Source organism: Heterodontus francisci, chromosome 12, assembly GCF_036365525.1.
Source record: "Heterodontus francisci isolate sHetFra1 chromosome 12, sHetFra1.hap1, whole genome shotgun sequence".
In the NCBI taxonomy this organism is placed as follows: domain Eukaryota; kingdom Metazoa; phylum Chordata; class Chondrichthyes; order Heterodontiformes; family Heterodontidae; genus Heterodontus; species Heterodontus francisci.
Window position 1 is genome coordinate 35,544,802 of NC_090382.1, and position 72,089 is coordinate 35,616,890.

General features: G+C 42.7%; 1 protein-coding gene across 1 annotated transcript; it reads right to left on the reverse strand.

Moving 5' to 3' along the window:
- Positions 1-12,889: 12,889 nt before the first annotated feature.
- On the reverse strand, positions 12,890-34,809 carry LOC137375569 (rab11 family-interacting protein 2-like). The gene is made up of 4 exons (XM_068042925.1): positions 34,306-34,809; positions 24,298-24,511; positions 20,115-20,163; positions 12,890-13,838 (listed from the first exon to the last, which is right to left on the reverse strand). Exons 1-4 carry the CDS (start codon positions 34,647-34,649, stop codon positions 13,324-13,326), a joined length of 1,122 nt encoding a protein of 373 aa, XP_067899026.1. The 5' UTR covers positions 34,650-34,809; the 3' UTR covers positions 12,890-13,323.
- Between the last annotated feature and the right edge of the window lie 37,280 nt (positions 34,810-72,089).

Below are 72,089 nucleotides of genomic sequence, written 5' to 3' on the forward strand. Positions count from 1 at the left end.
GTTTGGAGCTCCAGTGGCAACCACATTGAGCATTGGTGAGCAGGCTATTAGTGAGTAGGTTATTGATAGCTGGTGTTGCTTGATGGCACTATTGATGACTCCTTCCAACATTTTGCAGATTAGGGAGGAGGTTGATAGGGTGTTAGTTTGCCAGGTTAGATTCATCCTATTTTTTGTGGACAGGACATAACTAGGCAGTCCCTCACAGATGCCACTGTTTTAGCTGTATCGGAACAACTAACTTGGTTAGGGAATTGCTAGCTCTGCTGTAAAGGTCTTCAGCACTACAGCTCGGATGTCAGGGTTTATAGTCTTTGCTGTGCCCAATCCATCAGAAGCTTCTTAGGGCGTATAGAGTGAACCAAGTTGTCTGAACACTCGAATCTATAAGGTGTGTATCTCAGGAGGAAGTTGTGTATGATTATCTACTTAGCACATTTGATTGAAAATCCTTCCAAACATATGAGCCTGTCTCATGGACTCACATGCTGGCTTTAATCATGGTTGAGAATCATGGAGATGTTCATGGAGTCTCCTTTTCCTGTTAGTTGCCTATCACTATTCTTGGAGTAGATGTGGTAGGACAAAATAACGTGCACTTTTCTATCGGTTGTGAGATCACTTAGCTCTATCTAAAGCTTGCTGCTTTTGCTATTTAATATGTATGCAGCCCTATGTAGTAACTTAGGTAGGTTAGTACCTTATTCTAATGTGTGCCTGGTGCAGCTTCTGACGCAGCCTTCTACAATCCCATTGAATCAGGATAGGTTTCTTAGCTGGATGGTGATCAAGGACTGAAGGATGTGCTGGGCCATGAAATTACAGATTGTGGTGCTGCTGTTGGCCCAAAGTGCATCATGGATGCTAGATCTGTCTTTACTCTGTCCCACTTAACATGGTGGTAGTGCCACACAACCCCAATGGAGAGTGTCTTCACAAGGATTCCTATCAATGTTTTCATAAACAGGTGTGTCTGCAACACATAAATTGGTGAGGATGAGGTCAAGTGGATTATTTCTTGTGTTTGTTTTCTCACCCAGTTTGGGAGCTACATCCTTTAGAAATTGGTCAGCTTGAGTCACTAAGTCACTCAATGGTTACCCAGAGTAGATTCCGTGCCCTTGCTTCACTCAGGCAAAATTCATTATGGAGAAGTTCTGATTCATCACTTGAGGGGGGGGGGGGGTTCAGTCAATGGTGATCAGCAGGGAGTTTCCTTGTTCTTGTTTGACCTGAAGCCATGAAACTTCATGGGATCCAGAGTTAATGCTGAGTTCTTAAAGGGATACTCCTATGCAACTATATTACCACTGTGCACCACCTTTGGTGTGAGACCCCCCCTAAAGATGGGGCAAGCCATATCCAAGGATGTTGATGGAGGAGTCTGTGATGTTCATTGATGGATATGGCAGTTGCTTGACTAGTCAATGGAAAAGTTCCCCCAATTTGGAAACCTTTTCCCAGCAATATGTGAGGAGCACTTTGCACAAGTGCCAAAGTTGGGCAATTGCCAAGTTCTTGAAGGGTTGTAATGCTTGTGGAGATTGTGTGCTGACCTTTTGCAGCATCGTCTGCAGACATAGGGTCAGCCTCCAGTGCTGATGACACCTAGTTCTACATCTCCATTGCCTCTTTCAATTTTGTGGAGGAACAACACTTTTCTCTAGTTAAATATTGTTAAACAAAAGTCATTGTCTTCAGATAACGCCGCAAACTCCTCACCTTTGCCATTGATTCCAACCCTCTCCCTGGCCACTGCCTCAAGCTGAACCAGACTGTTTGCAGTCTTGACATTCCATTTAACCCCAAGCTGAATTTTCAACCCCACAGCCTCATTATAGAAGCTACTCACTTTTCAATTAATTGAAATCAAGTTGAAATTTTAACACATTATTTCCTATCTCTTCATCAACTGCAACTATTTGCTCATCCATGTTCCACATACTATCTCCTTACCCAATTTAGTTTAAATGATTCTGAATTATTGTTTTCACATTTTACTGTAGCTTATTTGTAGCATATAGGGGAAAGATCACCTGCTGCAGGAGATCCAGAACATTAGCCCAATTCTTCCTGTGGCATTTATTGTGATCACTGTTCATTACAGTTCTGAGAATATACTTGAATAAATTTTTGAGCTGTCATTTGAAAATTATTTTTAAGTGCATTCTTTACAAATGATGCTAACCAAAAAGCTCATAAGGGTTGTAGAGTTTGCTTTGAGTAACAGGGTGTAATAGGCTGTGATTAAGTAAGAGCCTCAGGTGCATGTTAAATAATTTTCATTTCTCTGGATCCAATCTTCAGGGATGGCTTGGAGGATGGGCTCAGTGGCTGTTTCTTAGCTCTGTGCTAAAACACGTCCTTTCTATCTACGCAATACAGCTTAGGTTTGCATACAAGCTACTTAACGTGATAAGATCAGATCCATCATGTCAAGATTCCTCTTGGTACAAAATAAATATCAGTTAGCAAGTTGACAAAACAATCCTCTCCCTGTGGCAATCTGGAGGACTATCCTACAATTAGACTATCTGTTTACTGCCAGAGTAAGAAAAAAATCTCTTGGGCACATGCTGGCCTATCACAACAGAACAACAGGCCAATATTACAACCTTCAGTGGCAGAAAGATACAAGTGGCAGACCAGCAATTGAAAGGGCATATAAAAGGCACATCAACAATGCACTGCTGATCAGTGTGTTATGTTGCGGAGTGGAAGTTCTTGGGTTATACCCATTCTTCTTCTCCTCTGACTACTTATCTACATCCTGCTCCAGAAACAGATAACAAATTCGACACATATATACAAAAAACATATTTTATGATGAGTTGTGCCACGTGATGAGTGCCTGATACCTAATGTCTACCTAACGAGGTCTCTGATCTCAGTTGTCTAATGATCAACTTGTGACTATCCTCCTTGGGTGAGAGGGAAGGTAGGTTTGGAGTCAAGGAAGTTTCCAAGTTGACATATCTGGTGATAGCAAATAGAACTGAGTCTCAGTGGCACTCAATAATCAAGACATCTAAGCCAGGCAGATCAGCAGCATTCCAAGGCACAGTTGATCATTGACTAGCCAATCTGGCTCATTACAGGACCTGGAGCAGTAGATCTGTCACTGGGAACCGCAATTCTTTCCATTTGGCTCTGGATAACCTTTTAAGTCTCTACCCTAACAGATGTCATGAGTTTAGTTGGACAAGCAGCAGGATGCTTGCCATTGCTCTGTGCTGGTATGTGCACAATTTTATATGATTAAACTCTAGCAGTATTTCTGTTCATACTTGGCAAAACCGAAGACTTTTTTTTCCATCTTGTACTGAAGCTCTCTGGAGTTAGGCAGATGGGTTATGTCTCTTTAGGGAGAATAAATGCATTCCATATCTGGCAAAGAGAAACTACTAACTTGTATGCATTTCTTAATTGTTTAGTATTGAGACTCTTGAGTTTCCACACATAACAGAATACTGTATAAATATATACTGTATCACATAAATACACATCAATACATTGCACATGTAGTAAATATGATAGATATGACAAACTATATAAATATATGCTTCTATGTAATATAATTATAGTATACGGAGTCTAAGTCTACAACGCATGACAGCCAGATGCTGATAAATGATAGTAGTATTGAGACTTTCACTCACGCTTTTGTAACATGCCAACTGATCAGCAGGTAAATGAATTAATAGAATGTAAGCAAATATTCTCCAACCCCCACTATCTACTTTTGTATAAAATTACCTTTAATTGCCTTTTCTTACACTAGTGTTTTGTTTCAATAATAACTTGTAACGTTCCGAAACATTTCTTTCATTTGGTATGGTTTCTTCTTTAGATGAGCACTTGAAACACCATAAGATACAAGGCTATGGGCCAAGTGCTGGAAAATGTGATTAGAATAGTTAGGTGCTTGATGGCCGGCACAGGCACGATGGGCCGAAGGGCCTGTTTCTGTGCTGTATAACTCTATGACTCTATTTGTGCTATATGGGGCTTGCAAATGGATCTATAAAAAGAATACACACAAGGCACTACCTAAACTTGGTGGAAAATTGGGTGCAGAATAGGAACCAAATTAACTATTTTTAATCAATTGTCGAGTGTTACCCTTTCACTTCAATATTTGAAAGACTAGTTCCATAGGGGACTGGACACCAAAGTAAAAAACACTAAACACTGATCTTTAAAGGCATATTACAGTGAAAATGGGATTTGGAAGGACTGCCTTTGACAACCTTCTTTAAGGGCACTGCTGTTTAGGATAATGTTGCTGTTTGGCTCCTTTCAGTTGTCAATAGCATAAGAATGCAAGAAAGCAAAGAAGGGGCTCTTGGTCGCATTGAAGTTTATTCCCTTTCTATTCAAACTATCCCAGACTGCCATGTACTTTTAACCTCAGTTTCCATCTATACCACCCAGCATAGCAGATTATTCCAAATATTTAATAACCTTTGGATGAAAAGTCTAGTCTGAATTTATTTTGCACTGGCTTATATTTTTCGTTCTATCATGTCTTATTTTAAAATAATATTTTTACAAGTTTAGGATATTCTCTTTGGGACAGCAGTGCTTGACAATCTTTTAAGCAGTCTGAGTGGGTTACGTTTAAGGGAGGGCCAGTACAGCCCAATATCTATTTATAGAGTAGCGTAACCTCTGGGTGTGAACTGAATTTGATATTCTTGCCTTTTGCCTGCGCCCCCATGTGCCTCTGTAATCATCTGAATGCAGATCAAGAAAATGCTTCATGAGAAAAGGCCAGATTAGAATCATTAATCTGCTTTATTTCACAGCAAGTAAACATACTGAACAAGAGTTACGAACATATGACCATAGAAATTAGGAGGAGTAGCCCACTCAGCCCCTTGAGCCTGCTCCAACATTCAATAAGATCATGGCTGATCTGATTATAACCTCAACTCCACATTCCCATCGACCCCCGATAACCTTCCACCCCCTTGCTTATCAAGTATCTATCTACCTCTGCCTTAAAAATATGCAAAGCCTCTGCTTCCGCTGCCTTTTGAGAAAGAGAATTCCAAAGACTCCAAAGACCCTTTGAGAGAAAAAAATGTCTCCTCATCTCTGTCTTAAATGGGCGGGCCCTTATTCTTACACAGTGATCCCTAGTTCTAGATTCTCCCACAAATGGAAACATCCTTTCCACATCCACCCTGTCAAGACCCCTCAGGCTCTTATATGTTTCAATCAAGTTGCCTCCTACTCTTCTAAATTCTAGTGGATACAAGCCTAGCCTATCCAACTTTTTTTCATATGACAACCCGCCCATTCCAGGTATTAGTCTAGTAAACCTTCTCTGAACTGCTTCCAACACAGTTACATCCTTCCTTAAGTACTATACACAGATGTGGTCTCACCAATGCCCTGTATAACAGAAGCATAACCTCCCTACTTTCGTATTCAATTACCCTTGCAGTAAACAATAGCATTCTATTAGCCTTCCTAATTACTTGCAGTACCTGCATACTAACCTTTTGCGATTCATGCACTAGGACACCCAGATCCCTCTGCATCTGAGAGCTCTGCAATCTCTCAGCATTTAGATAATATGCTTCTTTTTTATTCTTCCTGCCAAAATGGACAATTTCACATTTTCCCACATTATACTCCATTTGCCAGATCACTGAACCTATCTATATCCCTTTGTAGCCTCCTTATATCCTCTTCACAACTTACTTTCCTGCCTATCTTTGTGTCATCAGCAAATTTAGTAACCATACCTTTGGTCCCTTCATCCAATTCATATAAATTGTAAAAGGTTGAGGCCCCAGTGGCACACCAACCATCACATCTTGCCAACCAGAAAATGATCCATTTATGGCTACTCTCTGTTTGCTGTTAGCTCGCCAATCTTCTATTGTGACAGGAAACAAAGGGTTGCAGTCGACGGATGTTTTTGAAAATGGAAAGCAGTTTCTAGTGGCGTTCCACAGGGCTCAGTGCTGGGATCCTTGCTGTTTGTGGTATATATTAATGACTTAGACTTAAATGTGGGAGGCATGATTGGGAAATTTACTGATGACACAAAAATTAGCCGTGTAGTTGACAGTGAAGAGGATAGCTGTAGACTCCAGAATATCAATGTTTTGGTTGATTGGGCGGAAAAGTGGCAAAGAGAATTCAATCCAGAGAACTGTGAGGAAATGCATTTGGGGAGGGCAAACAAAATGAGGGAATAGACAATAAACGGGAAGATAGTGAGAGGGGTAGAAGAAGTGAGAAACCTTGGAGAAACCACAGGTCCCTGAAGCTGGCAGGTCAGGTAGATAAAGTGATGAAGAAGGCATAAGGAATGCTTTCCTTTATTGGCCGAGGTACAGAATACAAAAGCAGGGATGTAATGCTGGAACTGTACAAAACGCTGGTTAGACCACAGGTGGAGTATTGTGTACAGTTCTGGTCACCACATTACAGGAAGGACGTAATTGCTCTAGTGAGAGTACAGAGGAGATTTACAGGAATGTTGCCAGGGCTTGAAAGTAGCAACTATGAGGATAGATTGGATAGGCTAGGGTTGTTTTCTTTAGAACAGAGGAGGCTGAGGAGTGACTTAATTGAGGTGTACAAAATTATGAGGGGCCTAGATAGAGTAGTCAGGAAGGACCTGTTTCCCCTGGCGGAGAGGTCAGTTACAAGGAGGCACAGATTTAAGGTTAATGATAGAAGAATTAGAGGTGACATGAAGAAAAACTTTTTCACCCAGAGGATGGTGGGTGTCTGGAATTCACTGCCAGGAACAGTGGTGCAGGCAGAAACCCTCAACTCATTTAAAAGGTATCTCGAAATGCACCTGAAATGCTGTAAGCTGCAAGGCTAAGGACCAGTTGCTGGAAGGTGGGATTAGATTGGGCAGCTAGATTTTTCAGCCAGCGCAGACACAACGGGCTGAATGGCCTCCTTCTGTGCCTTAATATGTTACCCGCTACACCATGAGCTTTTATTTTCTTTGATGTGGTACCTTATCAAATGCCTTCTGTAAAGCTAAGTACAGTACATCCACTGGTTCCCCTTTATCCACAGCACATGTAACTCCCTCAAATAACTCCAATAAATTGGTTAAACCTGATTTCCCTTTCACAAAACCATGTTGACTCTGCCTGATTACCTTGAATTTTTTGAAGTGTCCTGCTATTACATCTTTAATAATAGCTTCTAACTTTTCCCTATTACAGATGGATGTTAAGCTAACTGGCCTGTAGTTTCCCGCTTTCTGTCTCCCTCCCTTTTTGAATAAAGGAGTTACATTTGCTATTTTCCAATCTAATGGAAACTTCCCCAAATCTAGGGAATTTTGGAAAACTAAAACTGATGCATCAACTATCTCACTAGCCACTACTTTTAAGACCCTAGGATGAAGTCCATCAGGACCCGAGGACTTGTCAGCCCACAGCTCCAACAATTTGCTCAGTACCATTTCCCTGGTGATTGTAATTTTCTTCAGTTCCTCCCTCCCATTTCCTGATTTACAGCTATTTCTGGGATGTTACTTGTATCCTCTATAGTGAAGACCGATGCAAAATACCTGTTCAATTCATCTGCCATCTCCTTATTGTCCATTATTAATTCCCCAAACTCACTTTCTATAGGACCAATGCTCACTTTGTTAACTCTTTTCTTTTTTAAAATATCTATAGAAACTATTACTATGTTTTTATATTTCTGAACAATCACATTTCATTCAATGAATACAACTTGTCTTTGCAAAATAATACAAAATAATGAACACACTATACTTCCCCACATCAGTGGTTCATCCAGCTTGGCTAAACAAAATGACTCCATTTTATTTTTGAGCCTGGCCAAAACTTGATTTAGAGGATTTCTGTTTGAAAACCTGATTGCTTGCCTCTCCGACTATTCATAACCCAACTCCTGTTTAAGTACTTAGTACCAGGGACTTCACAACAGAATGCATGTAAGTTGTTAACAATTATTGAGATAGAAAAATGAACTGCTTATTTTAGTCTTTGAGAAAACTACTTCTAGATATAGCCTGCCAGCACTTAACTATGACCTTATTGCTTTTTATGAAGTTCTGTGATTACACAGTGCTTTAAACCACATCCCTTAAAATGCAATTTTCCTCCCAGAAAATCCTTTCTGAGCAAAAATGATCAAGAAACCTACAAAACATGACAAAATGCATCTTACATAATCCATTTAATACTTTATTTATTTCAGCTTCAACAATAGCCCTGTTGTGCGACAGTCTTACTTCATTGCATTTAACGCCAACACCACAGCCTCCATTTGCTTTTAATTTGCCTATGTGTGGTAGATTAGTTTATTGAGGAGGAAATCTAATGTTTTATGTAGTTCCATTGTCAGGTTTGAGAAACTTTTCATGAGCAATACAAAAGCAGCATATTACTTAAATAGAGGGAGGGATCTGGGTGTCCTTGTACATGAATCACAAAACGTTAGCATGCAGTTACAGCAAGTAATTTGAAAGGCAAATGGAATGTTGGCCTTTATTACAAAGGGGATGGAGTATAAAGGTAGGGAAATCTTGCTACAACCGTACAGGGCATTGGTGCAACCACACCTAGAGTACTGTGTACAGTTTTGGTCTCCTTATTTAAGGAGGGATAAACTTGCATTGGAAGTAGTTCAGAGAAGGTTCACTAGGCTGATTCCTGGGATGAAGGGGTTGTTGTCTTATGAGGAAAGGTTGAGCAGGTTGGGCCTAAACTCATTGGAGTTTAGAAGAATGAGAGGTGATCTCATTGAAACATATAAAATTCTGAGGGGGTTTGACAGGGTAGATGCTGAGAGGATTTTTCCCCTTGTGGGGGAAATCTATAATTAGGAGGCAGTTTATAAATAAGGGGTCTCCCATTTAAGATGGAAATGAGGAAGAATTGCTTCTCTCAGAGAGTCATTAATCTTTGGAATTCTCTTCCCCAGAGAGTAGAAGAGGCTGGGTCATTGAATATATTCAGGGCTGAATTAGACAAATTTTTGATCTACAAGGGAGTCAAGGTTAAGGGGGGCCCAGCAGAAAAGTGGAGTTAAGGCCAGAATCAGATCAGCCATGATCTTTTAAATAGTCTACTCCAGCTCCTATTTCTTATGATCTTTTAATGGCCCAGGGTGAAGATGCTCAGTTTCTGTGGACAAAGAGGCAATTCCATAAGAACAATCGATGAGTATCACCTCCAGACATTTTGACACCTGTAGCATTATCAGGATGGGTGGCCTATGCCTGTCGATGTGCATTATTGGGTCACTTTAGGGAAAGAGGCTGAAGACCAAAGTAAAAATAAATCCACAGGGATTAGCCCCTCTTTCAACAACAATCAATCCTTCTGGCACCAATTGTTTGTTTACTGTAGGCTTCAACAGAAAATATGCATGCCCCCAGCAAGCATAGGAACCACTGAACGTAACAGTCGCGTGCTGGGCAGAATTACCCAAGTAGCCCAAGAGGGCTTTGGAATGCTGGTTTGAGATGACACAAGGAAATGAACTGCCACCCCTTCCACACATAGCCAATTTCACGAAGGTAGGAGTAAAGATGTTTTACTGCAATTATATGGAGCCTTGGTGAGACTGCACCTAGAGTAGTGTGTGCAGTTTTGGTCTCCTTACCTAACGAAAGATATAGGGCTGAATTTTACTAGCCCTCCGGCGTCGGGGGTTGTAGCGGGGGGGGGGGGGGGCCTGGAAAATTCTTCCGGAAGAATCCCACCACAACCTCCAACACCGAGAAGGCCCAGCTGCATTTTACCAGTGGCGGCGAGGCCTTGGTCCGGCGGGACCTTCATTTTACTATTAAAACATGCAAATTAACTTTTTTCCCACAGCTGTCCCATACCGATAATCCAGCAGCCAGGACAAGGTAAGTTTGGAGTTCCGAGGTGTGACACTGGTGGGGAAGGTGGAGGAGTGAAATTATCAGGATAGTGCGGGGGAGGGGGGGAGGGGGATGATTGGGTTATAAAACTTTGTATTGGCTGAGGGGATGGTGGGAAGGGGTTGAAGGGAAAAGGTAACAAGGTTGGGGGAGAAAGTCCAGATTGGGAATAAAGTTTATTTCGGTTCGATAAGCCCAAAGACAAACACTGTGGGGGATGGGGGAAATGGGCTCCAGCTTTTGTTTAATTTTTTTAAAAGTACAATGTTAAATAACATGGCTTTAAAAATTCAGATGTCTTCGAAGGACTTGAAGCCCTTTAAAAATGGCGCCAGCGCTGGACACTGCTGCTGGGGACACAATGGCTGCCCCTCTGCGTCATCGGGGGTGGCCGCTCCGCCCATTTAAATAAACCCCCACACGAAATATGGGGCTCAGTGTCGGCTACACAGTACAAACGGGGTGATGAAATCAGAGCACGTCGCCGCAATTTGCACCACGCCAGTAAAATTCAGCCCATACTTACCATAAAGGGAGTGGAACAAAGGTTCACCAAACTAATTCCTGGGATGGAGGGATTGTCCTATGAAGAAAGATTAAATAGACTAGGCCTTTACTCTCTAGATGGACGTGCTTTCCAAAACGGGGTTTGGGGAGGAAATCTGCAATTGGATCAAACTGCTCTACACAAACATCAGTAGCGCAGTCTCAATCACCGGGTGGGAATCAGAAAGTTTCCCAATCCAATCTGGAGTCAGACAGGGCGTCCTCTCTTGTTTGCTGTATTGAACCCTTTGCTGAGTCGATTAGGAAGGATGCGAGCATAAGAGGGGTGACAATCCCAGGCAGTGGAGGCACTCAGTTTAAAACCTCCCTGTACATGGACGACGTTGCCGTCTTCTGCTCAGATCCGCTGTCCGTTCGCAGACTGATGAACATTTGCGACCAGTGCGAACTGGTCTCGGGAGCCAAAGTTAACCAAGGTGGGAGCGAAGCCATGTTCTTTTGAAACTGGGCTGACCAATCCTTTGTCCCCTTCACCGTCAGGTCAGACTACCTGAAGGTGTTGGGAATATGGTTCGGAAGGGCTGGGGTGTGCACCAAAACCTGGAAGGAGAGAGTAGCCAGGGTACAACATAAACTGAGCATGTGGTTGCAGAGATCTCTGTCCATTATGGGTAAAAACCTGGTCATCAGGTGCGAGGCGCGCATGTTGTTGCTGTACGTGGCGCAGGTCTGGCCCATACCCCACTCCTGCGCCGTGGCAGTCACCCGAGCCATTTTCCCCTTCATCTGAGGATCCAAAATGGATTGGGTCCGGAGGGACACGACGTTCAAACCTCTGGATAAGGGCAGGAAAAATGTACCCAACGTTGCCCTCATCCTGCTGATCACCTTTGTGTGCGGCTGCATCAAGCTGTGCATAGATCCCCAGTACACAAACTCCAAGTGTCACTACTTGCTGAGGTTCTATCTCTCCCCAGTATTGCGAAGGATGGGTCTGGCCACATAGCCGCGGAACGCTCCATCCAGTTGGACCGTGCTGTACCACCTATCCTTCGTGGAAAAGTTTCTGTAGAAAAACACCTTTGACCACCAATCCATCAGGCAGTGGTCTGCACGGAATGTCCTCAAGGCCCTACGAGAAAAGGAGATGGTGGATCCTGTCGGATGGTTCCCCGAGCAGACTGCCAGTCATTTTTGCAGAATGCCTCATCAGCAGAACTTCCAAACAAGCACCAAAATGTAGCTTAGCCGGTGGTGAGAAGAGCCCTCCCGGTCAGATCCTTCTTGCACGCCCGGAGTCTCACCCCCTCTGCACAATGGCCTCGAGGTGGCTGTGGTGGGGAAGAGACGGTTGCCCACCTCCTTTTGGAATGTGTCTTTGCAAAGCAGGAGTGCAAAGAGATGCAGTGGTTTTTGTCGAGGTTCATCCCAAGCAGCTTTGTAACACAGGAGTCTGTGCTCTCCAGGCTGTTCCCAGGGACGCACACCAAGATAAACATCAACTGCTGCTGGAGGACTATCAATTCGGTGAAAGACACCCTTTGGTCTGCCCGAAACTTGCTGGTCTTCCAGTGCAGAGTTGTCCATGACCGAATGTTGCAGACTGGCACATTCCAAGGTCCAGGACTACCTGCTGAGGGTCACACTAAAGCTTGGGGCAGCCGCAGCAAAGGCTCAATGGGGAAAGACCACTGTCTAAGGTCCCCCAACCAAGGTGAACTGAGGGGCTAGATCCATGGAAAACCCCTTGAACTGTATTCAGAAAATATTTGTTTGCTGTAAAATGTACATGGCATGTAAAATGAAATGGAAGGGTTATGAGGCAACTCACTCCTGTAATGAAGGAAACTGATCCCCTTTGCCCTCTTTGTATTGTTTAACTTGGTGCTGTTTGGAACTCTTTTTTAATGTATTTTTTTACAGATTTATATGAATAAAGTATATTTTGGAAATAAAAATTACTCTCTAGATTTTAGAAGAATGAGAGGTGATCTCATTGAAACATACTAAATTCTTATAGGGCTGAACTGGGTTGATGCACAAAGGATGACTTCAGAACCAGGGGACATAATCTCAGAATAAAGGGTTCTGTTAAACGTGGAGAGTATGCACTATCGTTATCAGGCAAATGGAGGCATCAGTTATGTGAATTTCTCTGTGGCTCATTTTGGAAAGTCTTGAGAATGGTGATGGTTTTTTCACATGTGACACACACTTACCTCTAATACTTTTCTACTATACATTACTCTGCTGTGCAGTTCTGAACTTTCAGAGCAGTCTCTGGTTTTGCCTGAAGAATACTGTAGGTAGGATGCCATCACTGATTTTGCACAGTTGCTAATCTTCAACTTTTCACAAAGTATTAGGTCATTAAAACTATTAGATATTTATTCATTTTCAATGCACTATTTACCAGAATGCATTGCAGGAAGCAGCAATATCACTCCCTCCTAATTGTGAAAATATACAAAGCTGATAGCTGGCTTTCTCCATAGACCCAACAGCATGCAGTTTAGAACATTTGGCAGAAGATTTTGTGAGTAAGCAAATAACATTTTTCACATTTTAAGACAGCAGATGGTTCTGAGGATCCCCTTTAAGAAAAACTAACAAATTCCAAATAAACTTAAATCAAAGCCTAAACCATGCCAACTTTGGATTGATTTCAGAGCTCAAGTGTGCTTTGCTCTCCTAGATTTGTACTGAACAACATTCAATTAAAATTTTTTCAACATTGTCACATTTTACTGAGTACACTAAAAAAAAAGAGAAGGAAATGGTGCACGTTTTCGCTTTATTGAACACATCTAAAGAAAGGTTCTTGCCGGTGTTCTTTCACAAGCATCCATTCTGTAGTTCCCACATCATGAGGTGACTTGGGACATTCTGCAGTGTTTTGAGTGCACATGGACAATTTAATACTGTCACCTGCTTCTTGACTCAATATGTCGAAAACAATGGGTGCAACAGGCTGGAGGCTTTACTTTCCATCCTTCCATTGCAGCATCCCGACCCTCACCAGCTACAAAAGATGTTGACTTCAAGTTATCGTCAAAGCGGAGGGGCTTTATGGGTTCAGTTGGAGGGTGATAAGCTAAAACAGGGTTTCTGGCGGTTTTCTGTTTGGGGAGCTCCTGTGCATCAGCAACACATTCAGATAAATTTTCAGGGTCAATACTGTTGGGCTCCAGCTTCAGAACTGTTGCAGGCTCCAGCTTTAGAACTGTTGCAGGCTCCAGCTTCAGAGCTGTCATTTTGTCTGGCTTATTTTGACTTGCAGTTTCTGCAATGGCATCCTTCTTGGTCAAATGCATCTTAGATTGTTCATCTCCAGAGTTTTTGTGGAAATGGAGAGAGAGAACCTCAGACCCAGTTTGCTTGTCCATCTCTGGTGAACTAAATGTTGAAATCATTTCAGTTCTGGAGTTCATTTGTGCTACTGTGCAATGAAAAAAAAAAGATATTTAAACATAAAACACTTAAAAGACTACCCTATTCTAGGAGTTCATACAGACAGCATTGGCAAATGCCAAGATCCCTAGCCCAAACAAAAAACTTTTGAACTTCATGACTCCAATCAAAACCCAAAGTAGCAAAAGGCATATTTTCATCTTGTTCTTGCAGCGATATAATTTAATATTCTTACCATGCACATTCCCATGTCATTTCATTTCTCCAGCATGGTCCCAGCCTCCACTGATGTTTACGAGGGCGTACGAGAGTAGGACTGCTGACCTTCATATTTCACTTTGTTCCTTGGGAGGAAACATCTGCCCTTTGTTTGGCATTCCCTCCCCTCCGTCCCACCATGTCATTCATTAAAATCCCTCATAAGAGACTGTTCGCTAAAGTTAAAACCCATGGAACTGAAGGCAAATTATTGACCTGGTTAGGAAATTGGCTGAGTGGTAGGAGACACAGCATAAGGATTTTGAGCAGGTACTCTAATTGGCAGGATGTGACTAGTGTCCCACAAGAATGTGTCGGGACCTCAAATATTGATCATTTTTATTAACAGCTTAAATGATGGAATAGAAAGTCAAATATACCAATTTGGCAATGACACAAAGATAAACAGCATTGTAAGATGGAAGTATAAAATTAGAGAGATATTGATAGATTAAGTGAATGGGCAAAACTGTAACAAATGGATCTGAATGTAGGCAAATTGGAGGTCGTCGACTTTGGACCTAAAAAGGATAGATCATGGTACTTTCTAAATGGTGAAAAGCTAGAAAAAGCAGAGGTCCAAAGAGACTTGGGGTTTCAAGTGCATAGATCATTAAAATGATACAGAAAATAATCAAAAGAGCTCATGGAAAACTGGCCTTTATACTAGAGGACTAGAATATATGGGGTAGAAGTCATGCTTCCACTATATAAAGCCTAGGTAAGATCATACTTGTAGTACTGTGGGTATCACACCTTAGGAAGGATACTTTGGCCTTGGAGGGAGTGCAGCATAGGTTTACCAAAATTATACCTGGCTTCCAAGGGTTAATAACAAGGAGAGATTACACAAACTAGGTTTGTATTTCCTGGAATTTAGCAGGTTAAGCAGTGACTTATCAAAGTTAAGATATTAAGGGGAACAGACAGGGTTGGAAAAAAACTATTTCCACTGGTTGGGGAGTTTAGGACTAGGAGACAGTCTAAAAATCAAAACCAGAGATTTCAGGAGTGAAATTACAAAACACTTCAACACACAAAGAGCGATAGAAGTTTAGATCTCTCTTCTGTAAACATCAATTGATTCTAGATGTATTGTAAATTTTAAATCTGACTGATAGCATAAATCTATCTAAAAAGTTTCAAGGGATACGGGCAAAGGAAGGTATATGGAGTTAGGTTGCAGATTAGCCATGAACTCTGAAAGGCAGAACAGGCTTGAGGGGCTAAATGGCCTACTCCTGTTCCTATACTCCAAGAGGGCAAACACTCAATCTGCAACACACCCTTAAAAGCCTTAGTAAACCCTAATTTTCAAAAGGCATACACATGAATCACAGTAACTGAACCTAGCTACATGATTTAGTGAAGCACTATATAGGAACACAATGCAAGGCAACAGACCCAAACTGAAGCAGGGTTCAGAAATTACAAGCATATCTAACTGTATGCTCGAGTTTTGTGCCAGTCAGCTGGTCATTTAAAATAAATTATGGTAATTGTTTTCACAGTATTTCATGGTTGAAGTAGTACAGACTGAAAGAACACATCCCAAGGAGATCAGCAGGCACTAGAGTTGGCTTGCTGACACTTGCCATTATGCCAAACATATCTGCAGGCCTCAGCTAGCATACCTAATTGGCAATGACCAAGGATAACAGCCTCTGTATGCTCTGTCAGCATGGAGCAGGCCACATAGTTGTGCCAACCTGCACCATCAAGACAGTTCTACCAGTAGCAGATAAAGTCACTATGGCTGTAGGATACTCTAGATATCCTTTCATATAAGAACCCGACGGGAGTAGATAAAGCTGAAATCTACTCAATCTATGTACTAGTACTATTCAGTTTATCTGTTTGGTTTCCCTTCTTACTCACTTCCACAAACATGCATCGAACCACACAACTTTATATAGGGCCCTTAACGTAAATAGGATTACACAGAATATACAGCACAGAAACAGGCCATTTGGGCCTACCAGTCCAAGCTGGCATTCTGTCTTTCCTCTCTAACTATCAGTAATCCCTCTACTTACATTTCCCTCATATGTTTGTCGCGCCTCCCCTTAAATGCAACTATACTATTCGCTTCAATCACTTCCTGTGGTAGTAAGTTCCGCATTCTCACCACTTCCTGGATAAAGATGTTGCTTCTGAATTCCCCATTTGATTTTCCTGGTGACTATCTTACACCAATGGCTTCTAGCTTTACACTTTCCCACAAATGGAAATATTGTGTCTATTCTATCAAAACCTTTCATAATTTTAAAGATCTCTAAGGTCACACCTTAGCCTTCTCTTTTCAAGAGAAGAGAGACCCAGCCTACTCATCCTTTCCTGATAGGTATGCCTCTACATTCCTAGTATGATCCTTGTAAATCTCTTTTGTACCCTCTCCAGTGCCTCTGTATCTTTTATATGGCGACCAGAATTGTATGCAGTACTCCAGGTGTGGTCTGACTAAGGTTCAATACAAGTTTAGCAGAACTTCCTTACTTTTCAATTCTATCCCTCTAGAAATAAACATACTGCTTGGTTTGTTTTATTGGCTTTTATTAACCCACGTTGCTACTTTTAACGTTTGTTATTTGTACTCCCAAATCCCTTGGCTCCTCTATCCCACTTAGATTCTTACTTTGTAAGTAATATGCAATCTCCGGAGTTTTCTTGCTCAAAACGTAAAAACTCACCTTCATACATGTTGAAATTCATTTGCTAATTATATGACATTCTTCAAGTTTAATATCTTCTTGTAATTTGTTGCTGTCCTCCTCAGCATTGATTATCTCCCTCCTGCCGCCCCCCCCCCCCCCCCCCCCCAATTTGGGGTCATCCACGAAATTTAGAAATTATGTATTTGGATACCAAATTCTAAGTCGTTAACATAAATTGTGAACAATGCCCCTTCCCACCTTCATCACTCTGAATAACTACCCCTTACCCCGACACTCTGCTTTCTGTCTAGAAGCCAGCCAGCTAACCATTCTGCTACTTGCCCCCACTCTACATTCTCTGACCTTATTCATTGGTCTAATATGTGGTACCTTATCAAAGGCCTTGTGAAAATCTAGATAAATTGCATCTACTGCCTTACCCTTGTCTACTCCCTCAGTTACCTCTTCAAAAAAATTCAACTAGGTTTGTCAGGCATGCAGGAACATGTCCTAAGGAGCTTCAGAGAAGCAGCAAACAAAATTTGACACTGATCAACATATTAAGGCAGAGCTTTCTTTAAGAGGTAGGTTTTAAATATCTTAAAGGAGGAGAGAAGGTTTACAGAGGGAATTCCAGAGCTTAGGGCCTCAGCATCTGAAGGAACGGTCGCTGATGCCGAAGTGATTAAAATTGGGGATACGCAAGAGGTCAGAATTGGAGTAGCACAGATATCCTGGAGGGTTGTAGGGCGAAGGACATTACAGAGATTGGGAGGGAAGAGGCCGTGGAGGGACTTCAAGGATGAGAATTTTAAAACCGTGGCGTTGCTTAACTGGGAGCCAAATAGGTCGGCGAGCATAGGGGACGATGGGTGAGTGGGACTTGCTCCAAATTAGGATACAGGCAGCAGTTTTAGATTACCTTACGTTTTCAGAGGGTGGAAAAGGAATGCGTCAGAATGGTCAAGTATAGAGGTAACAAGGACATGGGGAATGTTGCATCCAATACTGCGTCAGACTAGCAGTCTGGTAATTTAGGGACAGTGAAGGGGTCAAAGGTGGTGGTGGTGAAAAGGGCTGGAGTCAGTGCCTACCGAATGGAGTTTGTGGCTGGTCCAAAGACGACTTCAGTCATCCCAATATTTTGAAGAAGGAAATGTCTGCTCATCCAGTAAATGTTCCTTCTAATTTTCCTTTGTTGTGCATGACCTGGTAATTGCACTGCACGGTCCCTTTAAAATTGCCACGCAGCTACACATGCGCATATCTTAAATGGGCCGCTTCTTGTGTGCAGCTTATTTGTCTACTGTGCGGTAAGTTTCAACTGCTGCATGGTGGCACACTGCTCAGCATACGGGGAACGTTGCATCCAGGACTGGATGTTGGACAAGCAGTCTGACAATTTAGGGACAGTGAAGGGGTCGAGAGAGGTAGCCGTGAGCAACATTCCCTTTAAAATTTAGTTGTTGTGTATCGCCAATTTTTCAGTGCACAGTCCTGGAACTAGTCCTGCATGGTAGGTACCTGTGCAGCTTACCCTGAACATTGGTGATGAGGTGGAGCATATATATGGAAACAGATGATGTGTTTTCGAATGATATCGCTGAGGGACAGCATTTAGATTAGCAATAGGAGTGGGCCAAGGATTGATCCTTGGCAAACACCAGAGGTAACAGTGCAAGACCAGGAAGAGAAGCCATTGCATGTGGTTCTCTGGCTACAAATGAATAGCTAAGAATGGAACCAGGTGAGTGCAGTCCCACCCAGCTGGATGATAGTGGAGAGGCAGTGGAGGAGGATGGTGTGGTCAATCATGGCAAAGGCTGCAGACAGGTCGAGGAGGATGAGGAGGAGAAGTTTCGCACTATCACAGCCACACAGGATGTCATTTGTTACTTTGATGAGAGCCATTTCAGTACTATGGCAGGGGCAGAAACCTGATTGGATGAATTAAAACATGGAGCTCCCAGAAAGACGGGCACAGATTTTGGAGGCAACCACACATTCAAAGACTTGAGGGAAGCAGCACAGTCCGTTTCTTGTAATACAAACTGTCAGACAGGGCCCAGCCTTCTAACAGCTGGCTTTTTTCCTGTCATTGTGACCTAGAATAGGAGCCTGCAAATACTGCCAGTGGTCAAGGACAAAGAGAATACCTCACAGCACCCAGTATCCCTCCCATCATTTGCAAACACCAAAACGTGTTATGCATCTCAAATTTCAAGTTATTAGCTTGACGATGTAGCAATGGGTGACTCACTGTACACAGGTGATCAGGAACAACTAGTGATAGAGAAGCAGGAATCTGCTGTTTAGGAAATTTAACAATCCCTCTACTTTAGAAATACAGCAATGCGGCTATATTCAGCTGTACATCAAACTACTGTGGTTATCCAGTCGGAATATTTTGGCCATTCTGATCAATACATCAGTCACTATTTGATACTTGTTTGGGAGCAGAATGACCGATGCTGCAGGTGATCTTTACACGAGCTTGGAAGAAGGCAGAAGCATAAAAGCTGCTGGCAGAGTTATCCTAATGGTGCAGGTTTCCTGGCAGCAGAATGGACAGTTGTATAACTTGCTTCTTGATGATCTGGAGCTTGTAGCAGCAATTTTCTTTGGTCATGGGCAGGTAGGTGTGCTAAGATCTGCAGATATGGTTGGTGATTTAATGATAGGCACAGGCAATTGAACTGTCATGGCTATTATCTCCCTGGCATGCCTTCTTTCATCTTGTATCATTTAAACCATGAAATACTATGATTGGGGTACTGTAGAACAGTTAAACACCATGTTTTTCACCGAGTTGTAGTGAAAGTTCATAATAGCCTTTTTTGGTCTTTTTGCATTTCCTACTTCCAGTGAACTTCTTAAAAAAAAAGAGAAAAGTTAAAAAAAAAAGCTCTAAAAAGCCAAAGGAGAAGAAAATGTTCATTCAACAAACCTCTACGAGAGCAGTTTTTTTTTTGAATGAATGGAGCTTCTCCTCCTAGGTTCATAAGATGGGAGTGAATAGCTAAGCACAGTGTAGTACACTATTGTAAATGAGGGAAATAATTTAAGGCCTTATTTAAATATTAAATGATTTGTCACAGAAAAAATATGAAAGCAATCCACATGGGCATTAACCACTAAGAGTGGCAGGTTGCAGAGCACCATATGTGGGACTGTGTAATGCCAAATTTCCTGTTCCATGCCAGTATCACACCAGCAGGAACAATCCGCTGTCTCGGAAGTTTCCCTTTTCAACTCAAACTGCCACTCCTAATAGTTGGAAGTCAAAGTCTTATTTTTAGGTTCACCCTAAAAATTTGAACTTTCCTTTGAGGCTGATTGCCCAGAATGGCCAAACAAGTGGACTACAGACTGAATTACAATAGTTTCCTTACCGTAACTGTGAGATTTTGACATTTTTCCATTCTTGTGATGCTTCAAGCTCTATTCAATAAAATACAAGATTATCTTAAGAATCTTGGGACCTGCCAAATGGACTAAAAGTATTTTCCAATCTTTTACTTTCCCATGTGACTTTCTATTGACAAGAATAAGAACTGAATACGATCTTCTAAAGTTAATGAACATTAAAGGTAACACAAGTAAAACATCTCACACAGCTCCCAACAGGAACCCCCTGTCTCAACCCCCAGGGCTCAGAATGGAATGGCAGTGCATATCTGGCCCACAAAATATAGAAGGTCCAAGGTTTAATTTGCGGTATGTCCTGACTTAGCGTATCTCAGCTAAAATGGTAATGGGGAGCTGCGGTTTACTTCATGCTCCTGGGCTAGCCAGAGGAAACTAAGCCATGATTCATTTTTCTGATTGCTATACAGTGTTCCCTGCCAGAAAACTAACTTCTGTGCAAGTCAGTTGATGAGGGTGACACCCTCCATAACCAAATAGGCAGCCAGAGTGAGTTACTGAAACTGGAACAGTACCCAGATAGAATAATAATCTTCAGGAATGACAGGGGGAAGAACTGAAAAAAATATTACCTTAAAAATATGCCAGCAAAAGAAATTATCTTTCTTTAGCTGGGCCTCGGGATACCTCTAGCAGAGTAGGGGCACAGCAACGCCGATGCCTCTGATGCATCCACCCCACCCCTGCAACTTGGAACAGGGTCTATGTCACTGACTATGGATAGCTGGGAGTTCAACACTGCTGTACTGACACCTTCAGAACAGGGATCCTGGAATTGAGCACAAGATCTATATTTTTCCATGTGTACAAGAAATCCTTGCTCTGCATTGGAAGAACCTGGCTTATGATTTCATTATTATTGATCTCATTGCACAAAATGCATGCCAAGACAACAGCCAGTTGATTTACATCAAAGCCAAGAATGCAGGGAAATCAAACCAAATAACATCACCACCAAAACTCTTACTCCTGTTTTGCTTTAGTGCTTTCAAGTACTAATATAGCATGACAAGTACTAAAGCTTAGCTACCCGACCCAAACCCGACTAGACCAAACTACATGCGTCGGGTTGGGTCAAAATTCAGAGTCCAGCATTCGGGCTCGGCTCGGGCTCGACACTGCTTCCAGGAAGTCACGGGATCAGGCTTACCCATGATTCCCCACAACTCCAGCTGCAGGAATAGCCTGCTGCCAGAACAGATGAAGGATATTCAGGTCGGGTTGGACACGAAAGAAAATTAAAGGGCTTAGGCTCGGGTCAGGTTTTAATTTTATACCCAAGCCAGGCTTTAACATGTACTGGTTTAGGGGAGGCGGTGGCGTAGTGGTATTGTCACTGGACTAGTAACCCAGAGACCCAGGGTATTGGTCTGGGGACATGGGTTCATATCCCACCACAGCAGAAGATGGAATTTGAATTCAATTAATAAATCTGGAATTAAAAAGCTAGTCTGATGATGGCCATGAAACCATTGTCGATTGTTGTAAAAACCCATCTGGTTCACTAATGTCCTTTAGGGAAAGAAATCTGCTGTTCTTACCTGGTCTAGCCTACATGTGACTCCAGACCCACAGCAATGTGGTTGACTCTTACATGCCCTCTGAAATGGCCTAGTAAGCCACTCAGTTGCCAAGGGCAATTAGGGATGGGCAATAAATGCTGGCCAGGCCAGCGATGCCCACATCCCATGAATAAAAAAAAAGGTATACAGCCAAAGTGTATTTCATAGGATTGAGCGCAAGCTAATCCCAACAGGAGAGAACATTACAATTAACAGGTTAATGGCAGGGTTAAGCTGAATGGATACTTGTAACAAAAACAATCCCTCTACTTTAGAAATATAGCAATGTGGCTAAATTCAGCCACACATCAAACTACTGTGGTTATTCAGTGGTAACATTTTGGCCATTCTGGTCAATGCATCAGTCACTATTTGATACTTGTGTGGGGAACAGAATGACTGATGCTGCATGTGATCTTTACAGTAGCTTGCAAGAAGGCAGCCACATAAAAGCTGCTGGCAATTATCCTGAAGGTACAGCTTTCCGGGCAGCAGAATGCTTATAAAGAAATAAATTAAACAAAAGATTACATCAGGTGTTGTCATGGACACCTTGATCACTCAGCAATCAGTAGTTTCTATTCAGTCAATGCACTGATCGTTGAAGACCTCCAGGGGACTGCTGGATATTGGTATTACATGGTCACCCAGAGCTTAAAACAGAGCAAGCAGATGAAGAGACTTTACCCAGAAATGTTCTCTCCTACACTGAAAAGTTATAGCTCTAAGAATTAGTAGCAGAACCATCAAAAGGCCTCTAATCTGCTTATCCTGCAAACTGAATGGCTGGTGACATATGAGGGAAGACATGTGACCAAAACCTCAGCAATGCCCTTTACCCAAGTTTCCACTGGCTCTTGCAAAAAGCTCTGAATACAGGCCTTGTAATAGATATATTTATCCTTGGTGGTCATTAACACACCAGGTGGAAATGATGTGGTTAGCACCGCAGCCTCACAGCTCCAGCGACCCAGGTTCAATTCTGGGTACTGCCTGTGCGGAGTTTGCAAATTCTCCCTGTGACCGCGTGGGTTTTCGCCGGGTGCTCTGGTTTCCTCCCACCGCCAAAGACTTGCAGGTGATAGGTAAATTGGCCATTGTAAATTGCCCCTAGTGTAGGTTGGTGGTAGGGAATATGGGATTACTGTAGGGTTAGTATAAATGGGTGGTTCTTGGTCGGCACAGACTTGGTGGGCCGAAGGGCCTGTTTTTCAGTGCTGTATCTCTAAATAAATAAAATAAATAAATGAAGTCATCCACTATGTTGGCGCTATTATTTCTGTATACTTCCATAATTTGTCTCCATATCCCTTCCTCTATCTCATCTCCGTTGTTTGGCAGTCTAGAATACATTTCTAACTATTCCCTTCTTTCCCTTAACCTCGAACCAATAGATTCCTACTGGTGGAAATGATGTTCCCAACCTCCCCGGTAGCAAACAAGCATTTTGGGCAGGGCAGACCAACATAATAAAGCTGTCTGTCATATCCAAATCAAAGAATAGAAACATCCATGAGAGTGCAGCATAGTCCATGTCAAAGTACCCATAGTACAGAAATAAAAATAAATGGCTGTCAAAGTTAATGGCTTCAATGTTTCATCTATAAAAGGCCCAGGACGATAATAACTCTTTCTCTGCAGAAAATCACACGCCTGAATGTGCGAAATGTAACAGTGCGTTTAGTCTACCTTCCCCGAGTCATTTTGCTTTAAATGGTGCCAGTGTATTTCTGGAACACACACCAGAAATGATCACAGGCCCCAATACTATACGATATTCTGTGGACTTAATATTTTTCCAGCAAATTTGACACCACCATTGGCAGAAACTTAGATGTAGGATATCTGGCCCACCAATTAGCAAGCCGCAAAAACAGAAGTTGGAGAAATTTAGGCAGGAAAAAGAAACAAAGAAGCAAAAAGAGAAATCACAATTTACCCCAGGGCCACTGAGAAGCCCCAAAATAGTTGCTGTTTGTCCTGAACAATCTAATTTTCAATAATTTCAATATTTCATCCTGAGCTACCCAGGCTGAAATAGATACTGCCTACACTACCACTTTGCCTTTTGGACTTATGCTCATTTATCCTAGACTCTCCCTCAAACTGGAAGCTTTGATGCATTCCCCTTCCTGATAGCAGGAAGCACAATCTATATTCCCAGGCTGACAGAAGAAAGCATGACCAACCTCTGCCCCTGAACAAGGAAAGTACAGTCTAGATTCGTTCTTTCCACACCTTCTAATACCCTGGCTGAAATGAGAAATTGGTTGGACTACCTTTGCTGAAAACAGCCTGACTTCCTTGCAGGGAGAAGCATAATTTCTTGTCCTTGTAGCTGAAGAGGAAGATCTTAAAGTGGAAAATATAAAAAGGCCACCGGTAACAAATGGATAGTTTCCTAGCATCTTAGTGCACATTATTCACAAGATGCTTTTCCAGAATGTCAGCTCCAAATTTCAGAAAAGTTGCTCCGTGTGTGGGGTTTTATTACTTTTTTAAAAATCTAAATACACTAAAATGCCAAATGCATTCTCCTCACCATGAAGACACATCACAGGGAGAAAATAATTAGTTATTTACTCACAGTGCTGGGCTTTTCAGATGGCAAAATCTCATGAGTCATTCCATACTTTAAGGAAGTCACTTTGTCCTTAAACTTATCAAACACAGACTGAGGTCTACTCGTGAATAGCTCGTATGAGCTTACTGTCATGTTGTCACGTAGGAACTCAAACGCAAGTTGTAGCTGACCTCTGTTCTTTGCCACTTTATTTGGTTTTGACTGGAGATCATACCATCTATAAAGAACATGAAAAAAAACCTCTGAAGCCTCAAAGTAATAACAATTTCAATGTACTCTTAAAGAGGGTAACCCAGTCATTCTACTGATACACACATGTCCACATTTCACATTAATTTCATTAAATATGTCTACATCCATCAAAAACATTTGTTACAAGGTGTACACTGTATTCTATGACAGACATTGGTTGAGAAATTAGCCATGTACACCAGTATCACACCTACATCCTCAACCCACCTCGACTGTGCTAAGTAGTCCACAACTTAGTGGTGATAGGGTGGGGACCCTCCTGCTGTATTTTTATGATCTGAAAAGGAACCGGGTGAGAAATCACTAGCTTTGAAAAATATGGATTATTCACCTCTGAAAATCTTACTGCACAGGCCTGCCCACATTGGCAATCTTATGCAAAATGGCCATAAGGGTGGCTAATACAAGGTAAGATGAAGGTGTGAGGATGTATTAAGATATGATATTTTGAGGCTCTAATCCCTCCCTGGATTTTCTCCTCATTTTTGATGCTAAAAATACTGGAAAGCAGCTGTTTTTTCAAAAAAAAATACTAATTTTGATGGTCCTTATAAGTCAAGGATGAACTGCATGATGGGATAGCACAGTTGGTTAATACAAAATGATTTGTAACAGAAAAGCAGTTTTTTTTTAAACCTAGAAAAGTTCTTTTCAAAAAGAATGTTCAAATGAATTGCTCTCACTGAGAATTTTAAATCATCACTGGCTCACCAAACAGAAAATAATCTTTCCCTACTCTAGTAAACAATTAAGTTAAAAAGACCTCCATTAAAAATCCAGTAAGAATAGCCCGTCTCTCAAGTTTCTCCTCAGAACTATACTTTTCCATCCCTAGCATCATCCTGGTGAATTTACACCGTACATTCTCTATGGCTTTAATTATCTTTCTATTTATGGTATTCCTAAAACTGCACACAGTACTGTAACGGAGCCTAATCAAAGTTTTGTACAAATTTATCAATGCATCATTTAAGAACATAAGAAACAGGAGCAGGAGTAGGCCATTCAGCCCCTCAAGCCTGCCCCACCATTCAATAAGATCACGGCTGATGTGTCCCAGTCCTCAACTTCTCTTTCGGGCCTGCTCTGCCTAACCATCGACTCCCCGAGATTTCAAAAATCTATCTACCTCCTCCTTAAATACATTTAGTGATCTAGCCTCCACAACACTCTGAGGCAGAGAATTCCAGAGATTCACCACCCGAGAAGAAATTCCTTCGCATCTCAGTTTTAAATGTGTGCCCCCTTATTCTGTAATTATATCCCCTAGTTCAAGATTCCCCCACTAGTGGAAACATCTTCTCAACATCTACCCTGTCCAACCCCCTTAAAATCTTATATGATTTTATAATTCTTCTCATTCTTCTGAACTCCAATGAGTAAAGGCCTAACCTGTTTTGCCGCTCTTGATAAGACAGCCTCTTCATCCCAGGAATCAGCCTAGTGAACCTTTTTTGAACTGCCTCCAATGCTAGTATATTCTTCTTTAAATACGGGGACCAAAACAGTACGTAGAACTTCCAGGTGTGGCCTCACCAACACCCTGTACAGTTGTAACAGGACTTCCCTATTTTTAAACTCTAATCCCCCAGTAATAAAGGCCAAAATTCCATTTGCCTTCCTAATTACTTGCTGCATCTGCATGCTAACCTTTTGTGTTTCATACACAAGAACACCCAGGTACTTCTGTACTGCAGTATTTTGTAGTCTTTCTCCATCGAAATAATAATCTGCCTTTTTATTCTTCCTACCAAAGTGGATGACCTCACACTTTCCCACATTGAACACCATCTTCAAATTTTTGCCCACTCACTTAACCTATCTATATCCCTTTGCAGATTCTTTGTGTCCTCATCACAACATGCCTTCCCACCTATTTTTGTATAGTCAGCAAATTTGGATACACTACACTCGGTCCCTTCCTCTAAGTCATTAGTGTAGATAGTAAGTAGCTGAGGCCCTAGTTCCGATCCTTGTGGCACCCCACTAGTTACAGCTTTCCAACCTGAAAAGGGAAAAGGGTGTCTGTCTTAATAAAGAGGTAGCCCTCTTGCCTCTTAATCAGAAGGTTCTGAGGTCAAACCCTGCTCCAGTGACTTGAGCACAAAATCGTGGCTACCATTCAAGTCTAACACTATCAAAGGTACTAAAATAAAAGCAAAATACTGCGGATGCTGGAAATCTGAAATAAAAACAAGAAATGCTGGAACCACTCAGCAGGTCCGGCAGCATCTGTGGAAAGAGAAGCAGAGTCAACGTTTCGGGTCAGTGTGGGGCGGCACAGTGGCGGTGGTTAGCACCGCAGCCTCACAGCTCCAGCGACCTGGGTTCAATTCTGGGTACTGCCTGTGTGGAGTTTGCAAGTTCTCCCTGTGTCTGCGTGGGTTTCCTCCGGATGCTCCTGTTTCCTCCCACATGCCAAAGACTTGCTGGTTGATAGGTTAATTGGCCATTATAAATTGCCCCTAGTATAGGTAGGTGGTAGGGAAATATAGGGACAGGTGGGGATGTGGTAGGAATATGGAATTAGTGTAGGATTAGTATCAATGGGTGGTTGATGGTCGACACAGACTCGGTGGGTCGAAGGGCCTGTTTCAGTGCTGTAGCTCTAAACTAATCTAAACAAGAAGGGTCACTGACCCGAAACGTTGACTCTGCTTCTCTTTCCACAGATGCTGCCGGACCTGCTGAGTGGTTCCAGTATTTCTTGTTTTTATTACTATCAAAGGTACCATCTTTTGGATAAGATGTTAAATCAAGGCTCCATCTTCCCTCTCAGGTGGGTGTATTCACAGAAGAGCCGGGGAGCGCTCAGTGTCCTGATCAACATATATCCCTCAATAAACACCACAAAAACAGGCTAATTAGTCACTTACCTCATTGATATTTGAGAATTGCTGTGTATGTGCACATATCATAGAATGAGAATGGTTACAGCACAGAAGGAGGCCATTTGGTCCATCTTGTCCATGTCACTTTTCCCTACTTTACAACAGTGACTGCATTTCAAAAATAATTCATTGGCTTTGAAGCACTTTGAGACATCCAGAGGTTGTGAAAGCACTTGGATCACAAAGTTCAAATCGCCCCGATTTCCAGGCGCGGGGACCAAGATTCACGGCGTTCAGATCGAGGTGAGTAAGACATAAAATTGGACTATCATCTGCATGATTGTGGCCCAGGTTCCTGGACCTCCAGTGCTGGCCTCCTCTTGGCAACACTGCCAGTGAGCTATGTGCACAGCAGGTGGCACCAGCAGCATTGTTTGCTGATCATGTGGTTCAGGCAGCCTGCTTTTTCTTAAAGTCAGGTGCCTCTTACAGGGAAGATGGAAAAAAAGATTGGTGCAATGGAAATTCCTGAAAATAAACACCAGGACACCCAGAGGAATTCAGTCTGACAGATGCAGTGCTAGGGCAGTAGTGGTGCAGGACAGCACGAGGGGAGCATGGGGGCCAGGAAGGTCAAGTCGAATCTGGACCCAAGAACCTGGCATCAGTGCCACAAGAGATCTAATGACCTCATGCAGTGGTTACTGTCAGTGAATGCATCTTCATGTCACATCTCCTACCCACAACACCAGCCTCTCATGCTCATCAATGCACCACACCCCCATCGGCACTCAAGACACTTACACCTCACATCCAGATACTTCACCTCACCCTCACACACCCAACAATGCTGCCAGTCTTGCTCTCACCTCTCAATGCCTCCACATACCTCAAGCTATTCAGCTATGGCAGGCATTTCACCCAAACAGTGCTACATAACCACTGATATTCTGCCCCTCTCTTGCAGGACAAGATGGTACACAACAGAAGGGAGCAGAGCAAAGCCAGTGGAGGACAAGGCATCCCCTAAGCTCTACAGTGAAGATGGTTCTCTACATCATGGGGCAGGATGCGATGGGGCTCGCAACATCCCATAACGCTAAGAATATTGAGGATGACCACATCTTCTTACCTTATGCCCCTTCTCAACTCCCAGCTCACCCTGTTATCTGGCACGTTGAGCAAGTTGCTGAAGGTGTGATCTTAGACTCTTTTTTTTCCACCCAACACCCATTCCTTTACCAACCTTCCCCTTGAGTTCCAGCTTTCAGACACCAAGAACTGCCACCTGCCCAACCAAAGCAGCTCAAGAAGGGAGAGAGCAGCAGCTCAGCAGTGATGAAGAGGCTCTGTCACTTTATCTGACACTTAAAGTCACCAGCTCAGATACTGGCACTGCACTTACCTTGATTGCTAGTACAGAGTTGGGATCAGAACATGGTGAGTCACCAGGTACAAGTGGGTTGCAAGCAGCCAAGGGATAAAAGATGGTTCATTTGCCAACTCAGCAGAGGGCAAGTTTGCCAACAAGTACTGTTGCAGACGACTCAGATGAGAACCTCAATAGGACAACATGCAGGATAGTGTTGAATAGGAATGCACATCAAGATGTTGGGTGCATTGGCTGATCTATCAGGCAGCTACCTGTCACTGTCAAGGAGCATGGAGGAGTCCAGCTCCAACTTGGCAGAGGGCATGGCACAGAGCTTGCCCTCTCCGCAGCCTGTTCCAACTACTTGTCATGCTGTAGACCCAGAGGCACTACAACTGCAGCTCCCATACCTGTTGCAGCCTTTGTGTGGACAGGTAACCTACTCTTCTGCCATCTGAGGATGCAGCAACACACTCTGGCAAATGCACCAAAATATTTCAGAGTACTTCCTACACCTTACAATAGAAAAAAATCCATTAATTTAACTTACCTGCAATATGGGGGCCTGGCCATTTAAGTAACGCTACTGTAGGGTCTACCTTGCTGCTTCATTTTTCATTACTGGGCAATGCTGGCATATTAGCCTATTGGGTTGCTTGGCAGCAGAATCGTGCTGTTTCCATGTATTCAGATGCACACAGAGGCATAATTGCGTGCTCGCATATCAGTGACGAGCTCTGCACAGGCGACGCAGATAGCACAGCCTGGCTTCAGGAGAGCAAGGTAAATCTGCCTAGCGCCCCGAATGAATTTCTCACCTTACATTTATATGTTAAGTTAATTCTGTCTTGCTATGAGAGAAGTAAAGACTACGACGTTATTATAAATTTGAATTGTGGTATTTAGCTCCATACTGTTTTACAATTTGACACTTATGGAATCACACCTTTTCAAAGTGATTGTACATAAAATGAATGAATCAGCCATGACTTATAGTTGAGGGGTGCAGCGTGAAGCAGAACCTTTTCAGAAAATTTCTCCAGGTTTTATGATGAAAATTGCGTTAATACCCCACACAGACCTGCACGGCATTCCTACAGACAGCACAGCACCATACTATGTTGTGCTCTATAGACGGGTAATATATAGTGTTGCAGCATGTGGCACTGTAGCCTCCACTCTAAACATAAACCCAAGTCCCCAAATGCAAGCTAAAAGATAGTATTACAAGTGTGCTTCAAAACCAGCTCCAATAAAGGATCCAATAGTGGCCATTGTACAGTGCTACAAAAAATCCATTAATACAAAATACTTTAAATATAAACGTAAAAACTTCAAATCTGAAAAACAGGGTGTGTTAAAATTCACAGCATGTCAGTCACGGTCTCTAGGGAGAAAAGACAAGTTAATATTTCAGATGTGCATCACCCTTGATCAGAACTGTGCTGTCAGAATCTGTAAAGAGAAAAGATAGCTCCTGTTACTTTAGATGCATATTTCCTTCTAACAACCATATAGATGTAGACTTCACACTCATAGTCCAGATGCTCAGCCTAGCATAAAACTACAGCTTCTTTATTGAACCATTGTGCCGTTCAACTACTGGAAAATACAGGTTATATGATCATATCCACTAAACTCAGGGCTGGGCTTGTACATTGGATTGGGTAATTTACAAATTGAGTCACAGCTACTTTCCTCTCTATTCATCACTAAATATACAATTTTAATTATCCAATTATATTTCCACATAATCAAACAACCAACTCATTAAAAACAACAATCACTCAATAAACCATCAGGAGCATTCTCCACAGCTATTTGACATAACAGTAGTAATCCCGGTCAATCCCAAACCTGTTTGTACCCCACTGAAATTATAATATCACTATAGAAATGATTATTGTAATGCAAACTTTGAGAATATGACATATCACGCATGTAATTTGACAAAATTTAACCCCTATTCTACCCTGCTATACCAAAAGGAATTCTATTGAGACAGTGTAGCCTTTACCATGCAGAATAAAAAGAACTCCTTGGTATTCCTTACCCTGCTGAGTAAGCTGAAACTCCATGCAGTAACAGACCAAGTTACCCTCAGGCTGCCTAAATTGATGGTAGCTAAGTTTAATGATCAGGAGCTGCAACAGCTCAGTGGGCGGCACAGTGGCGCAGTGGTTAGCACCGCAGCCTCACAGCTCCAGCGACCCGGGTTCAATTCTGGGTACTGCCTGTGTGGAGTTTGCAAGTTCTCCCGGTGTCTGCGTGGGTTTTCGCCGGGTACTCCGATTTCCTCCCACCACCAAAAGACTTGCAGGTTGATAGGTAAATTGGCCATTATAAATTGCCCCTAGTATAGGTAGGTGGTAGGGGAATATAGGGACAGGTGGGGATGTGGTAGGAATATGGGATTAGTGTAGGATTAGTATAAATGGGTGGTTGATGGTCGGCACAGACTTAGTGGGCCGAAGGGCCTGTTTCAGTGCTGTATCTCTAAAATAAATAAAATAAACAGCCTCACAATACAGGAACTCCATAAAATCATAAACGTTACGTTGAAGAAGCACAAAACCTGTTTTGTTACAATGTCCTTAATCAATACAATACTGAAGAAAACAGGAACCCCATACAATTTTATACTAACAACTGAAATATAAGAAATTAAGGGTACAGCCGAAAAGAAAAAAGGTAGTTACTATGGCCAAGGCATAAGATTCTGGGGTCCTTGCTTCATCATGCAACAGAAAAGGCATCCTGTGAATACAGGGATGAGATCACAACTATATCTGGAGTGAACTGCTTGCACCTGCATGGGTGCTTCAGAGGCACTGATGGTGTTGTACCAGCAGAAATAGCACTGGCTGAGTGCCACTCTCATTTGGGACCCTGAAGCCAGGGAAGGCTCACAAAAGAATGCAAGTACCTAAGGAAACAAATGACAATTTTTCTCCAGGTAACTGATCTCCTCCAAAATCAAATGACTTTGTCTTGGGGCCTATACTAGGCTCCCAATAAAACTTACACCAGATGCCAGCTAGCAACAATTTCATTCGGGCCTTTTGGCAGTGTAATTGGTGGAATTCCTGGTGTAGCCCAGGAACTCCCCCCGGTATACATCCCCTCACCTCCAAAGCAGTGCTAGGAATTTGGTGGATAGGCATATAAGACATGCCTGCATTCTGCCCCTGTATCCCAATTCCCCATCCCCATACCCCACCTACCCACACCCCTCCCCCACCAACCCCCAAGAATTTGGGCCATTATCTAAATGGTGCAGCAACCAGGTGGATCTGAGTTCCATCACAGATTCCGGTCCTCCATAAACAAACAACCACCTGCATTTATAAGATGCCTTTAACATAGTAAAACAACGTCCCAAGGCACTTCACAGGTACGTTATCAAACCAAGTTTGACACAGAGCCACATAAAGAGATATTAGAGCAGATTAATAAATCTGGAATTAAAAGCTAGTCTAGTGGTTACCATGAAACCATTGTTGATTGTTGTAAAAACTCATCTGGTTCACTAATGTCCTTTAGGGAAAGAAATCTGCCGTCCTTACCTGGTCTGGCCTATGTGACTCCAGACCCACAGCAATGCGGTTGACTCTTAAATGCCCTCCAAAATGACCTAGCAAGCTGCTTGGTTCAAGGATAATTAGGGATGGGCAATAAATGCTGGCCTAACCAGCAACGCCCACGTCCCACAAACGAATAAAAAAATTGACCGAAAGCTTGGTCAACGAGGTGGGTTTTAAGGAGAGTCTTAAAAGGAGGAAAGTGAGGTGAAGAGGTTTAGAGAGGGAATTCCAGAGCTTAGGGCAGCTGAAGGGACAGCCACCAAGGGAGCAATTAAAATTAGGGAGGTGCAAGAGGTCAGAATTGGAGGAATGCAGTCATCTGAGAAGGTTTTAAGGCTGAAAGACATTAGAGAAAGTGAGAAGTGAGGCCATGGAGAGACTTGAAAACCAAGTTGTGAATTTAAAAAATTAAGACTTTGCTTAACTGGAAGCCAATTTAGGCCAGTGAGCAAAGGGGAGATGGGACTTAGTGCAAGTAGGACACAGGTAACAGAGGTTGGGATGACCTCAAGTATATGGAGGCTGGAATATGGGTGGCTAGCGAGGAGTGTGTTGAAATAGTCAAGTCTAAAGATACCAAAGGCATGGATGGAGGGTTTCAACAGTAAAGGTGGACAATGCTACTGAGGTGGAAACAGTCTTAGTGATGGCGTGGACATGTGGTTAGAAGCTAATTTCAGGGTCAAATATGACACCAAGGTCACAAGCAGTCTGGTTCAGCCTCAGATAATTGCCAAGGAGAGGGCAAGAGTTAGTGGCTAGTATACGGAGTTTGTGGTGGGGTCTGGAAACAATGGCTTCAAGTATTTAGTTGGAGGAAATTTCTGCTCTTTTAGTACTGGATGCCGGACAAGCAGTCAGACAATTCAGAGATGGGGGGGATTGAGAGAGGTGAAGGTGAGGTAGAGCCAGGTTTTGTCAGCATTCATGTGGAAACTGATATTGCCAAGTGACAGCATATAGATAAGAAATGGAAAAGGGCCAAAAATAGATCTTATGGGGACACTAGAGGTAATAGTGCAGGAGCAAGAAGAGAAGCTATTGCTCTGACATCAACTGGATAGATAAGAACGGGACTAGACGAATGCAGTACCATCCAGCTGGATGATGGAGAAGTGTTGGATGAGGATCTTCAACTGTCTCAAAGGTTACAGCTAGGTTTAGGCTGAGCAGGAATAGTTTACCACTAACAATCACATACACCAACTATATCCTCTCACCTGGCCAAGTCTTTGAGTAATTATAATTATAGCCTCAATACACAGGTGACCTTTCTGAACAGATGAGTCTTAAGAAATCAGTTATTCTACATGTAGACTCAAACCACAATCAAGATTTTATCTTCAAAACTATACATAAACATTGATGGGATTCATGTACTTTCCACAGAAACACTGATCTGCTTCTATTTGACAAAATTTACACATCCACTATTGAGAGGCACAGCTGGACAACCATTGGTGAGGTAAAAGAGTGCTTTTACTCAGAGACTAGGATTGACCTGACTTCCGAATAATTATTAATCTTGACCATTTCCTTGAGCCACAGTGAAAACAAGCACAATGAACATTCAGCTAATACCAGGTGGACAGAAGCAGTGAGATACACACAACAGTCTGAACAGGGACTTAAAGACAAAGGGGAAAGTAAAGGGAATGAGCGAGAGAGGAGATTGAGTGCAAAAATGCCATCCTATGTGGCTTTAAATATTCTAGGGTCAGAAACAGTAAAACGATGCAAAAGAAGTGCAAAGACCAGCAGCCACGTGTGTACGAGTTATAAACTGATAGGATGGTCTGACTAAACGTAACAAGACTGGAAAAATTAACCACACTCACATGGCCAGTTCTCATGTTGTGCAAGAGAACCAACCGAAACATGGCTAACTCCACACAGGCTGATGGAGCAGAGGCGTTAAAATAGCTGAGCAATTGGAGCAAATGCGGGATTTTGTTTTATTAGGTGGCCTTACTCGTTCTTCTTCCTGGTCTTGTTCTGGTACAGCTGGGAGATGGGCAGAGCCACGTGGCCCAGGAAACTGTCCACCAGCAGGTGGTTGTTGTTGTGCTTGACCGTCAGGTGCAGCGTCCACCTGTCCGAGCTGTCCAGGACGAAGGGCAGCTGCAAGGTACACTCCTCCTTCCATTCGGGATTCAGCGTCTTGCCCTTCACCGAGGTCATGTACTTCTCCTGGCCCAGGCGGATCACCGTGTAGCAGTTGTTGAGCCCTTTCTTGCGCTTGGCCCTCAGATTCCGCGCGCCGATAACCGTTACTCGCAGGTGAGTCGGGAACCAGTGCTGCTCGATGGAAGACATGAGAATCGGATGATGATGGCGGAGGGGGAAGGGGTGGGGAAAAGAGGGAGGAAAGGCGGGGAAAGTAATCAGCAGGGAGAGGGGGACCGGCCGACCGCTGATGCAGATCCTTTACCGGGATCGCCGGAGGCCACGATGTATCTCATGCTCGCGCGGGTACATTGACTGCAGCTCATGCCGGTCCGCGCGCGTCACTTTCAGCCGCCTTCACGCCTGTGGCGCGCGGCTCCGCCTCCGCTTTGTGACGTCACGCGTCACTCAGCCGCGCCTGCGCCGCGCGGCTTCATTCCCCCTTGTTTTGATAGCACGCGCTAACTTTCACAGCCTGCATCTGCGCCGTTCCACACTGCTCTCACGCCCCTTCTCTGCGCAGGCTCAGTGAGTACTTTCAGCAATGAATGACTGCGCCATTGTAGCACTCTTATCAATGAACAAACTTTTCTTGGGTACATTTTTCCTTTGCTTATAACTATGGCCCTACCAAATTCACATTTAAATTTTAAACATTTCACAGTCACAATATTTTAAGAATCGTCAATTTCATGATTTCACATATTTAAATTTTGAATTTCACTGTTGCAACAAACCATCAAAGTGATTACATTAGCACAAAAAAAAGACAAGGGAAGTTTCTGGTTTCAAATAGCATTTATTGTATACTGAAAAGCAATTGTAAAAAGCTGACTAGAGCATATAAACATACGAATTATGAGCAGGAGTAGGCCACTCGGCCCCTTGAGCCTGCTCCATCATTCAAAAACATCATGGCTGATCTGACTGTAACTTCGACTCCACATTCCTGCCTACCCTCGATAACCTTTCACCCCCTTGCTTATCAAGAATCTAAATATCTCTGCCTTAAAAATATTTAAAGACTCAGCTTCCACCGCCTTTTGAGGAAGAGAGTTCCAAAGACTCACGGCCCTCTGAGGGAAAAAATTTCTCTTCAGCTCTATCTTAAATGGGCAGCCCTTTATTTTTAAATAGTGACCTCTAGTTCTAGATTCTCCCACAAGGGAGACCCTATCAAGACCCCTCAGGATCGAATATGTTTCATTCAAATCGTCTCTTACTCTTCTAAACTCCAGCAGATACAAGCCTAGCATGCCCAACCTTACCTCATAAGACTACCTGTCTATTCCAGGTACTAGTGTAGTAAACCTCTGAACTGCTTCCAACGCATTCACATCCTCGCTTAAATAAGGAGACCAATACTCTCCAGATGTGGTCTCACCAGTGCCCTGTATAACTGAAACATCACCTCCCTACTTTTGTATTCAATTTGCCTCGCAATAAACAATAACATTCTATTAGCTTTCCTGATTACTTGCTGTACCTGCATACTAACCTTCTGCGATTCATGCAGTAAACATCCGGATCCGCTCTGCATCTCAGAGCTCTGCAATCTCTCACCATTTAGATAATATGCTTTTTTATTCTTCCTGCTAAAATGGACAATTTCACATTTTCCCACTTTATACTCCATTTGCCCACTCACTTAACCTATCTATATCTCATTGTAGCCTCCTTATGTCTTCATCACAACTTACTTTCCTTCCTATCTTTGTGTCATCAGCAAATTTAGCAACCATACCATCGGTCCCTTCATCCAAGTCATTTATATAAATTGTAAAAAGTTGATGCCCAGCACAGATCCCTGCAGCACTCCACTCATTACATCTTGCCAACCGGAAAATGACCCATGTAGGACTACTTTCTGTTTCCTGTTAGCTAACCAATCTTCTTTCCATGCCAATATGTTACCCCCCTAACAACATGAGCTTTTATTTTCTGAAATAATCTTTGATGTGGCACCTTATCAAATGCCTTCTGGAAATCTAAATACAGTACATCCACTGGTTCCCCTTTATCCACAGCACATGCTTAAGGGCGGCGCAGTGGTTAGCACCGCAGCCTCACAGCTCTAGTGACCTGGGTTCTGTTCTGGGTATGCCTTTGCGGAGTTTGCAAGTTCTCCCTGTGATCGCGTGGGTTTCTGCCGGGTGCTCCGGTTTCCTCCCACAGCCAAAGACTTGCAGGTTGATAGGTAAATTGGCCATTGTAAATTGCCCCTAGTGTAGGTAGGTGGTAGGAGAATGGTGGGGATGTGGTAGGGAATATGGGATTAATGTAGAATTAGTATAAATGGGTGGTTGTTGGCCAGCACAGACTCGGTGGGCTGAAGGGCCTGTTTCAGTGCTGTATCTCTAAATAAATAAATTCCAAATAAATTGATTAAACACGATTTCCCTTTCACAAAACCATGTTGACTCTGCCTGAGTACCTTGAATTTTTCAAAGTGCCCTGCTATAACATCTTTAATAAAAACTTCTAACCTTTTCATTCTGAGAGATGTTAAGCTAACTGGCTGTAGTTTCCTGCTTTCTGACCCCCTCCTTTTTTAATACAGGAGTTACATTCACTATTTTCCAATCTAATGGAACCTTTCCCAAATCTAGGGAATTTTGGAAAATTAAAACCAACTCATCAGCGATCTCACTAGCCACTTCTTTTAGGACCCTTGGATGAAGTCTATCAGGACCTGGGGACTTGGCAGCCCACAGCTCCAACAATTTATTCAGTACCACCTCTCTGGTGATTGTAATTTTCTTGAGTTCCTCTTTCCCTTCCATTTCCTGATTTACAGCTATTTCTGGGATGTTACTTGTATCCTATATAGTGAAGACCGATGAAAAATACCTCTTCAATTCATCTGCCATCTCCTCACTTTCCCTTATTAATTCCCCAGACCCACTTTCTACAGGATCAATGCTCACTTTATTAACTTTTCTTTTTTAAATATCAATAGAAACTCCTACTATCTGTTTTTATATTTCTAGCTCGCTTTCTCTCGTACTCTAATTTTTCCCTCCTTATCAATCTTTTAGTCATTCTTTACTGTTTCATATATTCTGTCCAATCTTCTGACCTGCCACCCATGGTTGCACAATTATATGGTTTTTCTTTAAGTTTGTTACTATCTTTAACTTTTCTAGTTAACCACGGATGGTGGGTCCTCCCCTTTTAATTTTTCTTGTTGGAATGTATCTATTGTGTGTATTCTGAAATATCCCCTTAAATGTCTGCCACTGCATCTCTGTTGACCTATCCTTTAACCAAATTTGCCAGATCACTTTCATGCCCTCATAATTACCCTTATTTAAGTTTAAAATACTAGGCTTGAACCCATTCTTCTCTCCCTCAAACTGAATGTAAAATTCAATCATATTAGATTGCTGCTACCTAGGGGCGCCTTCACTATGAGGTCATCAATTACTCCTATCTCGTTGCACAATATCAGGTCTAGCTATAGCCTGCTCTCTGATTGGCTTCCTTTATACTCGGTTCCACCATGTGGTTACTGTTAGGGGGCCTGTACACCACTCCCACGAGTGACTTCTTGCCTTTATCATTTCTCATCTCTATCCAAACAGCTTCTACATCCTGGTTTCTTGAACTTAGGCCATCCCTCTCTAATGTGCTAATAACATCATTAATTAACAAAGCCACCCCTCTACCTTTACCTAGCTTCCTGTCCTTCCTAAATGTCATGTACCCTTCAATATTCAGGTACCGATCAATGCCATCCTGCAGCCATATTTCTGTAATGACTATTAGATTGTAGTTATTTATTTCTATTTGTGCTATCAGTTCATCTGTTTTGTTTTGAATGTTACGCACATTCAGATACAGAGCCTATAGTTGTGTCCTTTGATTATTTTTGTAACCTCTAGCTTTGAGTGCTGATTTACTGTTAGATTTGTACTCTCTATCCCTTCCTGTCACGGTCTGTTTATCATTTCCTTTTCTCTACTGTTTGATTTACCACATCTTCCCAAATTTTATCTTTTACCCCCACAATTTCATTTAAATCCCTCTCTACTTCCCTAGTTATGCAGCTCACTAGAACACCAGCCCTAATACAGTTCAGATGTCGACCATCCCAACAGTACAGCCCCCACTTTCCCCAGTACTGGTGCCAGTGCACCCCGAACCAGAACCCACTTCTACTACACCAGTCTTTGAGCCACGCATTCATTTCTCTAATTTTATTTACCCTCTGACAATTTGCACATGGCTCAGGCAATAATCCAGAGATTATTACTTATGAGATTCTGCTTCATAATTTGGTGCCTAGCTCCTAATACTGACTGTGCAGAACATCCTTCCTTGTGCTGCCTATGTTGTTGGTACCTACATGGATCATGACGACTGGATCCTCCCCCTTCCAGCCCTGAGCAGATGTCCTGAACCCTGGCACCTGGCAGGCAACACAGCCTTCTGGACTCTTGTTCTTTGCTGCAGAGAACAGTGTTAATCGCCCTTACTATACTGTCCGCTACTCCCACTATATTCATTTTTGCTCCCCCCATTTGAATAGCTTCCTGGACCATGGTGTAATGGTCACTTAGCTCATCCACCCTGCAGCCCCCACTCTCATCCAAACAAACTGAAAGAACCTCAAACCTGTTGAACAATCACAAAGGCCGAGGCTCCTGCACTCCTGCTCTCTGGGTTCGCTTACCTGTGTCAGCTGCAGCCACACTCTCCTGTGCCTGACCACTGACCAAATCAGAAGACCCTATCCTAAGGGGAGTGACCGCCTCCTGGTACAAAGTGTCCGTGTAACTTTCCCCCTCCCTGATGTGTCGCACTGTCTGCAGCTCGGCCTCCAAATCAATAACACTGAGCCGAAGCTCTTCAAGCCACAAACGCTTACTGCAGACGTGTTTGCCCTGGATCACACTGGCATCCAGAAGCTCCCACATGCTGCAGCCATGACACATCACCTGTCCTGCCATCCTTAATGTGTTTTAATTAACTACCTAATTATTTTGGTCACTTATTTATTTTCTTTTATTATGTATTTTATTAACCTTACCACCAGTTCCCATACTATTTAAACCTTAGGATTAGAATAGGCCTTAACCACTTACCATATACTCACCAAACAACTAGCTTCTTCCACTGTAGTAAAGTAAGAACCAACTTCTACAGGGTGAACAAATTAGAAAAAGCAAAGAAGCACCTCCTTCCCCAACTCCCTCAATTCACCGAACTCCCAGCACTCTGTTCAAGTCTCTCTCGATGCTAGGGTTATACTGAGATGCCTGTATTTATATGTTCTGAAACTAAAGACATTAGCTGAGTCACAGGTACAGAAAAACAAAGCTAGTTTCCTTAGTTAACTAACTACAGCTGCTCCCCAGTGGAAACTGGTCACATTCTTTACTCACTGTAGTCAGTATACCACCATCGGCATGCAGAATTTGGCTTCCAAATTCTCTCATCGATGTGCTGCAGTAATGGTGGTGGCCATTTATGATTTGCTCATTCTGGCATTCTCACTTGTCTGCAAATACTTGAGACTGCTTCTCTCAAAACTGCACTGGAAGCCCTCCCTTATCTACCAATCAGCGAGTTACGCCTTGTGCCAATCACTAAAATGCGCAAAGTTCGCAACATGCCCATCAGTCAGCGAAGTGAGCCTTGCGTCAATGAATAAAACACGCGCAGTTCACAAAATGGTCAATTTCATAGAAGACCCGAGATTTCATGGTCATGACGCATTTTTCACAGCCGTGAATTTAGTAGGGCTCTACTTATAGCATCACCTTTGGAACTGGTTTTCTGCTGCTAACGGCATAATTATTTTGGACAATATAAGTTAAGATGCTGAAGGAACAATGCCTTTTATATGTTTTAGAATTAGATTTGTTAAAGAACTAGCATAGAAAAAATAGTAGAACTGACAAAATGAGAGGGCAGACATGAAAGAAAAAGAATCAATGCAAAACAAAATATTTGAAGAGTTTTGCTGAAAAAAGAGACATGCTGTTGAAGCTTTTTGTCTTCCACTCATCAGGACAGTTGTAAAAATGCCAAATTTCAAAGGGAGCAACAATTTATACTGCGTTAGAAAAGGGTGATGATTGGTTGGCAAGTCAACTCTGATTAGTCAAGGTGTTGCCATGGAGAATGTACCAAGGAACTATTGTCCCCTCGTTTTGTTTAATTCAAAAAAGGCACAATGCCTGGACATGTTCATTTTGTCTGCAGAGGACCAGTCCCTGCGTATGAATATATGTAGCTTCCAGCAAGTGTAAGGGAGCCATATTGTGAGCCTGACTGTCCAAGCGACTATATTTGAAGAGCTAATTTTTCAATAGACATCTTTTAAGTATTTGTTTTAGTTTATCGGATTCTTCTTCTTCTTTGGCCTCCTTGTTTCGGGAGACAATGGGTAAGCGCCTGGAGGTGGTCAGTGGTTTGTGGAGCAGCGCCTGGAGTGGCTATAAAGGCCAATTCTAGAGTGACAGGCTCTTCCACAGGTGCTGCAGAAAAAATTGGTTGTCGGGGCTGTTACACAGTTGGCTCTCCCCTTGCGCTTCTGTCTTTTTTCCTGCCAACTGCTAAGTCTCTTCGACTCGCCACACTCTAGCCCCGCCTTTATGGCTGCCCGCCCGCTCTGGCGATCGCTGGCAACTGACTCCCACGACTTGTGATCAATGTTACAGGACTTCATGTTGCGTTTGCAGACGTCTTTAAAGCAGAGACATGGATGGCCGGTAGGTCTGATACCAGTGGCGATTAATGGGCTAATAATACTACTCCTGATACTTGATCAAATAATATGGTGTTTATTTTAGTATCTCAGCGTGTGCTGATCACTTTCAAAACTGGCTGCTCCAGAGGACAATTGGCAGATGCCTCTACCAGGCCAGCTATTAGTTTAAAGATTAAAAGTTAAAACTTGGTTTAGATCTGTGATATATGCACAACTTCACGTTCACTACTTTTCTCACATTATTACTGAGTTTGCACTACTGCACCTTGTGCTATAAATGAAACTGCTGCTGGATGGCAAATCCTCAGTCCTGGGTTTCTGTTCTTTTTATGATATAGGCATTGTTATGTGGGATTTGCTAATCTAATAATGCGTAACAGAGCACTAGTGCGATTGTTACTCAACTGTGCTCAAGCTAACCAAACCCCGTAATCCTATCATCATCATCAAGACTGTTTACTTACACATTCTGTATATTGCCTCTGTTCTTAACTCATCTGGACTGATATCCTGAAATCTTTAGCCAAATATTTGTTACCACTAGTTTTGACTTCGCCAGTGATCTCACTGGCCTCCCAATTTCCACCCTATATAGATTCAAATTGCAAAACTCTTTGGCTCATCATCCTGGTCCTCACAAATGTCTGCCTGCTTCCATTCCCCCACCCTACCTGCCTCCAGGCCTCCCACCATGCACACACACACAAATACACAGACACACACACATTGAATTACAATTCATTGCTGTTTACAAATCTTTCCACAGCCGCACCCCAATCCCCTGTCCTGCCATCATCTTCCAAGTCTGGATTCTTGCATACCTCTTCCTGTATGGGTGCTCTGCCATCCGTGGCAGGCCACAGCTATTTTAATACAACTGTCTGGAACTGTTTCCGAAACTTTTCCAGTTTGATATCTCTCTTTCTCCTCTCCCTACCCGAAAAGACCTGTCTCTTCAACCAAGCTTTTAGATATCCCCCATTGTTCTTGTGTTATGCTTGATGTCTGTTTCTACCATGAAGCACCTTCAGACATTTGCTAATTTCTTTGTGTTAATTCTCTAGATATTGGCATCCTGGGCAAAGCAAGTATTTGTTGCCATAATAATAAAAGCAAAATACTACAGATGCTGGCAATCTGAAATAAAAACAAGAAATGCTGGAAATACTCAGCAGGTCTGGCAGCATCTGTGGAAAGAGAAGCAGAGTTAACGTTTCAAGTCAGTGACCCTTCTTCAGAACTGGCAAATATTAGAAATGTAAAAGGTTATAAGCAAGTAAAGCGGGGGTGGGGCAAGAGATAACAAAGGAGAAGGTGTAGATAGGACAAGGTCACAGAATAGCTGACCAGAAGGTCGTGGAGTAAAGGCAAACAATATGTTAATGGTGTGTTGAAAGACAAAACATTAGTACAGATAGGGTGTTAACGGACTGATTATTGAACAGCCGCAAGTCCAAAATGAAAAAAAAACAGTGGGTAAGCAAACTGAACAAACTAAGATGAAATGAAATAAAATAAACAAAAAAAAATCTATAAAAAAGGAAAAATTAAAAAAAATAAAAAGAAAAGTAAAATGGGTAGCCCATCATGCTCTGAAATAATTGAACTCAATGTTCAGTCCGGCAGGCTGTAGCGTGCCTAATCGTTAAATGAGATGCTGTTCTTCAAGCTTGCATTGATGTTCACTGGAACACTGCAGCAATCCCAGGACAGAGATGTGAGCATGAGAACAGGGGGGAGTGTTGAAATGGCAAGCAACCAGAAGGTGTTACGCAAAGCGGTCACCCAATCTGCGTTTGGTCTCCCCAGTGTAGAGGAGACCACATTGTGAGCAGCGAATACAGTATAGTAAATTGAAAGAAGTACAAGTAAATCGCTGCTTCACCTGAAAGGAGTATCTGTTGCCCATTGATTGGTAGAAGGATTAGAGGGGACACGAGGAAAAACCTTTTCACCCAGAGGGTGTCTGGAATTCACTGCCAGGAACGGTGGTGGAGGCAGAAATCCTCAATTCTTTTAAAAGGTACATGGACATGCACCTGAAGTGCTGTAACCTGCAAGGCTATGGACCAGGTGCTGGAAAGTTTAATTGTCCACCAGCATTCATGATTTGATGTTTCAGGACTGCAGAACTTTGACCTGATCCGTTGGTTGTGGGAAATAAATAGCTCTGTCTGTAGAATGTTGATTTTGCCATCTATGTAAGTAGTCTGGGTTGTAGCTTCACCAGGTTGGCACCAGGAGACATGAAAAAACACTGGCGGGCAAGATAAAGGAAAATGCTAAGGTGTTTTATAAGTATATTAAGGGCAAGAGGATAACCAGGGAAAGAGTAGGGCCCATTAGGGACCAAAGTGGCAATCTGTGTGTGGAGCCAGAGGACATAGGTGAAGTTTTAAATGATTACTTTTCATCTGTGTTCACTATGGAGAAGGACGATGTAGGTGTAGAGATCAGGGAGGGGGTTTGTGATATACTTGAACATATTAGCATTGAAAGGGAAGAAGTATTAGCTGTTTTAGCAGGCTTAAAAGTGGATAAATCCCCAGGCCCAGATGAGATGAATCCCAGGTTGTTATGTGAGGCAAGGGAGGAGATAGCAGGGGCTCTGACTCAAATTTTCAAATCCTCTCTGGCCTTGGAGAGGTACCTGAGGATTGGAGGACAACAAATGTGGTACCATTACTCAAGAAGGGTAGCAGGGATAAATCAGGTAATTACAGGCCGGTAAGTCTGACATCAGTGGTAGGTAAACTATTGGAAAAAATTCTGAGGGACAGGATTAATCTCCACTTGGAGAGGCAGTGATAGTCAGCATGGCTTTGTCAGGGGGAGATCGTGTCAAACTAACTTGATTGAATTTTTCGAGGCGGTGACTAGATGTGTAGATGAGGGTAAAGCAGTTGATGTAGTCTACATGCTTTTGATAAGGTCCCGCATGGGAGATTGGTTAAGAAGGTAAGAGACCATGGGATCCAGGGCAATTTGGCAAATTGGATCCAAAATTAGCTTCGTGGCAGGAGGCAGAGGGTGATGGTTGAGGGTTGTTTTTGCGAGTGGAAGCCTGTGACCAATGGTGTACCACAGGGATCGGTGCTGGGACCCTTGCTGTTTGTAGTGTACATTAATGATTTAGACGTGATTACAGGAGGTATGATCAGTAAGTTTGCAGATGACACGTAAATTGGTGGTGTCATAAATAGTGAGGAGGAAAGCCTTAGGTTACAGGACGATATAGATGGGCTGGTAAGATGGGCGGAGCAGTGGCAAATGGAATTTAATCCTGAGAAGTGTGAGGTGATGCATTTTGGAAGGACTAACAAGGCAATGGAATATACAATGGATGGTAGGACCCTCGGACCCTAGGAAGCACAGAGGGTCAGAGGAACCTTGGTGTACTTGTCTATAGCTCACTGAAGGCAGCAGCACAGGTAGATAAGGTGGTTAGGAAGGAATATGGGATGCTTGCCTTTATTAGCCGAGGCATAGAATATAAGAGCAGGGAGGTTATGATGCAGCTGGATATAACGCTAGTTAGGCCACAGCTGACGTACTGTGTACAGTTCTGGGCACCACACTATAGGAAGGATGTGATTGCCCTGGAGAGGGTGCAGAGGAGATTCACCAGGATGTTGCCTGGGTTGGAGCATTTCAGCTATGAAGAGAGACTGAAAAGGCTTGGGTTGCTTTCCTTCGAGCAGAGAAGGCTGAGGGGGGAAGTGATTGAGGTCTACAAAATTATGAGGGGCATTGATAGGTTAGATAGGAAGAAACTTTTTCCCGTGGCGAAGGGGTCAATAACCAGGGGGTATAGATTTAAGGTCAGGGGCAGGAGGTTTAGAGGGGATTTGAGGAAAAAAGATTTCACTCAGAGGGTGGTTGGAATCTGGAACGCACTGCCTGAAGGGGTGGTAAAGGCAGGAACCCTCACAACATTTAAGAAGTATTTAGATGAGCACTTGAAACGCCATAGCATACAAGGCTACGGGCCACATGTTGGAAAATGTGATTAGAATAGTTAGGTGCTTGATGGCTGGCACAGACACGATGGGCCGAAGGGCCTGTTTCTGTGCTGTATAACTCTATGATTCTATGACTCTGGGACCTCATATTCAGATATCCTTGGTACAGCTCCTGGCATACTCTTCTACAATCCTAATTAAACCAGGGTTAATCATCTGGCTTTACAGTGATGGAGGAGTGAGTGATATGCTGGGCCATAAGGGTACAGTTTATATAATACGATATGCAATTCTGTGATATACAATTCTGCTGCTATCAATCACCCACAGCATCTTATAGATGCTTATTTAAGCATCTAGATGAAGCAACAACTATGTGGGATGAAAGCTGAGCTAGCCGAAGTGAACTGGGTTACTAGGCTAGGAGATCGATCAATAGAGAAGCGGTGGCAGACATTCAAGGGGATATTTCAGAATACTGTGGATCAGTATATTCCTACTATAAACAAAACTTCTAAGGGGAGGACCCACCATCCATGGTTAACTAAAGGAGTTAAAGAAAACATCAAACTCAAGGAAAAGGCATATAATTGCGCAAAGGTGAGTGGCAGGTCAGATGATTGGTCAGAATATAAAGAACGGCAGAGAATGACTAAAGGTTAATCAGGAGAAAGAAATTAGAGTGTGAGAGGAAGCTAGTTAGAAATGTAACAATGGATAGCAAGAGTTTCTACAGGTATTTAAAAAGGAAAAGAGTTAGTAAAGTGAGTGTTGGTCCTCCAGAGAGAGAGAGTGAATGAGGAGTTAATAGTAGATAATAAGGAAATGGCGGATGAAATGAACAAATATTTTGCTTCTGTCTTCACTGTAGAGGATACAAAAAACATTCCAGTAATAGCTGTGAATCAGGAGGTGGAAGGAAGAGAGGAACTTGGTGAAATTACAATCACCAGGGAAGCAGTACTGACCAAACTGATGGAGCTGCAGGCTGACAAGTCCCTGGGTCCTGATGGGCTTCATCATAGGGTCTTAATAAAGGTGGTTAATGAGGTAGTAGATGCGTTGGTGTTAATTTTTCAAAATTCACTAGATTCTGGAAAGGTTCCATCAGACTGGAAAATAGCAAATATAACCCCTCTATTCAAGAAGCCAGGGGAGGCAGAAAATAGGTAACTATAGGCCAGTTAGCTTGACGTCTGTCATGGAGAAGGTGTTAGAATCGATCATCAAGGAGGCTATAGCTGGGCACTTAGAAAAACTCAATGTAATCGGGGGTAGTCAGCATGGCTTTGTGAAAGGGGGTGGAAGGTTATCGGGGGTAAGTGGAAATGTGGAGTAATCAGTTCAGCCATGAGCTTATTGAATGGCGGAGCAGGCTCAAGGGGTCGAGTGGCCTACTCTTGCTCATAATTCGTATGTTTGTATGTTGAACCAATTTATTGTATTTCTTTGAAGGAGTAACATGCGCTGTGGATAAAGGGGAGCCCATTGACCTACTGTACTTGGATTTCCAGAAGGCATTTGACAAGGTGCCACATAAAAGGTTACTGCGCAAAGTAGAAGCTCATGGTGTAGGGGGTAACACATTAGCATGAATAGAAGATTTGCTGGCTGGCAGAAAACAGAAAGTATGCATTAATGGGTCCTTTTCTGATTGCCAGGATGTGACGAGTGGAGTCCCGCAGGGGTCTGTGCTGGGGCTTCAATTTTTTACAATTTATATCAATAATTTAGATGAGGGGAGTTATGGCATGTTAGCTAAATTTGCAGATAACACAGTGATAGGTAGGAAAGTATGTGGTGAAGAGGACATAAGGAGATTGCAGACCGATATAGATAGGTTGAGTGAGTGGGGAAAAATCTGGCAGTATAATGTGGGAAAATGTTAAGTTGTTCACTTTGGCAGGAAGAATAAAAAAGCAGAGTATTACTTAAATGGAGAACGAGTGCTGAACTCCGAGGTGCAGAGGGATCTAGGTGTTCTAGTGCATGAATCACAAAATGTTAGTATACAGGTACAGCAAGTAATAAAGAATGCTAATGGAATGCTATCCTTTATTACGAGAGGAACTGAAAATAAAAGTAAAGATGTTATGCTTCAGTTATACAGGGCATTGGTGAATACAGTGTGCCATTTTGGTCTCCTTATTTAAGGAAGGATGTGAATGCATTGGAGATGGTTCAGAGCAGGTTTACTAGATTGATACCTGGAATGAACGGGTTCTCTTATGAGGAAAGGTTGGACAGACTGGGCTTGTTTTCACTGGAGTTTAGAAGAGTGAGGGGTGACTTGATTGAAGTATATAAGATCCTGAATGGTCTTGATAAGGTTGATGTGGAAAGGATGTTTCCTCTTCTGTCCTGAACTAGGGGGAACTGTTTTAAAATTAGCGGTTACCCTTTTAGAACAGAGATGAGTAGAAATTTTTTCTCTCAGAGGGTTGTGTGACTTTGGAACTCTCTGCCTCAGAAGGTGGTAGAGGCAGAGTCACTAAATAATTTTAAGGCAGGCGTAGATAGATGCTTGTTAGGCAAGGGAATCAAAGGTTGTCAGGGGTAGATGGCAGAGTGGAATTCGAGACACAAACGGATCAGCCATGATCTTATTGAATGATGGAGCAGGCTAGAGGGGCCGAATGGCCTACTTCTGCTCCGAATTCGTATGTTTGCAGATCTGTTCCTCATCAATTTCATTTAGCATGGCGGTACAAAGAACAAAGAACAGTACAGCACAGGAACAGGCTGTTCGGCCCTCCAAGCCTGCGCCGATCTTGATGCCTGCCTAAACTAATACCTTCTGCACTTCCGGGACCCATATCCCTCTATTCCCATCCTATTCATGTATTTGTCAAGATGTCTCTTAAACGTCGCTATCGTATCTGCTTCCACCACCTCCCCTGGCAGCAAGTTCCAGGCACTCACCATGCCATGTGTAAAAAACTTGCCTCGCACATCCCCTCTAAACTTTGCCCCTCGCACCTTAAACCTATGTCCCCTAGTAACTGACTCTTCCACCTTGGGAAAAAGCTTCTGACTATCCACTCTGTCCATGCCGCTCATAACTTTGTAAACCTCTATCATGTCACCCCTCCACCACCGTCGTTCCAGTGAAGACAATCCGAGTTTTTCCAACCTCTCCTCACAGCTAATGCCCTCCAGACCAGGCAACATCCTGGTAAGCCTCCTCTGTACCCTCTCCAAAGCCTCCACGTCCTTCTGGTAGTGTGGCAACCAGAATTGCACGCAATATTCTAAGTGTGGCCTAACTAAGGTTCTGTACAGCTGCAGCATGACTTGCCAAATTTATACTCTATGCCCCGACCGATGAAGGCAAGCATGCCATATGCCTTCTTGACTACCTTATCCAGCTGCGTTGCCACTTTCAGTGACCCGTGGACCTGTACGCCCAGATCTCTCTGCCTGCCAATACTCCTAAGGGATCTGCCATTTACTGTATACCTCCCACCTGCATTAGACCTTCCAAATGCATTACCTCACAGTTGTCCGGATTAAACTCCATCTGCCATTTCTCCGCCCAAGTCTCCAACCGATCTATATCCTGCTATATCCTCTGACAATCCTCATCATTATCCGCAACTCCACCAACCTTTGTGTCGTCCGCAAACTTACTAATCAGACCAGCTACATTTTCCTCCAAATCATTTATATATACTACAAAGAGCAAAGGTCCCAGCACTTATCCCTGCGGAACACCACTAGTCACATCCCTCCATTCAGAAAAACACCCATCCACTGATACCCTCTGTCTTCTATGACAGAGCCAGTTCTGTATCCATCTTGACAGCTCCCCTCTGATCCCGTGTGACTTCACCTTTTGTACCAGTCTGCCATGCGAGACCTTGTCAAAGGCTTTACTGAAGTCCATATAGATAACATCCACTGCCCTTCCTTCATCAATCATCTTCGTCACTTCCTCAAAAAACTCAATCAAATTAGTAAGACACGACCTCCCCTTCACCAAACCGTGCTGTCTCTCACTAATAAGTTTGTTTGTTTCCAAATGGGAGTAAATCCTGTCCCGAATAATCCTCTCTAATAGTTTCCCTACCACTGATGTAAGGCTCACCGGCCTATAATTTCCTGGATTATCCTTGCCACCCTTCTTAAACAAAGGAACAACATTGGCTATTCTCCAGTCCTCTGGGACCTCACCTGTAGCCAATGAGGATGCAAAGATTTCTGTCAAGGCCCCAGCAATTTCTTCCCTTGCCTCCCTCAGTATTCTAGGGTAGATCCCATCAGGTCCTGGGGACTTATCTACCTTAAGGCTTTGCAAGACACCCAACACCTTCTCCTTTTTGATAATGAGATGACTGAGACTATCTGCACTCCCTTCCCTAGGCTCATCATCCACCAAGTCCTTCTCTTTGGTGAATACTGATGCAAAGTACTCATTTAGCACCTCGCCCATTTCCTCTGGCTCCACACATAGATTCCCATCTCTGTCCTTGAGTGGGCCAACCCTTTCGCTGGTTACCCTCTTGCTCTTTATATATGTATAAAAAGCCTTGGGATTTTACTTAATCCTGTTTGCCAATGACTTTTCATGACCCCTTTTAGCCCTCCTGACTCCTTGCTTAAGTTCCTTCCGACTGTCTTTATATTCCTCAAGCGCTTCGTCTGTTCCTAGCCTTCCAGCCCTTACAAATGCTTCCTTTTTCTTTTTGACTAGGCTCACAATATCCCGTGTTATCCAAGCTTCCCGAAACTTGCAAAACTTGTCTTTCTTCCTCACAGCAACATGCTGGTCTTGGATTCTAATCAGCTGACGTTTGAAAGACTCCCACATGTCAGATGTTGATTTACCCTCAAACAGCCGCCCCCAATCTAAAGTTTTCAGTTCCTGCCTAATATTGTTATAATTAGCCTTCCCCCAATTTAGCACCTTCACCCGAGGACTGCTCTTATCCTTATCCACAAGTACCTTAAAACTTATGGAATTATGGTCACTGCCCCCGAAATGCTCCCCCACTGAAACTTCGACCACCTGGCCGGGCTCATTCCCCAATACCAGGTCTAGAATGGCCCCATCCCTAGTTGGACTATCTACATACTGTTTCAAGAAGCCCTCCTGGATGCTCCTCACAAATTCTGCCCCATCCAAGCCCCTAGCACTAAGTGAGTCCCAGTCAATATAGGGGAAGTTAAAATCACCCACCACCACAACCCTGTTACCTTTACATCTTTCCAAAATCTGTCTACATATCTGCTCCTCTACCTCCTGCTGGCTGTTGGGAGGCCTGTAGTAAACCCCCAACATCGTGACTGCACCCTTCCTATTCCTGAGCTCCACCCATATTGCCTCGCTGCATGACCCCTCTGAGCTGTCCTCCCGCAGTACAGCTGTGATATTCTCCTTAACCAGTAATGCAACTCCCCCACCCCTTTTACATCCCCCTCTATCCCGCCTGAAGCGTCTAAAGCCTGGAACGTTTAGCTGCCAATCCTGCCCTTCCCTCAACCAAGTCTCTATAATAGCAACAACATCATATTTCCAAGTACTAATCCAAGCTCTAAGTTCATCTGCCTTACCTGTTATACTTCTCGCATTGAAACAAATGCACTTCAGACCACCAGTCCCGCTGTGTTCAGCAACATCTCCCTGCCTGCTCTTCCTCTTAGTCCTACTGGCCTTAGTTACTATGTCCTCCTCATTTATTTCACCAGCTGTCCTACTGCTCTGGTTCCCACCCCCCCTGCCACACTAGTTTAAACCCTCCCGAGTGACACTAGCAAACCTTGCAGCCAGGATATTTGTGCCCCTCCAGTTTAGATGCAACCCGTCCTTCTTGTACAGGTCCCATCTGTCCCTGAAGAGAGCCCAATGGTCCAGATATCTGAAACCCTCCCTTCTACACCAGCTGCTGAGCCACGTGTTTAGCTGCACTATCTTCCTATTTCTAGCCTCACTGGCACGTGGCGCAGGGAGTAATCCAGAGATTACAACCCTCGAGGTCCTGTTTTTTAACCACATGACACAATGGAGAGTGTCCGCTGTCTGAAGATGGAACTTAGCCTGTATGAGGATTGTCTGGTGGCCACTCCAACCATACCTGTCATAAACAGAGGTATCTGTGACAGGTAGCTTGGTTAGCAGCAGGTCATTTAGATTATTCCCGCATGTTGGTTCTTTCGCCACCTGTTGCAAGCCCTGACAGCTATGTCCTCAGGTCTTTGCCAGCTCGGTCGATAGTGATACTAGTGAGCCACTCTTGGGGATGGCCATTTAAGTCCCCTATCTAGAAGATAATCAATGCCATTGCTACCCTTTGTGCTTCCTGCAAGTGGTGTTCAACATGGAAGAGAAGTGATTCATTGGCTCAGAGAGGGTGGTGGGTGGTAATCATCAGGAGGTTTCCTCACCCATGTTTCACCCAAAGCATTGAGATTCATGGGGTGCGGTGGCGATGTTGAGGACTTCCTCCAGTGCCACTCGTTCTCTTTTCCCCTCCAATTCCCCCCTCCGCACCCCACCCCACCCCACCCCCAGCACCCACCCTTGACTTTGTGCCATAGTGCTCACACCTCTGGTGGTTCTGTCCTTACAGTGGGACAGGACAGAGGCAGGGATGGTGATGGAGAATTTAGAACATTATATTAAAGGTAATAAATAAGTACAAGTTGCCTTCCGCCCTCCAGCTCTTACTCATGTAGGTTCACTTTGCCTGTTTGAGCACTTTTCTAACTTTAACTGCTCATTTACATCCCAGATCCTTATCTTCAAATTTAACTGAAAGAAAATTTTAAAAAAACACACAATGGCTTTGCAGTCACACAAAGTACAGTAGAAAAAAGGAATATTGTTTGTTGTTTAACCCAATACCAGAGATGGGAAGGATAAGTCATGCCTATAATGTATCAATGCACTGTTGTTCTGTTAATAAGTATGGTAGGTAATTTCCACAATCAGGTTTGAATCTGCTTTTCTGATTTCTGATGGATTATGGGATAGGCCTCAGTGTAGCCAAGGATCAGATAAGTGCAGTTTTAAGCTAGGAAACCAGTCATCGACAATAAAGTCATATTCAAATTTCCATTTATGAAACCGCTCACCAAAGCAATAAGGAATCTTGAATGTGAAGGCCCCTGCCTTCAGGCAATGTATCACAACATTACTTTCTTTGTTCCTATTCATTAAAGAGCAAGTTACCCGATTACACGTTCCAATTAATAACAACTTGAGGAAATCGGCCAACTCAGGTCTGCAATATCACTATTTTTAGTTTAAGTAGCAACATAATTTCCCCTTCCTCAGCACCTCCCGATTCCAACCCTGCCTATCATACTAAATAAAACAGGAAAATATGCCATTGCTTTGGGAATCAGTCTGATCTTTTATTCTGGTTTGGTGAAATCACATTTGGTGTTGTCTGGAATATTTCCAAGTGAAACTTTTCTGGTTGTTTATGGGTACTGCTGTTAGCAGTTTGCTAGTAAGCTACAAACTGTCTTTAGTGTCTACACTGAGTTAGTTACTGACAGCTTTTGTTTCTAGGCATCTGAAGGTACCTGCATTACATTGTTTGCATTGCTAAACATCACATTACTGATGCATGTTGCATTACAGCAATTAAAATGATGCAATTAAAATTCCTTCTCCAAGCCAGCAAAGATCCCCCTTTTACGTTTGTTGTCAATGAAGGAGAATTGACCGTTTTACACTGAGATATATTGGACAATCTGGAATATTATGCACTCAAGACTTAACTATGCCTGTGTCACACAAGAAATGTTACTTGTATATCACATTTGAGGAATGTTTCATGCATTGCATATCACAAAGAATTTTCCACATGCATCACATATGCAATAATACGTATGAAAGATTCTTGGGGATGAATAATCACATTCTTTATTGTGATATTCGTGATGTGAGAGGTTACAGCCATCTTTCTGGAAAGCAGCTCTCAAAGACACCTTAGTCTGAGTGACTCCATCTTGTGCAAGTCACCACAACATGTCTTTGTTTTTATAAATTCTTAGAGTGAGAAGTGGGGCTGAAAAACAATGATTTTAGCTTAACCCGATTTCATCAGTTCTTTTGAAACTGATTAATCTTCTGTATGAAGTTAGATGATAACATTTTACAAGTACAGGAATGCTTACACCATGTAATGCACAATTAATTGTTTTGCATCCATGGTGGAGATGTGTTCCTTTGAGGCCACAAAGTCTAATTGACCCTGAGGTTGTGTTCACTTAACAATCGCCTTTAACTGTTGTTAGATGAGGGAACTGTGCAATTCAGGAGGGCAGATTTAAGTGATACCTTGCTTTTTTAAGATCGCTTTGCATCTGTAACAAAGTGTGATGACTGCAATGTGATAGGGAAAACATACAAGTGAGGTTTTTAAAATAAAAGAGCATCATGGTTCAGCTTTTCAATTATTGGTAGCTAATGCTAGCTGCCTACTTCTGATTCATGTTTTTTTTTAATGTCACAGTTGGTATCTTTCATAACTGCTTGTTACTTGCTGATTACATGATATCTGCCTGTTTACTCTTGATTTTTGCCATTTTATTAATATGAAATAGCCAATGAAAGGCACATATTACCCAGAAGTTTGAAGGAGTTACTGTGCAATGCTGAAATGTAACACATTAATTGCAATAGTCAGCAGGAAGTGCGCTCAGTCGTACTGATTATAATAGCTATATTTAAGAGATACAAAAATTATCATTTAGGATGTAATTAGCTTAGGCCTCTCGGAGTTATTACAGGGCTATATTTGGGCTGTTGGGTATTAAGGTACTTCAGACAATTGTGATGGCAAGTGCATTCATTTACTATCCAGCTGGGGGTACAGAATATTCCAAGATATCAATTTGGTACTATTTCCCAATATATGCAAATCCCTGAAATGATGGGGGATAGAGTCTGGTATATTCTACACCGCTTGAAGTATTTGATGGGATAATGGAGGAATTTTACCCTGTATCTAACGCCTGAATTCTTCATCAGTTTATGCTTGATGGGCAATGAAAAAGGAACATATTGCACTTTACCTGTGCTATACCCGACCAACTGATGGCTGATGCTGATAATGGCTATAAAAATATAGAGCAAATTTCCTTCCCAGCATTGGCAATCTTTCTTTTGATCAGTACAAAATGATCTGTAAAAAAAATCACAGTGTTTATCCTTCAGATTTCTAATGGATTAAATGGATAATCTGTCTAGAAGAAATACTGAATGTGACACGATTTAGGGGTACTAACAAGGCTTGTTTTTTTATGATTCTTCAACTTTGTATCAAATGATTGTGACACTGTACAGATATCGGATGCTTTAGATGCTGGGAGAGCTGATATTGTTGAAGTTGCCTTGCTCAAATGGCACGTCTTGCGCACTGACATTGAAGTTACATTGATATCATTTGGGTATTCTCCAAATGTTCATCTTTCTATAAATCAGTGGTCATGATGCTGTTGTGTGTTGCATTTATAGAGATGAGCAATAATTGTAACAATGAGAGGGTACAATGGGACTAGGGGATGGGAAATGAGAGATCGCAAATAGCACAAAGGATGGAACCAGTATAAAAATTATACAAAGGCATTATTTCAATGTACAGCCTGTTCTTTCTCATCACCGTGATTCTGCACCCATACCTGACACTAATCTTAATATCAACCCTAATCCTTACTTTAATTCTATCCCTAATTCCAAAACTACTTATAATTAAGAGCTCAAGTTATTGAATAGAAATCATGCAAGGACAGAGAGCCAGTAGAACAGAAACTGAACAAAAGTAAGTGTTTAACTCAAGAGTGTGAATTGCCTTTCACAGTAGACAGATTTTCTAGTCCATTACAACTCCAGCTAGCATTTTAGTACAAATTTTACACTTGTTGTGATGATTGCACTGTCTCGTGGTGGGATAATGAGAACATTAGTTCAGAGATGGATTAGCAATTACATTTTGCGCTATATTGCAGACAGATGGTGTATAAATTCAAGTGAGGGTTTGTGGCTTCGACACTCTTCTATCCCATATGCCCATGATCTGCTAATTATGGTTCTGTTATGAGTAAGATGCATTGAAGGGATGTGAAATTGGATCCGATGAATAATTACCTGCATTTTGATTGCAGACGCAGAGACACAACACAACTTAATTAGTCAGGCTTTTGTAAAAGAAGCAAAACTATTGCTCCAGTCCTGGCTGAGAAGCAAAAGAATCATTATATGACTGCTTTGAAATTGAAGGATGGTGGTATGCCATTACGAAAAGGAAGATTCGCAAACGATGTATATGACAGTGCATTTGTGCCAAACACTTTGCAACATTTTTAAAAAAGCATTTTAACTCTTTCCCTCCTGAATAAACAGGAATTCTGCATTGTTGAGCAGTATGTAATCCTCAACCCGCTGCAATCATGGAGCTGGCAGCATTTTTATTTTATGAATGCAACGCTCTTTATTTACCTGTAGGGTAAGATTTTTATTTTATTTTCCTAGTGGGGTCTTTCCATACCATACATTATCAATGGCTGAGGGCAGCCAGTGGTCAACCATTTCCCAACAGAATTGTTGCTAGGATTGGTAGCTCAGTGTGAGAGTTTCAGGCATGGTCCTGCATCACACCATTCTTTGGTGCTATATATTACTCTAATAGACACTGCCACTGCATTGTCCCTTGAGACAGCACATTAACTCCCAGATTGCTGAACAAACAACTGCGTATGGTTGCACAATGTATGTTGTGACTAGCACTTGAAGAGTTCATCCTCAGAGACACAATATTGGCATAAAAGAGGATATAATACTGGACTGACAGCCCAGAGGTAAAGATCAGATACCACCTTGGCAAGTTGGACCATTGAGTCCAATAACTATGGTAATTTGTGGGCTGGCACCAGATAGAATGACCATAAAAGCGTCTGGATTGTTGTTAAAAACCCACCCAGTTTACTTCAGGAAGTAAACATTCACCCTCACCTAGTCTGGCCTACAGTTGAGTCCAGTCTCCCGTTATGTATTTGACTGTTAATGCCCTCAGGGCAACTAAGGATGTGCAATAAGTGCTGCTTTGCTAGTCTTGCCCATATCCCAAGCACAATTTTTTTTAATGTTGCACAGTGTTTACGATCAATGCTACCTGTATAAAGAAAAACTGTTCAAGTGATCAGTTGACACAATAAAATTGCTATGAGTTAACAGGCTTTATTATAATTTCTCATGAGCACATTATGTATTGTATACATAGTTGTATGTTCAAATAGATTCCCCTGTATATTTGGGTGGTTCAATAGGGAAGACATCGACTTCCAAAATGTTAGGTTAATGAGCCCACAGCATGTATCATCTGTCCACAGGCAGAATGCAATGCCTTGCACTGCTGAGTTATTACCCCTCCAGCCTTTGTGAGTATTTCACCTTGTTGAGCACACAAAGCTGTGACATTGATAATTTTACAGATATTTGTGTGCTTCTTGCACTCTGGCCTGTCAAGCAGCACAGCGTGCTCTGCAGATTGTGAGATTAGTACCACAACTAATTGTTGTTGGCATCGCTGTGGCATAGCAGGTTACTGTGCCAGCGCTCTCTGCCACAGCATGTAGGATGGAAGTTTGCTCCTGTGACTCTCCTGTGGTGAGTTCCTGATCACAGGGGGAGGATCATCATGGGAAAGGGGGAAGCCAACTCATTTTGGAGGAAATAAGCAACTACAGGGACATAGGATGACTGTAGGAGGGTTGAATTTCTATCAAGAATACTATAGGAGTGATATTCAGAGAGTCTGAATGGTTTGCCCCCTTGACTTTGTCAAAAGGTTTCCTTGATCTTAGATTTAACTGGGTCCTTGATATAAATTGTAAATAGTATCATTGATTTAAATAATAGGATTTTTCTGGAACATAAAGAGGTAGTTTATTCTGCTCTGAAGTAATTCTAACTAAAAAACCTTTGTGACATGTACATACAAATTCTCCTTGCCTATCTGTGGACAGAATTAGGTTATTTGTTGTACTGTGTAAAATCCAACTACTTAATGATGGGAAGGTGCACATCTGCTTACTAATTTTCCTTAATTTATTCTAGAAAATGGGTGATAAGTCTTTTATTTAAATATCAGAAATTCAATAAACTGACAAAATTGTGGGAATGGGCATTTCTGAAATCCAGTTTCTGAGGGCGCAATTTCATCAAAGCAACAAAGAAAGTAGCAGCAATAATAACAAACCTGTATTAGTGATCTTTTAACTGTTTTGAAGCAAGTAACAAGCTCCTTAACCAGTATAAATGCTCCAATTACACTTGAATTGAAGCATTAAATTTTGACATCTGGGTTTTGCATCTCCAAGTGGTGCAGAGCCCGCACGCCAGTATCAATTCTATTTAAAGGGACAATGTAGAAATGGAAATTGGAGAAACCAGGAAGAGTTCACGATGGATACTGTGCACAGAGTAAGGGCAGCACCCAGATTCAATGAAGCATCACTGGAATTACTATTGGGTGCAGTTCAGGAGCAGGAGAGACATATCTTTCCCCAGCAATGGGAGGAAGAAACCTGTGGTTCTCACCAAGAGGGCCTGCTTGGAGGTAGCTGAGGAGGTGAGCAGCAGGAACATTGTGCCCAGGTCTTGGATGCAGTTCAGGAAGTAGTGCAATGACTTAACCAGGTCAGGAAAAGTGAGTACATTTGCTGATTCACCTACATCCTATGGTTTAAGAACCTCTCCCATTCTACCCGCCCCCCGCCCCCCCCCCCCACCCCCCACAATACTCACACTTTGATGGGTCCATTTAGTTAGTTGGGTTTTCACCTGGTGATTCACAACTCACAAGTGAGCACGAGCAGACATTGGTAGCAGGAATAGATGTGGAGAGTCTGCATCAGCGGGGCGTAATTCTCTCCAAGCTCAGCTTAACTGGACACAGATGCTGAATGTGTCACTGATCTCCACCAAGCTGGTCTGCAGCAGAGTGGTAGTGATTTGATTCTGGCCCTGGAGAGGGATGTTGGCGAAAGGGGATATGGAAGTGGGAACTCTATTAAAAGCGATTTGACTACTCTCTTATTGCCCCTCTCCCCGCACCTCTCCCCGCACCTCTCCCCACTTCAAGCTAATATGTGATAGGCTGGATTTGTAGCTCTTGCTGAACAATTTCTTGGAGTAGCTCTACTCTGGGGAGTGTTTCTCCCTGTGACTCTTCAGTGGGCAGGACCTTGAACATGTGGTCATTCATCATGCTGTGTGCCTGATGAACTGATACTGGCCTCAGCGTCCAAGCTCAGGATCAAAGTGCCTCTTAAACATCTCATTCCTGCCCCTTTCAATATTAGTTTTCCTCGGTGATACTCAGCCCAAACAACAGCATTAGCTCAGAATTTGTATGTAATGATGTAAATTACATAAAATATCTGCCCATTCCTCTCATTCACCTTGTTGTCAAGTGACATAGTTATTGTAGTTCCACAAGTAGAACCACACTTTTTGGGATTTTCTTCTCCCTGCTGCTTTCACATGCGTTCAAATCCTCTGAAGAAGGAATTTTCCTCCACACAAGATCAGGGGGCAGGTTGTTCAACCTTGCCCGTCTAAGAGCGAAGTCCAAAGTACGGAAAGTCCTCATCAGAGAACTCCTCTTTGCTGACGATGCTGCTTTAACATCTCACACTGAAGAATGCCTGCAGAGTCTCATCGACAGGTTTGCGTCTGCCTGCAATGAATTTGGCCTAACCATCAGCCTCAAGAAAACGAACATCATGGGGCAGGATGTCAGAAATGCTCCATCCATCAATATTGGCGACCACGCTCTGGAAGTGGTTCAAGAGTTCACCTACCTAGGCTCAACTATCACCAGTAACCTGTCTCTAGATGCCGAAATCAACAAGCGCATGGGTAAGGCTTCCACTGCTATGTCCAGACTGGCCAAGAGAGTGTGGGAAAATGGCGCACTGACACGGAACACAAAAGTCCGAGTGTATCAGGCCTGTGTCCTCAGTACCTTGCTCTACGGCAGCGAGGCCTGGACAACGTATGCCAGCCAAGAGCGACGTCTCAATTCATTCCATCTTCGCTGCCTTCGGAGAATACTTGGCATCAGGTGGCAGGACTATATCTCCAACACAGAAGTCCTTGAAGCGGCCAACACCCCCAGCTTATACACACTACTGAGTCAGCGGCGCTTGAGATGGCTTGGCCATGTGAGCCGCATGGAAGATGGCAGGATCCCCAAAGACACATTGTACAGCGAGCTCGCCACTGGTATCAGACCCACCGGCCGTCCATGTCTCCGTTATAAAGACGTCTGCAAACGCGACATGAAATCGTGTGACATTGATCACAAGTCGTGGGAGTCAGTTGCCAGCATTCGCCAGAGCTGGCGGGCAGCCATAAAGACAGGGCTAAATTGTGGCGAGTCGAAGAGACTTAGTAGTTGGCAGGAAAAAAGACAGAGGCGCAAGGGGAGAGCCAACTGTGCAACAGCCCCAACAAACAAATTTCTCTGCAGCACCTGTGGAAGAGCCTGTCACTCCAGAATTGGCCTTTATAGCCACTCCAGGCGCTGCTTCACAAACCACTGACCACCTCCAGGCGCTTATCCATTGTCTCTCGAGATAAGGAGGCCCAAAAGAAAAAAGAAAGAAGAACAAGTAGAATGAATACGGTAAATTTTATGATCTCTCTACCTCTTTCTCTGTCATTCATACACTTTATCAACTGCAGCTGGAAACTCCTGACCTGGATCGTTTTCGATCTTGTCTTGTAGAGAAATAAAGGAAAACTTGCATTAATATAGTACTTTTCATGACCTCAGCACATCTCAAAGCATTTTACAGTCAATTTAAGTACTATTGAAGTGTTGTCACTGTTTAATGTGGGAAACACAGTACCAATTTGCTCACAGAAAGATTTCACCATCAGCAATTTGATAATGACCAGGTAATCTGTGTTAGGGATGTTGGTTGAGGAATAAATATTGACCAGGTAAGTTTGTTGTCACGGTTCATTCTGGGGATTGTTGTTTCAAAGGAACTTGGGGAACACAAGTCCTATGATACACCTCTCATTCACTCACACAGAATTTGCCAAAAGGGACTGGTAGTACCCAAGCCCAGGTGAAATTTTTAATTGGGATAGAAGCAGAATATAAGCTTGAGGTCTTGGAAAGCAGGACAGGCTTGGAATCCCTTTGTTGGTCTCCATTCTCCCTTCAAAATAGATGAGTGGGAGAATTGAAACTAATTCTCATAAATTGCAGTAGTAATAAAAATGAAGGAGCAATCCTACTTTCAGAAATCCTTTCTTTGCAGGCTGTTATGCCAATGTGTTTTGTTGAATTATAATTTTCTTTAATCCACTGACCGGAGATCTGAATTTATATATTTTTAAAGACATTTTTAAAAAGACAAGCTGCCAGCAAAGTCACCCTTTTAGCTTAAGATGATCATCTAGTTTGCAAAGGACTGTGAGGAGAGAGACGAAATGTTTGCTCAGTCCCCAGCAAGAACCAAAAACCCAGGAAGTTTAAAGGAGCTACTTGTTCTCTCGGCAAGCAGCGAAATATTGCTAACTGCTATGTTTGAATGACTGAATGACTGTCATGTGACAATTTACTCCCCATCTGTGGTTTTAAGCTGGTGTTTTTCTCTGCAGCGGAGGAGAAGCAACTGGACTCTGCCATGAGCAGACCCTAAGTGGGGGTACCTCTCTCACTCTCCATTCTAGTTTGGAAGCTTTCAAATCTTGCTTGTTGACTGACTACCTTTGCATACTGCGGCTACAATCAGAAATCCTATTGGAGGAAATGATCCCTATTGCTATCTCCAAGAGATTCATCAAACCTGTCATTGACCTCTTCAAACTAAAAGCCTCAGGACCACTGAATTCAGCTAGAAGCCAGCCAATTCACCAAACATCACAGACTGTATACCTTTTTATTTTTGTGGACTCTAACTCAACCAGTCTACCTTTCCCCACTCTGTATGGGCTGCCTTCAAAGAAGTTCGGGCACAGTCAAGGTATGTTTCCTCGAAGGGGAAAAGTAAGGCAAACAAATCCAGAGCTCCCTGGATGACAAAAGAGATAGAGATTACGATAAAGAAGAGAAAGTGCGCTTATGACAGATGCCAAGTAGAAAATACTATAGAGAACCAGGCTGAATATAGAAGGTCCAGAGGGGAAGTGAAAAAGCAAATAGAAGACGCAAAGGGAGACCATGGAAAGAGACTGGCAGTTAGCATTAAAGGAAATCCCAAAGTTTTCTATAGGTATGTAAATAGTAAAAGGGGGGTTAAAGGAGGAGTGGGGCCGATTAGGGACCAGAAAGGGGATTTACACATGGAGGCAGAGGGAATAGGTGAGGTATTAAATGAATACTTTGCATCTGTCTTTACCAAGGAAGAAGATGCAACGCAGGCAATGTTGAAAGAGGAGGTAAGTCAGACACTAGAGGGGTTTAAGATTGATAAAGAAGAAGTAGTAGATAGGCTGTCTGTACTTAAAGTTGATAAAGCACAAGGGCCAGATTAGATGCATCCAAGGATACTGAGAGAAATGAGGGTGGAAATCGCAGAGGCACTGGCCATAATGTTTCAGTCTTCCTTAGACTCGGGGGTGGTGCCAGAGGACTGGAGAATTGCAGACATTACACCCTTGTTAAAAAAAGGGTGTAAAGATAAGCCCAACAACTACAGGCCAGTCAGTTTAACTTCAGTGGTGGGAAAACTTCTAGAAAAAATAATTAGGGACAAAATCAATAGTCACATGGACAAATGTGAGTTAATTAAGGAAAGCCAGCATGGATTTCTTAAGGGAAAATCATGTTTAACTAACTTGCTGGAGTTTTTTGAGGAGGTAACAGAGACGGTTGATGATGGCAATGCTGTTGATGTAGTATACATGGACTTTCAAAAGATGTTTGATACAGTGCCACACGACAGACTTGTGAGCAAACTTGTAGCTTATGGAATAAAAGGGACGGTAGCAACATGGATACGAAAGTGACCGAGTGACAGTAGTGGTTAATGGATGTTTTTTGGGCTAGAGGAAGTCTGTAGTGAAGTTCCCCAGGGATCAGTATTGGGACCGTTACTTTTCCTGATATATGGTAATGACCTGGACCTTGGTGTACAGGGCACAATTTCAAAGTTTGCAGATGATACGAAACTTGGAAGCATTGTCAACTGTGAGGAGGATAGTGTAGAACTTCAAAAGAACATAGACAAATTGGTGGAATGCACAGATGGGTGGCAGAAGTTCAATGCAGAGAAATGTGAAGTGATTCATTTTGGTAGGAAGAACATGGAGAGACAATATAGAATAAAGGGTACAATTCTAAATGGGATGCAGGAGCAGAGGGACGTGGTGTACATGTGCATAAGTCATTAAAGGTGGCAGAACAAGTTGAGAGTGCGGATCATAAAGCATACAGTATCCTGAGCTTTATTAATATGGACACAGTGTACAAGAAAGTTATGTTGAACTTGTATAAGACACTAGTTCGGCCTCAACTGGAGTATTACGTCGAATTCTGGGCGCCGCACTTGAGGAAGGACATGAGGGCGTTGGAGAGAGTACAGAAAAGATTCATGAGCATGGTTCCAGGGATGAGGAATTTCAGTTATGAAGATAGATTGGCGAAGTTAGGACTGTTTTCCTTGGAGAAGAGATGGCTGAGAGTTGATTTGATAGAGGTATTCAAAATCATCAGGGGTCTGGACAGAGTAGATAGAGAGAAACTGTTCCCACTCATGAAAGGATCGAGAACAAGAGGGCACAGAAAGTATTTGGTAAGAGAAGCAAAAGTGACATGAGGAAAAACTTTTTCACGCAGCGAATGGTTAAGGTCTGGAATGCGCTGCCTGAGAACGTGGTGGAGGTAGGTTCAATTGAAGCATTCAAGAGGGAATTAGACAGTTATATGAAAAGATAGAATGCGCAGGGTTATGGGGAGAAGGCAGGGGAATGGAACTGAGGGAGTTACTCTTTCAGAGAGCGGTGCAGACACGATGGGTGGAATAGCCTCCTTCTGCGCTGTAGCAATTCTGTGATTCTGTAACCTATTTGTGTGTGTGTAAACCTGTAGTGTGTGTGTGAAAGTGAAAGTTGGTGCGTTGTTTATAATTTTATTAGTTCGGTTTCGGTACAATACAGTCAACCTCTTTCTTTGTTAACTCAAGAAAACCTGTCCAATTGGTTCTTGTTATGATCATAGCAAGTGAGTAATCAAACACCTACTGATTTGGCCAGTACAAGCAAGAATTAAACCTGTTGTGGCCTAACAAGGAAAGGGAAAAGAGGGAAGCCCTTCGACCTCTCCTCACTTGACCGTAACACAGACCAATACTTGAGTGGCCTGTTAAAGCTCTTTTTAAATGGATGTATTGAATACGGTGCATGTGCATGATACAAAATCTTCAATTTCACTGGTTGATCCATTACGTTGCAATTTGGATGAGATTTGTGACTAAATGAAGCTCTTGAATATTCTCTGAACTTGCTACTTTCCAGCCCCCACTTGCCTGGATTCCACTTTCACCAGCCTGAATTTTAACTCTGTAGATTGCAAATAACAGGCAAATGTTAATGTGTTGTTACACATTTTCAGTTCTATCACTGTTTGGTGCCTCTCCACAGTGGTGCAGCTGAGTCTGGAACTCAGCAGATGATGAATCATAGGTGTTGGCCCATATCTTCTTATGTGTCATGGGACCACAGTATCCTGGCATCTGAAACCTTCCAGCATCTGCCTAACTTAAGGCTCTGAAGGGAAAATCTAAACTGTTGGTGCTCATCTATCCTGCCAGTGTTACACAGGCTGTGATTTAGACAGTTCCAGTGTCCGCTAGCATATATTGGCAACAGTGATCTTGTAATCTTCCGACTCTGGGCTGAAGTTCTGTGGTAATTGCTGTCATCTGGTCCAGAGGAATCTTACTGATGCTCATTTCCAATTTGCAGCAAATATTTTGACTGGAAAATTAGCGCCTGCACCAATACTGATGTCAGCAATCACTATGAGCCAGTGTTGTTGCTGTTGTGAATAGTGAAATAATGTGTCTGCAATCATGGAATTAGTTAGCCAATAGCACAAATTAAGTATTCTCAAACTGAGAGAGAGAAAAAATTACTCAGCTTCAGAATACAAAAGCCCCTGTAACACCTCTTCACAGAGGAAAAGGAAAGAAAGACTTGCATTTATATAGCGTTTTTCATGACCACTGACGTCTCAAAGCACTTTGGAGCCAATGAAGTACTTTAGAAGTGTAGTCACTGTTATAATGTAGAAAATGCAGCAGCCAATTTGTGCACAGCAAACTCCCAAAACAGCAATGTAGTAATGACCAAATAATCTGTTTTCATGATGTTGATTGAGAGATAAATATTGGCAAGGACACTGGGGATAACTTCCCTACTCTGCTTTGAAATTGTGTCATGGGATCTTTTACATCTACCCAAGCAGGCAGATGGGACCTCAGTTTAATGTCACATCTGAAAGACAGCACCTCAACAGTGGTCCCTCAGTACTGTACTAGAATGTCAGCCTTGATGCTTGTGCTAAAGCCTTGAGTGAAACTTGAACCCAGAACCTTGTGATTTAGAGGCAAGAGTACTACCACTGAGCCATGGCTGACACTCAAACGCAGCATTTACTGAAGCTATGCCTTAAAGATGCTCTGATCTCTGCTGATGGTTTGGTAGGTAATTGCATTTTCTAGTGTGATGCTGAGCCACAATTAGCTTCAGAGTCCTGGGCTAGAGAGGATTCCTGCTCCTGATCGCTAAGGAATGATACCTGTTAGGAAAGTGCAAGTATGCAGGCATCGTGTAAGGAGAGAGTCAGTATTGACTATGATCCTAACCCCTGGTCCAATATTCTGGGCTAACATGAAGAATTGGCAGTTGGGTGAGATAGCCTGTCAGGACCTGTGGAGCATTATCCCACCAAAAGCTTGCACCTTTTGGCGAGTAAGGGTGAAAAGGTCTAATGATTAAACAGTCCCTACAGACATATCTAGTACTGCCCTACTTCCATGTTTTGTCCATAATTCACAGCTCAAAAACTCTTGGAGGCCTGTTAACATATCTGAAGTCAACTGTTGAATCAGGCTACCAATGTTATTGCCTCTTTGACTTAGGATATGAAAGCCAGTGCAGAATAGTATAAACAAATGCCCAAACACTTTTCTGTTCATTCTAATTTACTCTCTGTGACTTAAATCAAAACCTTTCATCAAAACATAATGTATGAAACAAGAAATTACCATTTGGCCCACCCAGCATATTCTCTTGACAGACCAACCCACCTGATTTCCTTGAGGGAAGCAACTGACAACCCACAGGTGAAACCTCAAAGAAGACGAAGCTCTAAAATTTGTCTCTAACCCCTGAAGGTGCAATCAAATTAAGCCTCAACATATATAGCTAACTTGAACCTTAGCACTTCACCTCAATAAGAAGTTACTGCACATCAAAAGTAATTCATTGTGCCAAGTGCTTTGAGATGTCTGATGTGAAAGGCAGTAGAAACTGATCTGGAGACTATTAAAGATTTTGTTTTAGACATGGCAGAATGTTTGACACCACTGAGCCCTCTGTTTGTATCTGTCAGCGCATCAGCCACCTGATTAAGCAAGATTAATCACTGTGCCCAGTCCTTCAGCATCATAGCAGCAGATTCATGCCTCTGGCTTCAGGAGAATGGATACAGCTGAAGTGTGCATCCTCCGTAGCTCATGTATTGGAAGGGTTACATAGAATTAAATAGAATATACAGCACAGAAGCAAGTCATTCTGCCCAAACAGTCCATTTATACTCTACTCGAGCCTCCTCCTGTCCTTCTTCATCTAACTCTATCAGCATAACCCTCTATTCCCTTTTCTCTCATATGCTTATCTAGCTTCCTCTTAAATACATCGATGCTTATCTCTTCAACTATTCCCAATGGTAGCAAGTTCCACATTCTCACCACTTTCTGAGTAAAGAAGTTTCTTCTGAATTCCCTGGTTTATTTCTTGTCAACTATCTTACATTGATGGCCTCTAGTTATGCTCTTCTCCACAAGTGGAAACATTCTCTCTGTCTACTTTCATAATTTTTAAAGGCTTCTATTAAGTTACCCTCCGCTTTCTCTTTTCAAGAGAAAGGAGACCCGGCCTGTTCATCCTCTCCTGTTAGGTATAACCTTGCAGTTCTGGTATCGCCCCTGTAAATCTTTTTTGCACCACCTTCAGTGGTCTGTATCCTTTTAATAATGTAGCAACCAGAAATGCACATGGTACTCCCAGAGTGAAATAACCAAGGTTCAATACACACTTAGCATAACTTCTCTACTTTTTAATTCTATGCCTCCAGAAATAAACCCGAGTGCTTGATTTGCTTTTGTGATGGCCTTTTTGACCTGTTGCAACTTTTAGTCATTTGTGTATTTGTACTCCCAAATACCTTTACTCCTCCACCCCATTTAGATTCCCATTTTCCAAGTAATATGTGACCATTTTTTTAACCACAATGTAATACTTCATTATTATCCATTTTGAAATGCATTTTCCAATTATATGTCCATTCTTCAAGTTTATTAATGTCTCCTTGAACTTGTTGCAGTCATCCTTAATGTTGATTATCACTCCCAACTTGGTGTTGTCCGCAAATTTAAAGATTGAGTTTTTGATTCCAAGCTCTAAATAGTTAATATAAATTGTGAACAACAGTAGTCTCAGCAGTGAGCCTTGTGGAACTCCACTTCCCACCTTCTGCCACCCTTTACCCCTGCTCCCTGATTTTTGTTTTGCAGCTAACTAGCTAGCCATGCTGCTAATTGTCCCCGAACTATGCATGCTGTGACCTTATTCATTAGTCTATTATGTGATACCTTATTGGAGGCCTTTTGGAAATCTAGATACGTTAAATTATGGATATTTTGTGGAGCTTCTCACACAGCTAGATTTATAAATTAACCAAGATCACCAACTTTCACCTCCAACTTTCACTGCCTGCCTCCACCCGCTACCTCAGCCCATCTGATACTGAAACCATCATTCATGTCTTTGTAAGCCCTAGTTCATTGGAAGCATGCTTGCTTCAGAGTCAGAAGACCCGCACTAGGACTTGAACACATAATCCAAGCAGACCTTCATTGCAGTACTGAGGAAGTGCTACATTATTGTAGGTGCTGTCTCATGGCTGAGATGCGAAATATTCCGGATTTGCCCCTGCTCTCCATTCAGAAGGTGGTTGGATGCTACTTGCCCTTTGCTGTGATGTGCCCTGTTGGAATTGGTTGTTATTGGTTGGGTTTACTTTCTGTTGCTGGCCTGGAGTTGTTATTCCAACTGGTTGAGATGACCATGATTGCAGCTTCTCCTTACATACAATGTTGCTTGCATTTCTACAGTGCTGAAGTCCAGGGTTTTCACCAGTGTTGTACACCATTTTAGCAGATAACCAATGAGCGGTAACCAAGGAAGTAAAACACACACAATGATCACAAGCACTCGTGAACTCTGCTTTTCACCTTATCACTTTACCAACAAGCACTTGAAAATATCAAAGTACACATGTATCCACCATGCAAATAAGTATCAAGATCAGATGCCCAACAAGGTACTGTTACTCGCGTTATTTACTAATCCACATCTAGATTCCCGATTACCCACATGTGGCGAGTGGCTAATGTAATAGACAACACCGGCTTGAAGAAGATTGTTGTGGGACATGAATCATAGGAGTTTTCTTTTCTCTTTTCAGCTGTTCTTAAAATTGCTACATATAGACGGAAACGTCCAGTCACCACCTCAGTTGGCTAGCACACAATTGTCTGGGCAAATGTCCCATTACTGCCAGCTTCACATCATGGGTTATAGAAGGCAACAGTCTCCTCTCTTCCCACCACCCCTCCTCCCCACCTCCACCTTTTATTTTGAGAATCTAAGCATTATAAATAAATTGAAACAAGAAAACTGACAAATATGTAACAAAAGAGCTGCCTGAGAATAAATGCTTTTTTCCTTGATTTCTTTTTTCGTTGTGAATGATGCTGGTAGTGCTGTATTTATTGAGCAATCCTAATTGCCCTGAAAAGGTGAACTGAACTTCTTGAACTGCTGCAGTTCTTGTGGTTATGGTGCTCCGATAATGATGTTAGGTAGGTAATTCCAGGATTTTTACCCAGTGACCGTGAAGGAATGGAGATTATATATCCAGATCAGGATGGTGTGTAGCTTGGAGTTAAGGTTGGTGGTGATGGTGTTTGCATGATATTTCTGCTATTACTGCTCTCAGTAGTACAGATTGAAGGGATAGCCAGTACAGTTAAAATTTAAAAAACTACTTCCCTCCTCCACAAGAAAATTTGCGCCCTGGTTTGCTCTTATCCACTGCTGGTGCACATTCTCAGCACTGCCTTTGCATTTTACATTTTGCTTATTTGTACACTAATTGAACATTTTGTGGGATGTAGGAACAGTGGCAGCACAACTGGAGTAGATTGTACAGGAGCTTCCCATCCCCTGCAGAGATATATTTGGGTTTACTCATTCTTCCTATGCAGCTGCAGACTAGTGAAGGTGTATCTTCTCATTGGTATTCATCTATTCTGCATTGTGTGGTTTGTGAATGGGGACCTGTCCTGCAGGTCTCCAGGAACAGGGTCCAAACTGCTTACTACTTTCACAGCTCTAAATGAAGTCATATGTCCCACGTATACCTAACCCACATGTTCATAGTGGGAGGAATAAGGTTTTACTAGAATGCACATCAGAGGTGGATCTTGCATTCGTGGTGACAAACTCAGCAGATAGAGGACATTGGAATTGACGGTACATCAAAATTGGAAGTTCTGAGGAATCACAAGACCTGAAACATTAACTGTTGTTCCTTCTCCCATAGATGCTGTCTGACCTACTGAGTCTTTCTAGCATTTTCTGTTTTTGTTTCAGGTTCCTGGGGAGCAATTTATGCTCTCCCCGTGGCGGATTTGGAGGCGGGGAGAGCTTATAATCGGGTGGGCCCCCCCGCCACCTTCCCACCTCCTACAAAATTAGGTCCAGGGTGGGAAGGACTGTGAATGCCCAACTAAGGGCCTCATCCTGCCGCCGCCACAATTAACCGTACAGCGGCAGCCCTATTGCCACACGGGAAGCACGCAGGAAAAACGGTGCAGGCTGCTTTCTGGCTCCGCGGCGGGGTGGGGGGAGAGGCACTCATTAAAAGGCACAGTGCCTGAATGAGGGGTCCGGCATCAGGAAAGGGGGTGGCTGCTGAGAGCTACCACCCTGCCCTTGATGCCGACCCTCCCTACAACTCCCTCCCCTGCAACCCCCACCCCACGAGACCCTTCCCCCCCTGAACTACCTGTGACCTGAGTCCAGCACGCTCCTGGGCCTCAGGTGGGTCCTTCACCAGCAGCAGTCACCGCATCTGTGGTGGCACTGCTCAGTTAAAGAGCTGCCAGCCTCTGATTGCCTGGCAGCTCTCAGAGGGCAGGACTTCCGTCACTGGGGTCCTTGATTCCGTGGAAGGACGCTACTGTCCAGTTAAGTGCCTAATTGGCACTTGATTTGGTTGGCCTCCCACAGAAGAGGCGAGGCGGGGTTTTCAGCATCGCTTTTGCCGGACGTCGCGATCCCCGTCGCCTGAATAAAATCCCAGCCCTGGTATCTGGTTTTTGGTAATGGCCTTTCCTGGTATTCTGGAGCACCTCCCAAAAGATTGAAGGGGAGTTAGCACCATAATTTATGTATAATGTCCATCTCTGGCTATATTCTCTCCAGCTGATATGTAAGTTCCACAGAAAGCACCAGTATGTTTTAGTGGTATTGATTGAGGGATAAATGTCAATCAGGTCACTGGGAGAATAGTGCCGTGGGATCTATTGTGTCCATCTGAACAGTAAGATGAGGCTCAGTTTAATGTCACGTGTGAAAGGTGGCACATCCAACAATGCAGCCTCCCTTAGTATTGTACTGAGTCATGTATCTGGAGTGGGGCTTGAAACCACTAACTTCTCACTGAAGCAGGAGCGGTACCTTTGAGCTAAGGGTGACCCTTATTTTTAACCTACACCTCCCAACTTAAACTGATTTCCCCTCTACTGCCACATTTTTACAGTAAGAATCACAGCCCATATCTGAGTTCCGAAGAAGGGTCACTGACCCGAAACGTTAACTCTGCTTCTCTTTTCACAGATGCTGCCAGACCTGCTGAGTGGTTCCAGCATTTCTTGTTTTTATTTCAGATTTCCAGCAGCCGCAGTATTTTGCTTTTATTTTATCTGAGTATAAACACTGTAGTTTTTGATTTTACTGGCGGGATTGGGTTCAGCCAGCCCCAGGCTACACCAAAATCAGATACATCCCATCAGTCTGGTTCCATAGTGGAGAAGAGTAGCCATTCTGATTTTTCTGATTTTTTCCACTGTCAAGGTTTGCAAAAATAGCAACGATAGTAATCATTTCTGGCTTATTTTACTTAAGCTTTCTTCAATTGCCAACCTTTTTTGCAATGACCATTTCTGCTAAGTCATTCGCTGCACAGGATGGGCCTGCAGTCATGTATACAATGCAATACAAATTATTTTAAGTCTTGGAAGCTCTTATCCAATAAAGTTGCAATTATAAATATGTTTTCATGGTGGGAGAAGGCTGTCAGAATTGAAATTATTTGGTGATGTGTTTTATAAAAATTGCAGGTGTATCTTTAACATTTGTTCATAGAATTCTACAACCCTGAGATGGTGATAATGTGTGGAAACAATGAGTCACTGCTCAAATGGTTCAAAATATTTAAAGAAGGTTCAGCAGTATACAGTGGTTGGATGTGAGTTCACTGCTGTGAATTGCCCTACTTGGTTAGCTCTGTTGTATTAACATTGATATCCTGAACCTGGATTGGTCTCTGTTCACTGTCCTCATCCTGGAATGATGACTCCCAAACAAAATATTACAAATTCATGCTTCATGAAACATAGCTCCACTGCATGTATTTATTCCTTTATTAACATTTTCCCCACTTCCTGTATTCCATCTCTCTCTTTTCAGTCTTTGCTAAGTATTTTGCCACCTTTACTTGTGCTGCACTACATTTGGCCATTGGAAGATGCATCACAACTGACTGGCTGATTTCTCCATTGATCTTCTCACCTTAGCTCTGGAAAGCAGCTGGTATCTGCATGCCAGCACCCCAGTAGAAAGTGTAAACTAAGCTTCTATGTTCTGATGAAGGGTCACTGACCTGAAACATTGACTCTGCTTCTCTCTCCACAGATGCTGCCAGACGTGCTGAGTATTTCCAGCATTTCTTGTTTTTATTTCAGATTTCCAGCATCTGCAGTATTTTGCTTTTATTATTGTATGTAATTATGCAGGCTTGTCTAAGTCCTCCCATTCTGTGGCACAGCACATTGATACACTAATCTACCTTGTCACCTTTACCCTGATTTTACTTTAATTATTAAAGAGGGCAGGAAATTAATAGTTGATGAAATTTCAGACACTGCTGGACGTCAAAATGATCCCCTGGGTGCAAAGTGACATTCTCTCAGGATTTATCCATTGAAAGCTATTCAAAGTATTTGAAAAAGCCACAAATGCATTTTTCACCCTGAAGTAAGGCCTCACGGCCCATCTCTACACCTGTGGAGCTCCGGGGCAGACTCCTGTTTCTTGATAGTGGCTGAATGGTCAACACTCAGATTTGATGTGTGTTTTGAAGAAGGTCCTGCTTCAAAGTGCTTGCCTAATCTTAGCAGTCAATTGACATAATCCTTCTAATGTAGTCTCTCACAATAGGATGGAATTCATCTGTGTGAAGAAATCATTATTCATTGTTAAGTCTGACAGCTTTGTTAACATCTGTTTGTTACCCTAATGCCTGTATTACATGCGTTACGCAGCATTGCTCAGTAATCAGTCACAAATATACTGCAATAACCCTG

Excerpts from the sequence above, each read along its gene's own strand:
- LOC137375569 (XM_068042925.1), bottom strand. The coding sequence starts at position 34,649 with ATGTCTTCCATCGAGCAGCACTGGTTCCCGACTCACCTGCGAGTAACG. Across the intron at positions 24,512-34,305 it reads AAGACCAGGAAGAAGAACGA|ATGGTATGATCTCCAGTCAA; the intron begins GTAAGGCCACCT and ends TGTTCTTTATAG. Across the intron at positions 20,164-24,297 it reads CATCTGAAAAGCCCAGCACT|AGCTTGAAGCATCACAAGAA; the intron begins GTGAGTAAATAA and ends TTTATTGAATAG.